The sequence below is a fragment of the Hyperoodon ampullatus genome, assembly GCF_949752795.1.
Source record: "Hyperoodon ampullatus genome assembly, chromosome: 6".
NCBI classification, from domain to species: domain Eukaryota; kingdom Metazoa; phylum Chordata; class Mammalia; order Artiodactyla; family Ziphiidae; genus Hyperoodon; species Hyperoodon ampullatus.
In genome coordinates, this window is record NC_136919.1 from 10,976,556 (window position 1) to 11,046,325 (window position 69,770).

At 55.4% G+C, this 69,770-nt stretch overlaps 2 protein-coding genes across 2 annotated transcripts; one reads left to right on the forward strand and one right to left on the reverse strand.

The window, feature by feature from the left end:
• Positions 1-2,260: 2,260 nt before the first annotated feature.
• Positions 2,261-22,471, forward strand: NR5A1 (nuclear receptor subfamily 5 group A member 1; the record flags this gene model as incomplete). Its single annotated transcript, XM_079706035.1, has 6 exons — positions 2,261-2,371; positions 2,514-2,655; positions 4,699-5,324; positions 12,546-12,665; positions 14,557-14,704; positions 22,224-22,471. The coding sequence occupies exons 1-6, from the start codon at positions 2,270-2,272 to the stop codon at positions 22,469-22,471; spliced, it is 1,386 nt and encodes a 461-aa protein (XP_079562161.1). The 5' UTR covers positions 2,261-2,269.
• Positions 22,472-26,926: 4,455 nt separating this feature from the next.
• On the reverse strand, positions 26,927-54,465 carry ADGRD2 (adhesion G protein-coupled receptor D2; the record flags this gene model as incomplete). Its single annotated transcript, XM_079706665.1, is given in 36 exon segments — positions 26,927-27,000; positions 27,414-27,468; positions 27,575-27,653; positions 28,184-28,320; positions 29,119-29,177; positions 29,767-29,785; positions 29,789-29,882; positions 30,154-30,194; positions 30,196-30,198; positions 34,457-34,577; positions 35,409-35,524; positions 35,609-35,742; positions 36,251-36,404; positions 36,689-36,835; positions 36,998-37,087; positions 37,089-37,091; positions 38,293-38,419; positions 39,474-39,529; positions 47,719-47,824; positions 48,243-48,366; positions 48,847-49,011; positions 49,711-49,734; positions 49,737-49,821; positions 50,994-51,275; positions 51,551-51,636; positions 52,005-52,077; positions 52,081-52,103; positions 52,507-52,600; positions 52,602-52,697; positions 52,701-52,795; positions 52,798-52,869; positions 52,872-53,138; positions 53,448-53,556; positions 53,560-53,660; positions 54,028-54,091; positions 54,430-54,465. Coding segments are annotated over 36 exon segments (3,411 nt in total).
• Between the last annotated feature and the right edge of the window lie 15,305 nt (positions 54,466-69,770).

The following is a 69,770-nucleotide window of genomic DNA, read 5'->3' on the forward strand; positions in this document are numbered from 1 at the left end:
TCAAGGAGGAGAAAGAGCTTGTCCCAGGTCTCCCAACTGGACGCTCTGTGCTTTGCCAAACGCCACTTCGGTTCATCCGCACGACCACCCTTAAGGAAGTCCAGTCATCATTCCCACTTTACAGATGAGGAAACTGAGGACCACAGAGGGGAGGAGATTTGCTTAAAAATCCAATGAGGAAATGTGCCTGGGCCGGGGGAGAACCCAGTTTCTACCCTTGAACCCATACCTTGGCCACGGCCCCCCACGTTCGCCCTACCTACTTTCTACGCTGTCAAACGGCCAGCGCCCCCAGCGTGGCCCTCGCCAAGACTAAGCTGGATTTGCAAATAGGGACTGGCCTCCTTTCACCGCAGGCGGGTGGCCCGAGGCTCCCAGGCGCCTAGCACCTGCTCGGATTCCGGGGTGCCCGGGCTCTGGGAGCCGGGATGGGGATGTGGGGCGACAGGGTGAGGGGAAAGGCATGAACCCGTCTAGGGGGCGGCGGAGGGCGCGGGCCCGGCCGCCGCCCCCGGATACCGAACGCGCTGATATGGAGGGGACGGCCCCTGAACCCGGCGCAGTGGGTTCGCGCAGCAAGCACTGGCGGCGGAGGGGCCCGGGTCCCAGGTGCGCCTCAGAGCGGCCCTGGAGGCGGCGGGGGCGGGGAGGCGGGGTGGGGGAGCGCCGGGGCCCCGCGCCGCCAGCCCCGAGCCCCCGCCTCCTCGCCCCCGGCCCGAGCGGCCGTCATCGCGGGCGGGCGGCGCTGCGCCCGGGTGCGGCTCATCGCCGGCAGCGGCGGCGACGCGGCCAGGCGGTGCGGGGCTCGCGCTGGCGGGACGCGGGGCGCTGCTGCTCCCAGGAGCCGCCAGGTGGGCACCGGGCGGGCCGTAGCCGCCGTCGCGCCCCTTCGCGCTGCCCCGGCCCAGGCTCTGCGCGCTTCCCTTCTGGGGACTTCGACTCTCCGCCCGAGGTCGCTCCCCCCGCCTCGGGCTCGGCCTCTCTCTCGGGGGCCCGCGGGGTCTCCGCCCGAGGTCTCAGCGACTCGCGCCCCGCTAGCGGCTCCACGCCCTGCGCCCGCTGTCCCCGCTGCGCCCTCCTCGCCGGCTCTCCGCCCGATGTCTCGGTCTCGGCGGCACGGACTCGTTGGCACGGCCTCGGTCGGTCTCGGTCTCGGTGGCTGCCGCCCGCGGGCTTTGTCTCTCCCGGCCTGGGGGCCCGGCGGCTCCGCGTTTTCGGGCTCTCTGCACGGGCGCCGTCGTTCTCCGCCTCTCTCAGCTCGAGCCCATGTCCGGGTCCGACTCTGCCGGGCCGCGCCTCTGAGCTCGGGGCCCGGGTCCGACCGATTTCCGTGCGTCTTGCCGTCCCCGACCCCCTGGCCGGGCACCTCCGTCTCTCCAGGTTTTCTCTCAGTGTCTCTGTCACGCTCTCTGCCTGGGTATCTCCCAGATTTCTCTTGTCTCTCCGGTGTCTCGGTCTGTCTCTCCGTCTATCACTGTGTCTCTCCCAGGTTTTCTCTTTGGGCCTCTGTCTGACAGTGTCTCTGATCTCTCTATCTCTCTCTTTCGTTCCCTCTCTCCCCCCGCTCCCCACTCTCTACCATCTCCCTAGCTCTCCGTCGTTCTCATCTCCCCCAGGTTTTCTCTGACTGGGCATCAATGTTTCTCTGTCACTCTCGGATTTTCGTTGTCTCTGTCGCCCCGGGGAACTCTCTCCGTTAAGCAGCGTCGGTCGGTGTCTCTCGCTCTCTTTTCTGCCCATCTCTCGGTCTCTCTCAGACTCTGCCTCTGTCTCCCTCATCCCTGTCCGATACCCAGAACGCTTGGGCCCCACTCCGACCGGGTTCGTTGGCATCACCCCGGCGGGCGAGACAATCTCGTTTTCTCAGAATCGGGGTTTTGTTCTCAAACGAACGAATCCGGATCAAAGCGCATTTAATCCGAGAGTCCCAGATCGGACGCGGCGGGGGGCCGCTCAGGAGGAGCCCCTGGGAGGGTTGGGGAGCGCGCGGGGCGGAAGTGTGGGGACAGGGTCAGCAAGGGCCCGGCAGGGGAGCTGCTCCAGGCACGCGTGCTGCGGGCTGCTCAGGGCGCTCTAATAGGTGGCCTGCAACGGGCGCCCTCGACCACTGGCGCTGTGGTGGGGACCGGGGGCCGGGCCCATAAGGAGGGCACCCTGGGGCGCGCGGCCGCGGTGGTGCAGGACCCGCCGGACCCAGGTCCGCGGCGCTGCCAGTCGCAGTCCCGCCCGCGATGAGCCTCTCCTCCCTCCACAGGCGGACGCCGCGGGCATGGACTATTCATACGACGAGGACCTGGACGAGCTGTGCCCCGTCTGTGGGGACAAGGTGTCCGGCTACCACTACGGGCTGCTCACATGCGAGAGTTGCAAGGTGAGCGGGCAGCTGGCCGGCAAGGGACCGGCGTGGAAGGCTGGCGAGCAGCCGGCGGGAAGCGGCGGAAAGCCCTGCTGGGAAGTGCAGGGAAGGGGAGACGGGGCCTGTCCCCTCCCGTGCTGACTCCCCTCTCCCCCAGGGCTTCTTCAAGCGCACGGTGCAGAACAACAAGCACTACACGTGCACCGAGAGCCAGAGCTGCAAGATCGACAAGACGCAGCGCAAGCGCTGTCCCTTCTGCCGCTTCCAGAAGTGCCTGACAGTGGGGATGCGCCTGGAAGGTGCGCACGCCGCTCCTCCTACCCCTGACCTCTGATGGCGAGGGGGCAGGGGGTGGGGGTGGGAGAAGGCGTGAGGGGAGGGTACCATAGGTCTTCTTAAAGTTTCTGGGGCCAGGCGATTAGCCCCTCATGTGACATTAGGGCCCTGATCTCTATGGGGGAGGGGTGAGAACTGATGTCGGTCTGGGTGAAGGGATGCATGCAGGACCAGCTTGGGATGGCTTGAGAAGCATCTAAAAGTGAACCTCAGAGAGATGACCCTCTCCCCAGCCCTGTAGGCAGGGCAGCACAGGGCAGAGCCCCCCAGAGCTCCTCCCTCTGCCAGGAGTTCTGTCACACCCCCACTGACATCCCATACCAACCAGAGCCAAGGTTTTCAATACCTTTACTGGAGTTCAAGTCCCAGTGCCACCACTTACAGGCTGGGTGACATTGGGCAAGTTCCTTAACCTCTCTGAGCTGCAGACTCCCCATCTGAAAGATGGGCCTAAGAGTAACGCCTTCCTCCTTGAGTTAGTGAGAGAATTGTATGAAAAGCTCCTAGCATGGTGCCTGGAATGTAGAAAATGCTCAACAGGTTAGCTATTACTGTTATTCTTATTTATGTTATTATCTGTCCAGCATCACTGTGCAGCCTGCACTCACTCAGACCACCCATCTGTTCATCTGTCCATCCATCCACAAGATTCACTCAGTTATTCACTCAGCAGGTTTTAGCCAGGCCCTAGAGGGCTGGGTAATGGAGAAAAATCGCCCCCAGAGGACCCAGGCCCATCCTTGTCTCCCCACCCCCACCCCTAGCTCTCTGTCCGGAGGGGAGGAAAACGTTTTAGCAGGAAAAACTCAAACTCTTTGAGGGTGGACAGTCATAGGCTTCCACCCCGCTGGCCCCAGCCGGGCTGTGTGCCGAGCAGGCAGCTGTTGGTTAAAGTTTTTAAACAAAGTAGAAGGCCCCTGGTGGCTCTGAGAACTGCAGGCCACAAGTCCTGTCACCTAGAGGAAGGGCCCCTGATGGAAGGGGGATATCCTGTCCTGTCCAGAGAGCCCATGTGCCCAGCACCAGGTCCTGAGGGGCTCAGAAGAACTGGTTGTTGTGAGCTGCAGAAACCCCTCGCGGGGCCTGAGGGAGTGAAGCAGGGCTGCCCACCCCCATGGCAGGAAGGTTGGCTGCATGGGCCCCGGAGACACGTCCCTTGCTGAGCACCGCCCTCTTCCTCCTCCTCTCTCCCTTCTCCTGGAGCCCAGGGTGGGGTCCTGTCTGAGCAGGGGCTGGGGCCACACTTCGGCTGCAGAGACACACCTGTTGGGTCCGGCTGGTGACACATTCTTGGCCAGGTGGAGGGACATCTGGTCAGCAAGGGAGGTGGTCCCTTCCTGCCAGCATAGAGCCCCAGTCAGCCCTAAACTCAGCTTCAGATTTGAAGGCAGCGGCAAAAACCCGAGTCATTTTGAAACAGGGATTCAACAGAGTCAGGCAGTCAGTCAAGAAGCAGCTGGACACTGGGGACCCACCTGTGAACAAGGCTGACCAGAGCCCACTTCCTGTCACCATCTCAGGCCCTATGCTGGGCACCTGAACCCCTGCTGAGCCCCCAGAAGCTCTCAGCCTGGGTCCATGGTACAGTAGCACTCAGCAGGACGAGAGTGGGCAAGAGACAGGACATCCGGGACAAGAACAGTGGCTGCTACCTGGGTGAATCCAGGAACACTTTGGGTGTTTAGTAGGCATGAGAGAAGGAAAGGGTTTGAGGCAGAAAGAATACCAGAGGCAGGGTGGAGGAAGTGCCAAGCAGAGGAGCAGAGAGAGTAAGGTGGAGTGGAAAGAACACAGGGTCTCATGGTGGGCGGCGGGGGGATGATGGAGAGGTGAACAGGGCCTTGAACGCCGGGTTAGGGAGATTGACTTCCTCTGAATGCCAGGTTAAGGGCACTGGAGGAGCCATGAGAGGTACTGAGCTGGAGAGTGACCCAGTCAGATCGGTTTGGGGTAGTATGGCGGGTGGCCTGGAGCCGGTGAGCCTACCCCTCTGCCTCTGCCCACAGCCGTGCGCGCTGACCGCATGCGGGGCGGCCGGAACAAGTTTGGGCCCATGTACAAGCGGGACCGGGCCCTGAAGCAACAGAAGAAGGCACAGATTCGAGCCAATGGCTTCAAGCTGGAGACAGGCCCCCCAGTGGGGGTGCCCCCGCCGCCCCCTCCCCCGCCGGACTACATGCTGCCCCCTGGCCTGCATGCACCTGAGCCCAAGGGCCTGGCCTCTGGTCCACCTGCTGGGCCACTGGGCGACTTTGGGGCCCCAGCGCTGCCTATGGCTGTGCCCAGCGCCCACGGGCCACTGGCTGGCTACCTCTATCCTGCCTTCCCTGGCCGCGCCATCAAGTCTGAGTACCCGGAGCCCTACGCCAGCCCCCCACAGCCCGGGCCGCACTACGGCTACCCAGAGCCCTTCTCCGGAGGGCCTGGTGTGCCCGAGCTCATCCTGCAGCTGCTGCAGCTGGAGCCAGACGAGGACCAGGTACGGGCGCGCATCGTGGGCTGCCTGCAGGAACCGGCCAAAGGCCGCCCCGACCAGCCTGCACCCTTCAGCCTCCTGTGCAGGATGGCTGACCAGACCTTCATCTCCATCGTGGACTGGGCACGCAGGTGCATGGTCTTCAAAGAGCTGGAGGTGAGTCCCTCCTCCCACCTGGCTGGCCGCTGGTTCTGGGGTGTCGCCTCAGCTGCCCAAGTCTCAGTCTTGGCCACCCCTTGGGTGGGGCTCTCCTGCCCACTGGCTTCAGGCCCTGTCCGGGGACAGGGAGGCCACACTGGGGACATGAGGAGTGTTTCTGGTCCATCACAGCCTTCCTTGTCCCTGTCCCGCCTCCTCACTCACCCCTCCCTCTTTCTCCTTCTCTGTTCCCTGAGTGTCTATCTCTCATGGCCTCTGGTTCTTTCACCTCTGCCTCTGTCTCTTTCTGTTGTCTCTCTTCCTGGTGTGCTATCTCTCTGCTTCCCTGTCTCTCTCTAGGCCCTTCAGTCTTTGTCTCTTTCTCTCCCAGTCTGAGTCTCTGTCGACATTTATCTTTCTTTCTCTGAGACCCTGGGCTCTCGCAAAGGACTAGCTCAGTCCTTGGGAGGCTGTCTCTGGTTGCCCCAGCCCAGTGTCAGGAAGAGGGTCCAAGCCATCCTGTCCTCTCATTTGGAGAGGCCACCACTCCCTGCTAGCCTCAGGTATCACAGAAGGGGTCTTAGTATCTCAGAGTTTGGGATGCTTCTCCTTCCCAGCTAAGGTGAAAGATCTTACTGTCCCTGCATGTCTCATGCACGATCGTTAGTCCCACGTGTAAATGTGTGTGTCTGTGTGTGCAGGGAGTGCTAGGTGGGAGGGTAAGTGGGGGATTGCAGGACCCGCCCCTCATCTTCCAAATGCCTCGGCTGTAAGGCCTTCCATTCCCCTGGGTTGAGGTACCTGCGGCTAAAGTAAGCAGGAAAGCAGCAGGAGAAACTAAGGACAGACAAGGAAGAACTTCCCATTCACCCTGCCTAGTGGTTTGAAGCACCTGAAGACTGGGAGCTGCCCCTCTAGTGCCCTGGCTCCCTATGATCAGGGTTTCTGCCAACTTCAGAGGCCCCCCCTCCCCCAAGCCTGGCCAAGCCCATCCTCCCTGGCCTAGACGGAGACATGATAGGCCTTTAGTTCAGGCCTATTGATGTTTGCCTTTCCCAGGTCAGTCCCCTTGGCTGTTCTGGGACTGGGTGTAAACAGCAGGGCCTGTTGCCCTCCCTGCTTGGGGCCACTGCAGCCTTGAGCTGCACTGTCAGTGCTGACGCCACTCAGGCCTGGGCTTCCTCCAGGGACATGTGGCCGGATGGGCCAGGGGTACTGTCTGCAGGGTCTGGGCTGGGCATGGGGGTCAGGGGGGATAAGATGAAGCCTGGGCACTGTGAACCCTCGAGGCATCATGGAGCTGGGCGCCTGGGTTGCTCTGGGGCCCAGAGCAACCAAGCATTGGCTGTAACGCCTTCTGCTTCTACTGTGGAGGGCCTGTCGTGGCTGAGGTCTGGGGATGTGCCGGGTGTCTGTCATGGGGAGGGACTTCTCACCCCTGCCCCCTCTCTAGGCTGACCTCATGGGTAGAACAAGAGGCAGGGCCTCAACCAATCCCAGGTGCCTTCCACTCGTGGCTGGAGGCCCTGGTATGGGAGGAGGATCCCAAGACCCTTCGGTTGGTTGCCAGCTTTCCCTCCAGGCTTCCCATGAGCCCCCAGTTCAGAGGGGAGGAGGAGCAGAGCATTCCTGGCCTTCCAGAATCCTGGATCCAGGGGCAGGGCACTTCCTCTGGCCGCCTTCCTGGTCTCTCGGGGTTTTTCACGCAGGATGGGAAGGGCTTTTGTCCAAGCTTAGCTGAGTGTTTTTTCCTGCTTCTGGTTTCTCTGTGGTCCAAACCTTCCTGCTTCCCCTTCCCAGAGTCTCTGAATCAAGCCCAGGAATATATGAACCATCGTTACCAGCCTCTGTAAAGGAGCCTTGCAGATAAGTACCAGCCCAGCCCTTAGAGGGCCTCTCACCAGCCATGTGGAGCTTCTTTCCCACTGGTCCAATAAGCGCTGGGCTGATGTCTATTTGCAAAGCCAGAGGTAGGGAAGCAGAAAAGTGTGAGGGGAGCTGAGTGACTGTTCTCTCTCTTTTAAAAAAAATATTTATTTATTTATTTATTTGGTTACAGCAGGTCTTCGTTGCAGCAGGTGGGCTCCTTAGTTGCAGCACATGGGCTCTTTAGTTGTGGCATGCGAACTCTTAGCTGCGGCGTGCATGTGGCATCTAGTTCCCTGACCAGGGATCGAACCCGGGCCCCCTGTGTTGGGAGCATGGAGTCCTATCCACTGTGCCACCAGGGAAGTCCCTGTTCTCTCTTTTGACTGACCATTCATTCCTCACCTCCGGGCAGGACACAGCAGACAGCAGAGGGGGCTCCCTAGCTCTGAGAGTGGGGTAGCCCTTGGCCTGTGCATAGGGACACTGAAATGAATTGGACCCAGGAGGTTGCCAGGCTAGAGGAAGAGACAGACATGCACATAGGTAATGCCAACACAGGGTGCCCGGGGCTCTGACAGCAGTAGAAAGGGGCCAAGGGAGGCCAGCAGGAGAGCAAATGGCTCTGTGTTAGAAAGTCAGGGAAGGTTTCTTTGATCTACACCTCTCCAGAAAGCAGTCTGAGAAGGTTAAGGGCGTTCTGGCAAAGGGGACAGCAGAAGACCCAGAAGTGTGAAAAGGTACCATGTGTCAGGGAGTCCCAGGTGGTCTTATGAGGCAGGGCTGGAGAGGTAGGCAGAGTCGGAAGCAGAGCTTGGACCAAGAGTAGGTCCTTTGGCAGTGGGTGACGGACAGCCTGCCTGGGAAGGGCAGGCTCCCACCACAGAGCCTGAGCTCTCCCCAGAGGCTTGCTCAGCCCTCTGTGATGCTGATGATGTCTTGCTGTCCAGGGGAGAGACTGGGGTCTTTGCTGAGCTGATATTGGGGCTCCAGATGCCCTTTGGGGTTGTCCTCCTCCAGCCTCTTTCCCAGCTTGGATGTCCCTCTGCCTCCAATTTTTTGGGGGGAGGTGGGGCAGGCCGTGCGGCACGCGGGGTCCTAGTTCCCTGACCAGGGGTCAAACCTGTGCCCCCTGCAGTGGAAGCACAGTGTCTTAACCACTGGACTGCCAGGGAAGTCCCTCTGTCTCCATTTTTCCACCTCATGCAATCACGGTGTGTTAGATCTGACATGGTGCAGAGGTTAGTAACATACACCAGAATCAGAGAGGCCCGTGTTCAAGTTCCATATCTGCCACTTATCTGGTGCGAGACTTTGGGCAAGTGACTTTACTTCTCTGGGCCTCAGTTGTCCCTATCTGTAAAAAAGGGGGAGTTGAAATAGTAGCCACCTCTTAGGGTTGTTGGAAGGGCTTAGTGAGCTAGGGAAGGTAAAGAATTTAGCACAGGGTGCAGCGCCCAGGAAGTGTTCAGTGAGTGGGGGCAGTGGCTCCCTCCCTCGCTGGGCCCCTCTGCAGCGGTACCATTGAATCTAACCTTGCAGGTGGTAGACAGGTCTGGCCAGGAAGAGGGAGAAAAGATACATCGTGTCCACGCTCCTCTGAGCACTAGAGCTCTGGGAGAAGACGGGGGCCCACCTTGCCCTGGGCTTCCAAAGCAGCTTCATACCTGCAAGGTAGCAGAAACTCACCTGTACATACTGCTCAGTGGGGGCAGGGTGTAGGCCCAGGCAGGCAGCCTCTGTGCACAGTCCCCGGGAAGGACAGCTGGGAGGATGCAAGACAGGAATCAGGGAGGTGGAGGCGAGGGCCAAGAGTGCCTAATGACCCATCTTGACATCAGTTCACCCTTGACATCCAGCTCCGAGGCCCCCTATTGGCAACAGATTTAACTGCTTAGATATATGGTTTCATGTAAGTGGCAGTAACTCTGTCAGTCCTGGACTGACAAATGACAGCCCGCCAACCACTCGGCCGGGACAGCGCTGTGGCCAGCCCGCGGCTTGTCAGCCACTGGAGAATTACAGAGCCCACTGGCCTTCGACCGCCAGACTGATCAGACCCCAGGGGGCTCCGGAGGGGGGCCTGCTGGGAAGGAGGTCATCTCAGCACGCATAAATACCCCGTCTCCGAGGCAGGCTGCAAAGTGTCAAGGCTCCAGGAAGATTTGTGGCAGACCGGCAGGAGGGGTGGGCGGCTGGTGGGCCCAGCAGACAGGCCAGGCTGATGAGGGACCCCGGGGCCAGGACTGCACATGTCCTTGTTCTCGGGGTGGCAGGGCAGACTGAGGGTAGAGGAAGAACCTTTTGCTTAGGGAAAAGCCCACGGAAGGTGAAAACCAACCCTCTTTGGTTAAGTGAGCCTCTTAGCCACCTGCTTTCCCATGGAGAGGGGCTGGCAGCTAGGGCCCTCTGGTTTTCTTTTAAATAAAAAGGGGAGTGTGTGTGTGTGCCTGTGTGTCTGTGTGTCTTTGTGTCTGTGTGTCTGTGTGTGTGTTCATCTGTGTGGGGAGTGTTTGGAGTTTGGTGTCTTTATGTGTCCATCTAGGGGAAGAGCTAGTAAAGAGTCTGGAAGGCACGATAGCTTGGCTGGTGGGGAGGGGAACCCAGGCCAGGGCAGAGTCCCCAGAATAGCTGACCATGGGTTCCCAGAACCCTTCACGACTGACACTGCTGTGCTCATATATTTTCCCTAACCAAAAGAGAGAGGATTTATTTTTTTTCCATTTCTCAGAATAGGAAATCAGGGCAGGAGAGGGTGTGTGACTAAGTGGGAATCAGAGGGCACAGGGCACCAAAGCCCAGCCACCGTAGTGCATCTCTCTGCCCTGCACCCCTATCAGCCCCGTGGGCAGGGCTGCCCCCACTCCCGGGGTCTGAGGTCTGGGTACAGAGTCTGCTCCCAGGGCTTGGCCAGCCGGGTCACTGTGACCCCTTCTGCTTTCTGCCCAAAGCTCAGTCAGCTTATCTCCTAATTCTCCCCCTTATCTCTTGCGCTTCCACCTCCCCACCCCCTGTTCCTTTAATTCAGGCACAAGGGTGTCTGCTCCCTAGGGCCCCAATGGGTGGGGGGCAGAACCCAGCCCTGCACGTCCTCCCTCCCCCTCTGCCTCCGCCTGGGTTGCCCAAAGTGGGCCAGTGCGACTCCCGGACCAGGCACCTCCTGCTTGGGCTCCAGGAGTGCCAGCCCCCCCGCCCCCCAAGAAGAGCAGCCCAGGCGGGTGGTCTGTGCAGAGCCCAGCTCCCTGCGGTTACCTGAGGGGAGCCTCTGCTTCCTCATCTGTAATGGGCAGGGCTGAGGAGTGTCGGGGCGTGCTGGGAACGGGGGCTGGTCTAGGTGCTCACTGAGCCTTGCCTCCCTCCTTGGAAGCTGTGATGGGGAGGCTCTCTGGGGACCGGCCACTTCCTGAGGCGCGATAAGGCGAGGTGTCTTTGCGATGCATCCTTGCCTGGTTCTCAGTCTCTCCCGGCCCCTCCCATCCAGGGCTACCTGTGGCTGAGCCTCGGGTCCCCCTGGTTGGGCTTCCTGTTCTGACAGTAATGGGGCTCTAGGACGGACCTTCTGCTGGGAGATGGAGGGGGAGGTATGGGTTCTTGACACGGAGGGGAGGGGAGGAGGGGAGGGTGGGAGGCCGGGGACTCAGAGCAGGATAGAGACAGACTCTTCCTCTTGTTCTCAGCCACACAGGCTGGGGAAGGGCTGAGCAGGCGAGGCCTGGAGGAAGCCTGACTGTGTGTCCAGCCGCTCACTTTGCTCTTTGTCCACTTTTCTCTCCCTTTGTCTGTCTGCGGACAGGCCCCAGGGCCACTCCCAGGAGAGGAGCAGAGCAGAGGGGAGGAGGGGGCTTCTAGCCCCCGAGAAGAGAGAGCCGTTGGTCAGGCCTGGGCCAGTTCCTTTTCAGGCCAGGGGCTGCCTGGGCTACTCTTCTCTCCAGGTTGGGGGTTGTTCCTCCCAGACCCCACAGGTGTCAGGGAAGACAGTGGCATGAATGGTGCCATCAGATGCTGCAGGTGCCATGTCCAGAGGATGGGGAGGGCTTCGTAGGTGAGGTAGTGATCCTGCCGTGAACTCTAGGGTGGCAAGGGTGGGTCTTCCTGCACACCTAGTGTCAAGAGCAGAGATGAACTAGACAGAGCCGTGTGACCTTGGGTAAGTTACTTGACCTCTCTGAGCTCAGTGTCCTCTCTCCATGGATTGGGGATAACACTAGTACCAACTACAAAGGCTTGTGGAGCTGCAGCACAGTGACTGTCAGCTAACGTGATTTGCATCCACTGTAGGGCATGGCCCAGGAAGGTGCCTGGGGGGTGCCCGTTGGGTCGATGGCAGCTGGCTGATGAGCCACGGATGCCGAAAGGAACTGGAGTCTGCACTGTGTCCTCCTAGGGTGACACGCTGCACCCAGCGCAGTTCTGAACACCCAGGAGTGTTCAGTATTTGTCACTATGGAGAGTTGTGGATGGAGAATGCCAGCCGTGGCCCTGGCCTGACTCTGCTTCTCTGTGACCTCAGGAGAGTCCCGTGCCCTCACTGGGTGGCAGATTCTTCATGTGGAAATAGGAGTTTAGGCCAGGAGATCCCTAAGGGCCCTTCTGGCTCTGGCAGCCCATGGTCCTGAGTCCCACTTGTCACTGTCACGAGGGTCTACTCTTGCCATGCTAGAATGTGGCGATCCCTCAGACTGGAGGAGAGTCCCTGCCCTCACACTGAGTGCCCCTCAGTGCAGCCTGGGGATTCAGAATCGGCTCCGTGTGCCCTTCTATTCCTGCTTCTGATGTAGACCGTTGCCAGCCACCTGCTCATTCCGTGGGCCGGACCTCCTCTCTTCCCATGAACTTCAAAGCTCTGCACAAGACTGCGAGGAAGCCCTCTGTTTTCTCTACGTGGCTCCTTTTTGAGTGATTCAGGCTGCTGGAGATGTGACCACAGGCCAAATGGGCACAAGGAAAAATTAATACAAATCTTCCCTCGCATTTAAAGGAATCCTTCACAAAGCACTTCCGTGGACATTATTCCGTAACATTTATTGAGGGCTTAATATGTGCCAGACCGCCTTCTAATACTTTGCCCACTTTCCAGATGAGAAAACTGAGGCCCAGAAAGGTTACAGAACTTGCTTAAGGTCATACAACTTGTAAGAGGCAGAGCCGGGGCCTGAGCACCTCCGTTGGACCCTCTTATTATTTTGCTAGACCCCTGCCACACTTGGATGAAGAAGACACATGGGTAAACTGGACACAGAGGTTGGGCAGCTTGCCCAGGTCACATACGCAGTTGAGCTGCTGAACTCAGAGCTGGGAGGAGGAGGGGCGAGGAGACGGTCCCCAGCTGGACCGTGGCTGGACCCTGGACCCCTGTGTGCCTCTTCCTTGCAGGTGGCCGACCAGATGACACTACTGCAGAACTGCTGGAGTGAGCTGCTGGTGTTCGACCACATCTACCGTCAGATCCAACATGGCAAGGAGGGCAGCATCCTGCTGGTCACTGGGCAGGAGGTGACCAGACCCTACTGCGCCCTGTCCTGACCCCCCACCACACATTTCCAGAATTCTGGGCCCAGAAGAGGTCCCAGGCCTCTCCAGGGCTGGCCCTGGGCACCACTGAATATCAGCCCTTTCCCCAGGTTCATGGGATACCCACCAGCCCGACCTCCCTCTGATCAGCCCTAGCTTCGACCTTGAGAGGAACCAGGCCCTGGGAGCCCTGCTCTTGGGGAAGCAGCTCAGGGATGCGGGGAGGGTCAGGGAGGCTCTTGGAGGACGTGATGGTGGCGCTGGGTAGTGAAAGAATAAATAAGGTCTGGTCAGGTAGTGACGGGGTGGAGGGGCAATCCAGACGCGCAGAGGAGGTAGCACGGGCCAGGCTGAGAGAGGCAGGTTAGGACTGCTGAGCTGCCGGGGGCTGCCGGTGTGCTGGGACATGGGTTTGGGAGGCAGGTGCCCTGTGGGGGCTGGGTTGAGGTGAGAGATAAGGCTGGAGGTGTGGCTGGGGGCTGGGATGGGCAAGACCTTGCAGGTTCTAAATCCTGAATGATAGATGGAAGGATGGATGGATGGATGGATGGATGGATGGATGGATGGATGGATGGATGAATGGGTGGGCAAAGGGGTCTGTGCCCCAAAGAGCTCAGAGTCAGAATTTGGGCACTCTTAGAGCAGGGAATTAGGGGCATGAGGATGGGAGGCAGGTGGGGTGGCTCCTGGAATCAAACAGGGAGCATCAGAAGAGTTTTAAGTGGGGAAGGGCACAGCCAAGTTGTATATGAGGAAGCACATGGAGGGGGCAAGATGGGGGGTGAGGAGGAAATGAAGGCAGCCACCCACTGCTCAGAACACTGGGGACCTGGGAGGGCACAATTCAAGGAGGAGGGGAGAGGAGGTGTGGGGGAAATGGAGGGAAGTAGGGAGAAGGAAAGGGAGGTTGATGCCCAGGGTCTAGCCTGGTGGAGGGAGCATCACTCCTGGGGGGGATACAGGAGGAGTGGGTTTCATAGGTGCTTTTGGGGAGAGAGACTGGAGACTGAGGCCCTGCTCCCCACCCCCTGCCTCCAACCCTTTGTCCTCATCCTCTGTTCTCACCTGGGTGTCTCAGGCCATCCAGGGCCAGCGGAATGCTGGTTGCAAGGATGTAACTTTGAGGCCACCTGGGAGAGCACATGAAGGAGTCTGAGGTGTGAGTGTCAGCCCCTGTCAACACGTGGGCGGAAGTCTCCGAGGTTGTGGGACAGTCCTGTGTGTGCGTGTGTGTGTGTGTTTGTGTGTGCTCCTGTATTATTGTGCAAACATCTCCACACACGTAAGTGGGTGGGTGTTGAGATCTGCCCGTCACCATGTCAGTGGGAACATATACACAGGCATGTCTGTCTGTGTTACCCTGTGGTGTGACCCTACAAGGGTGTGCGTGTGTGTGTGTTCACGTCCTGAAGCGGGTGGACAAGGCTGTGAGTGTGTCCCTCCATGTGTGTGAACGTGAGCTGAGGTGTGGCCACATCTGCAGTCCAGGTGTCCATGTGTGGGCCCCGGGTGGTCATGTGGCCGCATCCACGCGGATCCAGGCACGGCTGCCCCGCCCCCCACCCAGCGCGACGTGGTGCGCACTGCAGACACCACACAAAACACAAAAGCTGCTTGTACCACTGGGCCTGGCGGCGGCTCTTTGTGCATGAAGGACCCTTCAGCTCTCCCTCTGCACACACCTGCCTGGTGTCGGCTCTGCTGCGCGGGGGCCCTCAGCTCTGGACAGGGCAGTGGGAGCAGAGCTGGGGGCCTGAGGAGGTGCCGCTGGCTCAGCTCCAAGGCTGGGCACCCCTGACCCCCAACTTCCGACCAGTGCCTCCTATCCACACCCTCCCCTCGTGTCCCTGACCCCTGCCCTCTGCCCATCCAGGTGGAGCTGACCATGGTGGCCGCCCAGGCAGGCTCCCTGCTTCACAGCCTGGTGCTTCGGGCGCAGGAGCTGGTGCTGCAGCTGCACGCGCTGCAGCTGGACCGCCAGGAGTTCGTCTGCCTCAAGTTCCTCATCCTCTTCAGCCTCGGTGAGTGGGCTGAGCGCGGCCTGGCCTGAGGGTAGGGGGACGGGCTGGCAAGGAGACCCTGAGGTGGGGCTCTCCGATGGGGGCCTCTCTTAGTGAATAAAGGGGACCTGGCCCAGGGCCTGCTTCCTCTCTGGGCCTGAGTTTCTTTGTTTGGAAGGACAGAGGGCCAGGATAATGTCTAAGACTCGCCCTTGATGGGACAAGGAACCCTCCTGAGGATGTGGTAGATTCCCAGCTGACAGCCCTAGAAAAGTGCCGACGCCACCCCAGAAAATGCCCGTGTGATTTCAGGAGCTTCTGATCCCTGGCTCCCATCCTGAGGTCCCTGTGTTTCCTAATTCCCCGCTCGAAGGGTGTCTGAATTCTGACTCTGAGGTCTTTGGGGCCCAGACCCCTTTGCCCATTCATTCATTCATTCACTCATTCAAAAAAGACCCCAAATCCCTGTCTTCAAGGAGCTGACCTTCCACTGGGGAGAGAGACAATAAGCATAATATGATGAGTAAAATGTATAAATTAGTGAAATGATTCGTAAAATGTATAGCCTGGAAGATTTCGGTAAGTGCTAGGGAGGAAAACAAAGCAGGGCAGGAGCAGAGGGCCAGCCCAGCCCCCAGCTCGCCTGGCTCCCCAAGTGTCTGGTGTCTCCCTCCCTTTGCCCTCCTGACCCCGGCCCAGCCTGTGCCGCTCAGGTCTCCACCCTCCCTCTGAGCTCTCATCAGGTCAGCCTCCTTTTGTCCTCCTTCACCCAGCAAGCATGTCCCGTGCCCTCCCTGTGCCCAGCAATGCTGCGTTCACAGAGGTTTTCCCTGCTCTCAGGCGGCTCCCAGTCTGGGAGAGGCCTCCAGCCAGTGCCATCAGGGCTGAGACAGAGAGATGGGGAACCCAGAACGGGGAGCAAGGGATCTGCCGGGAAGGCTTCCTGAAAGGACATCTGAGCAGGGTCTTGAAGGATGAGTAGGAGTTTGTTGGGGGGGGATAAATCTTTTAGCAGAGGTGTAGATGGGATGGAAGGTTGGAACAGAGGGTCGTGAATGCCTTGTCACCTGGGGAGGGGGCAGGATCGAGACGCTGTCTTTGTGGCAAATGGCATCACAGCCACAGTCTGGCAAGGGTGTGCCTGCTCAAGAGTGGGGGCAGCTGGGGAAGCAGTGGGTAAAACAGCTGGGAGGGGGTGATTAGTGACGTACTGACTGGGGGAAGCCCTGTGTTCAGGCCGTGGCTGTATAACTTGGTGCCTGGGCTGGGCCTCCTGACTCTGCTGGCACAGCAGGTTGGTAGCTGGAGGGCGTATCGGCAAGGCTGCAGGGGTTGGTAGGGGTCGAGCATGCTGGGGGGTGAGGGCTGAATCTCAGGCAGCCAGTTAGGAGCCTGAAGCCCTTGGTAGGGCCTCAGGGACCCGAGCCAGGCTGGCTGCAGCTGGGGAAGCCCCCTTCCTTCTCTGCCTGCAGTGGTACCCTTCTCCCAATCTCAGTTTCACCAGAGCCACGGATGTGTGTGGTTTGGGGTGTGCAGGCTCCAGGGGTCATGTGCGTGTCTGTGCCTTCGTTTTCGCGCATGTATAGGATGTGAACTTTTATGGGCTAGTGGGATTTTATGTGTCATGTGGTGTGAACAATCTGTATATGGCTGAGTGGTGACTGGGGAGATGTGGAGATGTGAGGTATTTGAGGGGCGTGCTTGGGACACATTGTATTGTAGTGTGGATTCTGTGGTGGTTTGTGAGGTGATAGTTCTTGACCTGACCGTCGTCAAGAGGCCACTAGGAGGTCTTGGGGAGGGTGGGGCTGCCAGACACCAGGTTCCTTGGCCAGGGCTCCATCTTGGTGCCCCCTGCAGAGCAGGGACCTCGTCTTGGCTCTCCAGGCCACCCAGGGCCTGAGGCACATGCCTGCAGCCCTCAGCCCCTCTTCCTACCAAAGCCCCAGCACTGGGGACTGCCAGGCCCGGCACAGCCTTGGCCTCCACCAGGTGATAAATCCAGGATTCCTCCTTCTATGGGGTGTAGGGAGGACATCAAGGCTGAGCCCAGCCCTCTTCTCCTGGGTCCAGGCAAGGGGCTGTGCTCAGAACCATGAGTGCACAGCCTCTCCTGCACGCCAGGCTTCATCCTGGTTTCCAGAGGAGGCAGTTGGGGCCGGGAGACCAGGAGTGTCCACAGTGCTTGGCTGGAACAGGCTGGAGCGGGTGGGACGGAGGAGTGAGAGTGTGCACGTGTGTGTACACATGCGAGGCAGGGTGGAGCAGTGGTTAGGAAAGGGGACTAGCGATGGACCACCTGGATTCTAAATCTAGACTCTCTCTCTGTTTGTGGGCCCTTGAGCAAGTCACTCCCATCTCTGAGCCTCTATTTCCCCATCTGTAAAATGAACATCGTAATCATCTTTAACTTGCTATGAGATTTAATGAGAAAATTCCCCAAAATGTTCAGTGCGTGGCCTGGCCCCTCAGCGTATGCATCAGTATTGTTTCTATCATAGCCATCATTAAGTTCACGAGTAAATGAACAAGTTAGTGAATGAAGTGAAGGAAGGAACGAGTCTCTCTCCATCTTTATTGCACACTGTGTGTCTGGCACAGTGCCTTGTCTTTGGGGACAGTGACCCTCAGGGTGGGGGCCAGAAACTCTAGTGGTATTGGGGCTGTGAGGGGAGAAGACCTGGGACCCAGGCCTGTCCGAGCTCGTAGGTGTGCGGTGAGAGGAGCCCAGGGGAGCCACAGGGGCCTCTGGCTGACAGGTTCCAGGTGTGGAGAGGAGCCTGGGCAGTCCAGTGTGATCAGGGCTGGGCCAAAGAGAAGAAGACAACTATGCCTAGGATATCAGGGAAGTCTGCTTGGAGGAGGGGCCTCTGAGCTGGGCGTTGTAGTATGAGCAGGAGTGTTCTGGGTGAAACAAAGCAAGCAGCAGCAAGGGCATTCCAGACTGAAGGAACAGCTTGTGCACAGGGATGGGTGATCCTGAAAGTCTGGAAGTACCTGTGGGGCAGGGAGAGGGTGAGGAGGAGGCTGGAGAGGTGGGCAGGGGCTGAGCTGTGCAAGGCCTTGAATGCCAGGCCAGTACGTTGAAGCTTCCCTTGGGGAGGATTTTCAGCAGGGAGAAACATGATCAAGTTTGCATTTTGGCAAGGTCCTTCCAACTGCAGCATGGGAAAAGGATGGCAGGTGGCAACCCAGAGCCCTGCAAGAGGCTAGACGTGGGGCTGGGGTGAAGTGGATAAATTTGGGCAAGACGAGGGGGAAGATTTGCCCAGAGTCTGGAAGGTGGGAGGGGGCTACTCCCATGATCCCACCCAGACCACCAGAGCTGGGTCCCCAAGGGAACTGGGGTGCAGAATGGGGTGGCCACTTGCCCCTAGTCCTCCAGCTGGCATGCTGGGCATCACCCCGGGGCAGCGCCTCCCTGGGCTGCTTCAGCCTGAACTTGTGTGACGGCTGCCCCCCAACCCCTCCGCCCTTCAGCCCGCTCAGCGCCTCCTTCTTGCCTGCCTCCACAGAAGGGTGCCATTTGGTGTCTAAATAGCCGGCTCAGGCAGGCACGAAGGCAGGTAAGGAGGTTTAATTAAAATTAGTGCCTCTCTCCTGGCAATCACGGTGTTTATGAAGATGGGCCCGGCTGGCATTGTTCCGCAGAGGACTTAATAGAAGCTTAATGGATTGACCTAACATTCGATTTCCTGACTTGCATTGAGGCGGCGGCAGCAGCATTCCCTTAAGCGTTTGCAATTTACCCACTGCTCGTGCCAACAAAAGGCGGCCTGAATAGCAGCCCCACTCGAGGGGCCATTGTGCGCGGGGGCGCCTGCCTGAGTCACCGCTATTGGGACAACATTCTTTACGCCTTGCTGGAATGAAAGGATTATTCAAATATTCAATTAAACCGTGAAAAGGGGGCTTTTCTGAGAACCTGGGGGCCCCCGGCTCCGCAGAGCTAGCGGGCTGCTCTTGGGGGTGGGGTTGCCGTCTCCCAGCCCCCTCCTACCTCCCACCCCCCGGATTGCTGGGAGCTGAGCAGGCCCGGCTCCAGCCCGCGATGGCTCAAGGCCCAGAGCTGGGCAGATGAGGCCCAGTTCTTCGGTGCCCTGAGAGGAGGAGATTAATTTGCCCCCGTTTTGCAGATGACGGGAAACTGAGGCTCAGACTGGGGAAGGGACTTGCCCCGGGTCACCTAGCTGGTGGTGGAGCTGGGGTTTGAGCCCCTGACGCACGAAGGGGGCGTCTCCAGGTTTGTGTGTCTAAGGAAGGAAGGGTGTGGTGTCCCGAGGGATGCTGGCTCTGTCACATCCAGCATCCCAGAGAATCTTCACGACAGTCCCGTTAGAGGTAGGCTGGGAGAAGGGGCGTGACTTGACCACGTTCCTCTCCAAGAGGGCGTCCAGAGTAACCTTCCTGGGGAAACCAAGGACCCCAGGCTTGGTGGCCCTTGGACAGGACTCCTGAGTTGGATGGAACATAAAGTCATCACGTCATCTAATCCCCCAGGGACCAGGGTCCAGGCTTGACCCCGCATCCAGGCCTGACCCCGCCTCTGCTTACCCATAGTGCTTTGGAGCCAGAGAGATCTAGGTTTGAATACCTGCTCTGGTGTCTGTTGTGTGCTCCAGGCCTGCCCCACTGTCGCTGTGCACGGAAGACGCCCTTTCCTTCCTGCCTGGGTGTCTGTGGGGATTAAGTGATGGCGGGGGTGGGGTGGGGAAGGTGCAGCAGGTGCCGGGGAAACGGCTCTCCTGTCTTGTACTGTAGTGGCCAGGGCTCAATTAGTGACCGTGCTTCCCGCCCCCAGCCCTGTAGCCCACCTTGTGGGGGCGGTGGGGGTCTCCAGCCTCCTGAGAGCTGCAGGACCCGTAGAGCTGCTAGGAGGGAGGTGTCCCTGAAAGCTGTCCTTGTTCCGCACCTCCCCACCCTGCACTCCGCCCTGCTGTCCCTGTCACACTGCTGCTGGGAACAGTAAATCCTGGTAAAGCCGAGGCTCTGGTTGGTCCTCCCCAGCCCCCTCCCACTCCTGCCTCTACTGCAGCATCTTATCCCGTCCTCCCCGCACCCTCACCTGTTTCTTCTGGGCCCTTTTACTGCTGTGTGGCCTTGAGCTGGTCCCTACCCTTCTCTGGACCCCCAGCCTCCTATTGTAAATTATCAGAAGACAAGTAGGAGAACTGCCCTGGGGATGGTGGGGACGGAAGGTAGATTGGGATGGAAAGGGATGGGGCAAGTAAGAACCTCTTGCCCCCAGGAGATGCTAATTAGGTGGGGAGACTTCTCATGACCTTTGAGTTTATTTGGAGAGGGCCAGGCTAGGGAACAGGGCTGCTAGGTACAGTTGGACAGGTTGTTTACTGAACAAGGGCACCTAGTCAGGGGAAAGGTAGAGGCTGAAATCCAGCCTGCATGCCCCTCACCAAGCTGTCTTTCTGTGGACATGGGGGACCTTCTTTCTAATTGGCACCAGGTGCCTTAGGGGCTAATGGTGATCCCGGGGAGGCCAGGAAGAATATGACCCTGGCTCACTTACTGAATGAGGTGAGGGGGATGGGGACGAGGATGGGGGGAGGCCCCGATCCTGCCATACGCCCTGGGTCCAGCTTGGGTTTCCCTAAATCCGACTTTGGACAACACAGGCCTCGGCGGGCATGCTGGGGGCGGCTGGGGATCAGGGTTGCCAGGAGCGTCCAGCCCTCCTGACGCAGTGGGTGTTAAGAGGGATTAGAAGGGCCAAGGGCTGTGCATGCTGGGCTCCGGACTCCCCCGCAGCAGCAGGGCTGGGGGTGATGCGAACGCAAGGGAGGTGGATGGATGAACATCTTCTGAACCGCTGGACGACGCATCCCAGGCCTGGCGGGGCTCGGAGCGGGGGATGGGGACAGGTTCTGTGGATTCCTGCTGACTTTCAGCCCCTAGGCAGGGCACCAGCTGGAGATGCTGCCCAGGAGCTGAAAAAAGCCTGCAAGCAGTGATGAGGACTCCTGTGACAGGACACTGGCCCTCCATGGGCACCCCTGGGGGCCAGGCACCTGTGCAGTGCCCTGGCACCTGAGCTCCCCCCGCTGCAAGGTGGGCACGGCCCCTTTTGTAGCGGAGGAAGGCCTTCAGGTCGGGAGAGGACAGGACACAGGCCACCGATTCTAAATGGTGGGGCTGGGATTTGAACAACCATCCACTTCACGCTAAAGACACAATTTTTATTTCTTCACTGGACCTCCAGGACAGGGGATGCATTAATCACACTCCTCTGTCCCTGGTACAAATGATCATTGGTCCACGCAGAGCCACCCACCCGCCTCTCCCTCCCATCACCAACCGTCCCCTTTACGTTTAACTCGGCTCTTCTTGTTTGTCTCTGTTCTTACACAAGGTGCATGCTTTGTGCGCTAGTGTTTTTAATTTAAGTAGGCGGCTTTACCTTAGAGATCTCATTCTGGATCTCGCTTTTTTGTTTTTTATTCTCATTTTTTGTTTTTTTTCCCCTCAGCCCCATGCTTTTAATGGATGCTTTTCTCCATCCATTTGCTCAGTACTGTGTCTGCTCCATTACTTCTGTCTACTGCACAGGACTCCCGGGGATGCAGCCACCACCTGGCCATCCAGGCCACCTCCCCATCACCGTAAATATTGTTGCAGTGAACGTCCACGACCCCATGAGAAAATCTCCTTGGGTTACCAGAGCCTCTTGATTGGTCAGAGCATGGACCAGAGGAGTGCCTGTCACACCCTAGAACGGGGGGTGGGACCCCTCCACTCACAGTGCACCTCTCTGGTGATGGTGCCGATGGGCGATAGTGATGATGGTGGCGGGGTGGTGATGCTGATGGTGCCTACCCCGAGGATGATGGCAACAGGATGGTTTTGACCATGGGGCTGGGGATGGTGTTGTTCCTGGACGTGGTGAGAGTAGGAGTAATAATAACACTAACACACTGAGTCTTATGAAGCACCGGACACTGTTCTTCTGAGCACTTCCTACATATCAACTCCCTTAATTCTCACAACAATCTTGTGAAGTAGGCACTACTGCCACCCTGTTTTGCAGATGAAGGAATTAAGAGGTTAAATAACGTGTCCAGGGATACACCCGGTGAGGTTGGCGATGGTCTTGGTGATGACGGTGGGGTTGATGACAATGGCAGCAGTGGTGGTGACAGGCGCTTGTGGCTGGTGGTCACTGGTGGCCGTGTGCGTGATAACCGCAGGCCTGTTAGTGTCAGTGACTGCTGCTGATGGTGGTGTTCAGCCAAGGTGGTGATGGTGATGGTGATCATGGTGGTGACGGGAATGACGGTGGTTTGATTGTTGATGGCAGCAGTGACCATGTGTGTGAAAACCAGGGATGCTGGCATCGGTGACTGATGCTGGTGGCAGTGTTCATCAACAACGGTAATGGCGCCATGGTGGTGACGGGGAGATTGTGGTTCGTTGTTGTTGGTGGCAGTGCCCATGTCTTTGGTGATCATAGGGATGTTGGCGTTGCTGATGCCAGTGACGGTGCTGATGATGTGATGGGGCTGGTGAACGGCTCCTCCCTTTGCAGATGTGAAGTTCCTGAATAACCACAGCCTGGTGAAGGACGCTCAGGAGAAGGCCAATGCCGCCCTGCTCGATTACACCCTGTGCCACTACCCGCACTGCGGAGACAAGTTCCAGCAGCTGCTGCTGTGCCTGGTGGAGGTGCGGGCGCTGAGCATGCAGGCCAAGGAATACCTGTACCACAAGCACCTGGGCAACGAGATGCCCCGAAACAACTTGCTCATCGAGATGCTGCAGGCCAAGCAGACTTGAGCTTGGGCCAGTGACGGGGGGAAGGGGGGCCGGGGCCGGGGGAGGGGCCGCAGCACCCCTGTGGTCTCCAGATGGTTTATTTGATTATGCTGACCCAGGACCCCACCACGTAGGCCCCTGCCCCTGAGCTCTCTGAAGCCCTGCGTTTGGGAAGGTGGGTGAAGGTGGGCAGGGCCTGGCTGAGGTGGGGTCGTCTCCACAAGCCACTGGCACTTGCCTGCCACTCAGAGTGCCCCAGGGAGGTGGCTGCTAACCACTCCCTCCCTCCCCCTGCTCCCAGCTGTCTGTCCTGGAGTCTGGCGCACAGGCCCAGGGAGGAGGTTCGGCTTCCCTGGTGGGCCTCCATGTCCCTTGAGTCAGAGGTCATCCCTTCCCCCTCTCCTGGAAACAGAGGCAGAGAGAAGTTGAGCGGACATCAACTCGGTGGGGAGGGGGCTGGAGGAGAGGACCTCCAGGACTCCCTCCCGGAGCCCAGGAGGGAAGCCCTCTGTTTTGTAAACTAGGGATAACAGAGTTTGCAAAATTAGGCAAGGGACTGTTGGGCCCTAGAGGACCCTGGGAGACTGGTTAGGACCCAGAGACCTCCTCCCTAAACCTTCTATCCCGTCTGACGTCTGCAGGGGAGAATTTTGACATGTTATCTGCAAAGAATTTTGCTGCAATCATCTTTCTAACCCTCTCCCGGCAGAGGAGAAGTTTGGCACAATCAAAGTTCTAGCCCCACCCACGGTTGGCCCTCCAGGCTGGTATTTATCTGCAAAGCTGTAGTCAAGAAGTTTTTTGTTTGTTTGTTTTCATTTTATTTGTTTTTTAATTTAGATACTCCTTGAAAGGTGTGTATGTGGAGGGGCAGGGGACAGATTTGAGGTCTGGGACTGGGGATTAGCACCAAGACCAGCCCATGGATTCTTCCCAAACACCCTCAAACCAAGTACCCCATGGGTGGTGCTGGGCCATTATTTCTGAGCCCTCACTCCAATCCAGAGGAGAGCTTGCCCCCCACACCCCCACCCCAGCCCACTAGAGGACCGGCAGCCTGGCCTGTGGTGGGGCTCAGAGTCTCTGTGGGTGGGAATCTGGGTGATCGTGGGGAGGATGTATGGGTCTCCAGATCAGGGACATTGCTGATGAGCCGTCTTTCACTGGCCCCTCCCATTGGGTTCCTTACTGTACACCCTTGAAGCTGGGCCTCAACTCCCTGGCCTCAACTCCTGTCCTGTGTCCTAAAAGACACTCTCCAGGGCCAGACACAGGGCGGGGCCTCAGCTGTCCTCTGTCGCCGGGCTGGGCATCCAACTGTCTGTCCTGCTTTCATGTTGCCGTTGCAGCTTGCGCTGAGCTCGCCCAGCTGGAGATGACTGGGCATCCCCGCCCCCTCCTTCGACCACCCTGTCTCAGTCCTCCCCCCTGAAACGTGTACCCCTGGCCAGGCTGGCGACTCCCAGCCCCCAAATGAGAAGTGCCCTTAAGGCCCCCACAGTGCCCGCAGCCCTGGAATAAATTTTGCAGTTAGTTTCCAGCTACCTTTGCCTATCTACATTCTAGGGCCCAAGGAGAGCCTCCTAAGTGGGTTTGGGCTGTCTAGGGCGGGGCCGAGCGCCGAATGGGACGAAGGCAACACCTAGGTAACTTTTGGTTCCGAACTCCTCGGGGGAGGCAGGATGGGGTGTGAGGGCCAAGGTGGGGGATACCAGGCACTGCTGGGGGGCCTTTGGGCCCCACCTCATCCCTGGGGCCCTGCCAACCCTGGGAGGCCTGGGAGATGCTTGGGCTTTCTGGGGACTCAGCCTCACTGCCACCCTGGCGTGCATCTCAGCTGCCATCTTGGGCAGAAGGGAACAGTCATTTAATGAGCATCTACTGTGTGCCATCCATCACTTCGCTGTCCCTGCAGTAGCCTGTGAGGCAGGGGTTATAATCCAGAAGAGGCACTTGGCAAGGGCCCTTAGTCGGCCATCTGCTGGGGCAGATTCAAACCTGGATCCACCTGACTTCAGGGCACTGGTCCTTTCCTCTCCGTCCTCCGGTGGCACACCCACAGGCCCCAGGCCTGGCTGGCCCCTCTCACTTGCTTGGTGGCAGCAGTGAGCACAGCCAACTCTGAGGACTGCTTCCTCTGCTCCAGGTGCCCTTCCAGGACTTCGCCTGCCTTGTCCACTGGTCTTGTCCCAGCTGCTCTTCGCAGCCGCTTTGGTAGGTGGCAGCCCCAGATTACAGATAAGGAAACTAAGGTGAAGTGTCCTGTCCAAGGTCACACACTGAGAAGGGCCAACCAGGATGCAAACTTTCATCCCCCTGACACACCTTGACCAACCTGACTAGTTTATCTCCAGAGCCACTCCTGCTCCTCTGTTCAAAGTAGAAAAAGGCATCCCTTCTAGGGCGAGGCAGCCCCAGGCACACAGCTTGGCAGTGGCTTAGGCAAAGGGAAAAAGCCTCCCTTTCCCTCTGGCAGCTCCAGAAGCAGACACCCTGGTTCCTGCCCCTGGGGACTGTTCAGTCTTGTAGGAGGAGATTACCTTAATCAGATTGTTATCTGATGCGATGCATCATGTAACTGCACAAGATAAGGAAGTGATTGATTCTGCTCCTGGGGGGACATAGCCCACGTGTCATCCAAACTGGGTTTTGAAGGACGTCCAGGGGTTCACCAGCTAGATAAGAGTCGGGGTCAGTCCAGGCAGAGGAAGCAGTGTGAGCAGAGGGATGGAGGGCTGTCAACCAGCAGTGTTTGGGGACCTAAGAGGAGTTATTTTGGCTGAAGAGTGAAGACAGTGTGTTGAGGGAGAGGAAGAGTATGGAGCAGGGGGTGGGGAGACTGGAAAGGACTCCTTGGTCCCCAACCCTGACCGCCCGCCCCCCGTCCATATGATTAGTCTGGGAGGAGGCAGGGCCCTCTGGTGGTGAGGGGAAGGAGTCAGAGGACACTGCAGGTGCAGAGAGCAGGGGCCACCAAGTGCCCAGCCCAGTTCAGTGCCACCTTCCTGCTGCTCCTCCAGACCCCGGCCCCTCCACTCCTGCCCCACAGTAGCGGGCAGTGGGCTTTGCCTAACCTGCCGGGGCTGAGCACCCTGGTGGGTGAACCTCAGCAGTGGTGCCCAGCCTGCCCCTCCTGCCCGGGGGTACTGCTGCATCTTCCCCGAGCAGGCAGGAACTACGCTCCTCCCCACGGAGGCCTGCTGTCTTTTCTCGCTGCTTGGGGCCTTCAAGGCCTTAAACTCGCCTCCACTGTGCGCACAGTCCCCTGCACACCCTCCTCTGGCAACAGCTGACTTCTCCTGAGTGCCTGGGTCTGCCGGGCACTTGGACTAATACACAGGACAGCCTCATGTCACCTGCGGAGTGGGCCAGATGTCCCCCATTCTGCAGACGATGGACTGGGCTTCCAGAAGTTCAACAGCAGCCCCCATGCCCAGAATGAAATACCCAGACTCCTGTGCTGTGTGGTGGGTTAACTACACCCCACATAGATTTTGTCCCAGACTCAATGCAGGTGGGGCCCAGGGTGAAAGTGACCCTGAGGCCGTAGAGGGATCTGGGAGCAGCTTGTACCTTGATGGGTCTCTGGGCTTCTTCTCATGCAGCCCTGCTCCACCTCCACTCACTTGCATCTGGAGCGGCTACCTCTCCTCCCTCCCCCCAGGGAGGCTGCTCTGACGCTCCTCAGCTGTGCCACGTCCTCTGGCAGCACTGGAGCCAGGCTGAGGTTAGCAGGACGGTGTTAACAGCCTCTGCACCCTAAGTCCCAGGCCCTGGGCCTCTCCCTCGCCTGGCCCGTACCTTGGGGCCCATCCTGGTGCCAAGCCCTAACACATCACTACTGCTGCTCACCTTAGCTCTGCAACCGGCTCTACCCAAGAGGAGACCGGGACTCAGAGAAGAATCTTGCTCGAGGCCACAGAATCAGTGGTGTCAGGACCTGGTCCCGTAGCCAGATTCTGAGTTGGGGTCCTCTCGCAGCATGACACGTCAGACCTGAAGCCGTTCCACCTGCCCTGGTGCCTCCTCCGAGCAGTCTGCCTGGATGGCTCCCACTCACAGCAACTGCCACCCCCTGACCTCTATGTTACCCAGCCGGGGAGACCCAGGTATGAGTCGTGGAGAGCTTCTCTGAGCCTCAATTTTCTTTTCTGTACAAGAGAGGTGATGGTGGTCTCAGGGCTGAGGTAAGGACCTGCAGCTCTAAGGCAGTACAAGGCTTAGCACCAGCCAGGTACACAGTAGGTGCTAGTAAGTGTTGGCCGCACCTGCCCTGATGGTGAAGCTGGGTCTGTCTTGAGTCCCAAAGCCAAAGTGGCAGCTTCACTTGTCCCTCCCTCCTCCCAGGGAGACTGGCATCCTGTCCCCCTCCGCAGGCCAGGGTGACCCCCAGAGAAGGAAAGGTCACTACAGTACCATTTATTACCAGAGACATCACGGGGCTGTCAGAACTTCAGGGCAGGAGGGGAGGGACAGTCACAGGCAGAAAGCTGAGGACAGAGCTGTGGGACCTGGCAGCGTCAGCGGGAGCACCAGGGCCAGGGGCTCCACTGGAAGGAGAGAGAGGCTGAGGCCCCTGGGAGTGGGTAGTGGTCTAGATGCTGCGTCTGTCCCTCAGGGGCCTCCGGTTGGGCCTTTCAGAGGTCCCCAGGTAGAGCTGGGAGGAAAGTTCCCATGTAATGTCTCTAGAAACCTGGGAGGAAAGTACACCCTTTGGGCTGGGCTGGCAGAGAACCAAAATGGGGACCCACCCTCCCAAGATGGGGACGGGGCTGGGAACTGGGGCTAAGGGAAGACCTGGGGTAGGATTCTGGCCTGGGTGACCCTGGCAGTCTCCCTCTCCGAGCCTCAGTTTCTCCATCCGGAGAACACCTGCAATGCCGGGGATGGGGGGAGTGGGGAGTTGGGGGGCGCCATGGACTTTCCGGAGGGAGGGGCGGGGCCAGGCCTGTGAGGGACACACAGCTGGCAGCCTTCACTCCCCGGCTCTTCTTGCTAGGGCCACCTGAGTGGGTCGCCTGGGGGGCGGGGGGCCTAGGGCATCGGAGGGCAGGACGGGTTGGGTGTTCCTCCGAGGCCAAGGTGGAAGCGGCTCCGTTGCTACGAGCGGCCTTAGCAACGCACCCATTCAGCGGAGACAAAGGCGCTGTCGCTTGAGTGCAGAGGCGCCCCTGCGGCTCTCTTGTTCCCACAGACGCTGCGCCTGCAGGGGCGGGGGCGGGGGCGGGGGCGGGGTGGCTGGAAGCCGAGGTGGGGGGGTGGGGGTTGCCGCTCGGCCCCTTCGGAACGCCCACAGCCTGCAGGGAGCCTGCGCCCTCCAGGCAGGCCTGCAGGAGCCGCCTCCAGCCCATTTTGCAGAAGGGGAAGCTGAGACTCAGAAGGACTGGGACACCTGCCAGAGGTGGAGGCCAGCTGGGGGTCTGGGGTCATACAGACCTGGGTTCAAATGTGCCTACGCTAACCCCTCACTTTCCTCATCTGCGCGGGCGGGGGCCCTGACCCCAGCTCTGCCACTGACCCTGGCTGGTCAGGGCTCCCCTCTATGCCTCAGCTTCCTCATCTGCACAGTGGGAGGGCGACAGCACCCCCGTTTCCCCAGGTCACCACATGAAAGGAGTCAGCAGATGGCTGGGTTTAGCACAGAGCTCAGCCCTGGTCAGAGCTCCATAGGCAGGCCTCTTGCTCTGGTGGGAAAGAATCCCTTGTTGGAGGGCTGGGCAGTGCTAAACTCGCCCCTCATAGGCTTGTCTCTGGTTTAAGACTGTGGGAACCCAGGCCCAGAGAGGCTGGCAGCGACCAGGGTCCCTGAGGCTCCCCTCGGGCCAGGCCGAGCTCTCCTTGAGCGGGGCCTCGGTGGTCCCGGCCCTGCCCTGCTACCCACAGGCGCCCCCATCACGCCCCCGTCAGCTGTCCAGCTGGGGAAACTGAGGTCTTGGGAAAGCACTTGCCCCTTACCGGGTTTGGAAGCCTCTCAGACCACCAGGCCCGGAGCCCTGAGGTGGGGAGGCGGGGAGGCTGGGCTTGGGGCGCCGGAGAGGTGGGAATGCAGAGAGGAAGGCAGCTTCTTGCTCCGGGGCCCTCCCGGCAGCGCCGGCCTGGGAAGGGGTCCCAGACTCACTCCCTAAGTAAGCCTCTCCCCAGAGCACTGCATTGTCACTGACAGCCCACGGGGCGCTAATGGGGGACTTTCAGGCACCAGCAAGGAGCGGAGTGAGGGGAAGAGCCCCTCAAATTGTGGGAGGTCGGCTGTGGTTGCTTCTCAAATCACTTCCATTCCGGTACAGTGGGGCTGAGGGGGTGTCGGGACGCCAAAGGGAAAAGGGGAACCCCCTGAGGTGGGAGCTACACCTGAAGCCCTGAATGCGGTCAGCTGCGCGGCCTGAGGACAGAGGAGGTCTGTCGGGGGGGTGGGGCCCGACTCCTGCTCCCCTTGCTCTGGGGGCCCTCGGCTACCCTGGTGATGACTCTTCCACCCCCAGTGGCCTTGGCATTCAAGTTCTGCCAGCGGCTCCCAGCCCCCTTCAGCCTGGTAAATGAGGGACAGGCCCTCTGGATCCCCAGGGGAAGCCCCACCCCAGGCCCGCCCTGGTCCCTGTGGTTTCCCTAACCCTGCCGGTCACACTTGCTAGCCCCTCGGCAGAGTCCTGCCACCCCTGTCCCAGCCTCACCAGTCTCTCGGGTTCTGCAATGGAGGAGAAGGCTGTGGGGATCCTGGGGCCGTGCGTCCCTAGTAGGGGGAAAACACTCGATCAGGTGAACTTGCAGGAGGCTGAGGTAGGAAGCTCTCTCTCTGCTCCCCCCACCCTGGACAGGGACCTCATTATCAAAGACCCTAAGAATCCACTCAAAAGTTTACCTCATAGATTAGCGATGAAGACACTAAGGCCCAGAGAGGGAAAGTAACTTGCCCAAGGGCACACAGCAGGGGAAGTAGGAGCTGGGATTTAAATTCCTGGCCCGACCCTTAAGTCATTCAACCCATGCCCTATCTCAGGGCCCTGAACCTCATCCACCTACCTGCCTTTGGGAACCCTCCACATCCCTTCTGCATGGAAACCCAGGGAAAGTGACCCTGGGCAAGCTCTGCCTCTGGGCTGGGCACCAGGGACCCTTGTTCCCTGGTGGTGGTGATGGGAGGACAGGAGCCTTTTCTAAGCCATCCCCTAGGTCCTGCAGTTGTGGAATTCCCCAGGCCTCAGTCTCCTTGTCTTTAAGATGGGCTAATGGAATCTGCCGTGGCCCTCCTAGCTCAGCCCGAGCACTGGGGAGACCGACGCACCAGGTGGCACTCGGATTGGAGGGTGGTGTGGTCTTACCTCTAAGAACCAGGTGTCTTCAGGGTGGAGCCAAGACTACTGGGTTGTCACGGGCCACCTCCCAGGGACGTGAGGGCCTAGGGTGGAACCCCGGGGCCCGCGGGACAGGAGAGAGCCTGAAAGGAAAGGGCGTCAGCGCTGGGATCCGGCCGTAGGTGGGACCTCCCACCCTCCCACCCCACGGACCCCCCACCTGCCCACTGTGAATGCCTCCGCTGCCTTCTCAGTCATCCTCTGCAGGGCGCTCTGGACCTGGAGGATGGGGCCAGGCTCAGGGCTGGGACCTTCTCCTGACCTCCACAGGCCAGTCGCAGAGCCCCCTGCAAGTGAGCCCTGCCCGCCTCCACCCACATCCCACCCTCCAGCAGCTAGTATCCCCTGACTTACTTCCCCGTGTTGTAGGCTGCATAGACCAGGAAGATGTACGGCACCCTGGGGACAGACCCAGGGTGAGGGTGGGTGTCACTACCTGGGAGTCTCATCCCCTTTCCCCCGGTGTCTGGCCTGGCACCGCAGCAGAGATACCTCCAGAGACATTTAGAGACACAGGAGGATGAACACAAATCCTGCCCTGCCCCCCAGTCCGCGATGGGGAGCAGGCAGTTGTGGCATTCTATGGCAAAGAGAACCAGGAGGGGCCTTGCCCCGCTGGACCCCCTGCCTTCAGTCTCTGGTCAGGAGGCAGCGTCTCTGCCCTCTATCCCTCCAAGCCGCACCCCCCTGACCTGCCCCATCCTCACACCCTCACCATGTTGCAGGGGTGGGGGATGGGAGAGGCGACACCTTCCTGAAGCTCCAAGGCTAAATCAGGTCCAGGGACAGCAGACCCAGGTGGCATTCTGACTGTATCTCTAGCTGAGTGCCTCTCTGAGCCTCTGTCTCTTCATCTGGAAAGTGGGGAGGAGGGCAGGACTTGCTTCTGGCTGTGTGTGAAGGACTCAGCGCAGTGGCTGAGTCATAGCTGGCTCCTTCCCACACATGCGAGGACCACGACGGCCTCGCCGCTCACAAAGCACCAGCATACTTGGGGGGACCCTCACAGCAGCTCCATGGTTGGTGGTGGGGGGGATTCATTCTCCCCATTTGATGGAGAGGGACCCTGGGGCCCAGGGTAGGAGGCAGAGCAAAAGTGTGACTCAGCGGGTAGCATGTGGAGCCTAGGACTTCCTCAGGGTCCACCTGGACAATGTAACAGTTCCTCCCCAAGAGGACACAGGTGAGGGGACATGGGGTTCCTTGAGGCCCTCTAGTTTCCCAGGGCTGAGAGCTGGAGCCCCAGAGCTTGACTACTCCCCCTGGCTCCCAGGCACCAACTGGGTTGCTACCAGCCTCTACTCTGCCCCTAAGACAGACTCTGGGCCTCGCAGCCCCCCACACCCAGCCTGTGCTCTCTCCAAAGCCCCTGCACAGCCTCCCCCATCCTGTCTCCTTTTACTCACTCCTCACACTCCAACCCAACCACACCAGCACCTGCCTAACGTCCTCCAAGGCTCCCTAGTACCCCTGGGGTGAAGCCTGAGCTCCTCACAACAGCTCTAGGGACCCTGCACAGTCTGGCCCCCATGTTCCCTCCTGTCCCCTTTCTCACCAGCTCCCCCAACCCCATGTCTCCCTCCATCTGATCCCACTGTGCTCCCCTGGCTTAAAACATTCTTCCCCCTCTCTCCACACAGCGTTCAGGTATTAGCTGAGAATCACTGCCTCCAGGGAGTGCCCATTCTGCCTCCCCATACGGCCCCGACTGCCCCTTAACCTTTCAGCCTCAATCGTGCCCGCTGTGGTTGTGTGATTTTGGTGTCTGTCTGTCCCTCAGGCTGAGACCCCCAAGGGTGTGTTCCTCGATCTTGAGTTCCACCACTTTCCCCAGGATGCAGCCCAGCACAGGGGAGGCGCCGGGGAAGTACGTGCTGAATGGCCGAATGACACAAATGTGCTCACGTTCACGGCGCTCCTGATGTGTGCCAGGTGTTATGCTTTGCCCTTTGCAAATATCTTCCCAGTGGAACCCCACAACGGTCCCACGAGGTGGAGAATATGATCCCCCCCTTTATATGGATGTGGAAACTGAGGCCTGTCTCAACTTGTGCAGGCCTCCCAACGACACTCTCAGGCAGGGTAGGTGTGAGCTACAGCTAGTTGCAGAAGTGAGGCTCTGCTCTTCCACCACAAAACCTGGCACAGGCGCCAGACGGAAACAAGTCACCAAGAGTGAATGAATGAGTCAGCGCAGATTTCAGTCCCTCCAGCCCCAGGCCTGCTCCCTGGTCACCTTGGGCACGTCCTGCCCAGCTTATGCCCAAGACAGAGTGAGAGAGGGACGGGGCTGGAGGTGGGGCAGGGAGAGAAAGACATGGAGAGACAGCAGGTGTGAGGGAAGAGAGAGGAGAGGGAAAGGCCAGGCCTGGGCAGGGAAGCAGCCGGGAGGGACGCAGAGAACGCGGCTCTGAGCCTAACTTGGGGACCTGCCTCGAGACAGTCACAGGAACATCAGAGTGGGCCCAGGTCTCATGCCTTCTGACCCCCCTCATAAGGCAGCCTCTCCCCTCCTTTACCAGACCTGAAGGTCTGAGGCTGGCTGGGAGGGGGCAAGAGAGGTGACACTCAGAGAGAGGGAGAAGCAGGGTAAGGGACCAAGAGACAGGGGGTCAGAGCCCAACAGAAGGGGTGATGTAGAGAGAGGCTCAGGAGAAGCCAGGTGGGTCCATGCCAGAGGAGGCGGGGACAGGGACAGGAGCCTGTGACAGAGCCTGAAAGACAGAGAAAGAATCCCAGGGAAAACTCAGAGACAGAGACGAAGTAATGAGACACCGGGAGAGGAAAGGACCTGCCCTGAGAGGGAGGCAGACAGCGTGGTGATGGTGGCTCTGGCTCCCTGGCTGCAGCCCTGCCCACCTGAGGGCCACAGGCAGGGAAGGAGCTGGAGTGGTTGCCATAGCAACAGGATGCTGCTGCCCTCGCCACTCTGAGGCAGGGTGGAGAGACCTGGGTAGGGTCCCTCTGCTAAGTGGGCTGAGGTGGAATTCCAGCCCGCGGAGCTCTGGGAGTGCAGGGCTTGGAGGAAGGGCTTCTCTGTGTCCATCTCTGTCCCCAGCTGCTCAGGCCCCGCCAGGTCTCTGGGAGCCGTGCTTCTTTAGGAAGAGCGTTGGAACCCCAGTTTTTCTTTGCTCTCCCGGCCCCTCTCTGGGCACAACCTCCATTCTCCCTGAGCAGTCTGCACACCCCATCTCCCACCGCCCCTGTTCTTTCCCCTCTCCATTCCCATGCCTGCCTGGCAGAGAGTGGCGAGTCCCCAGGGCCCAGGGGAGAAGACAACATGGACCAGGACCCTGGAGACCCTTTGCACCCTCTCTTCTTCCTGCCTCATCCCTCCCTTAACACTTCACTCCCTGGTCTTGGGCATCGTCTGCCTCCCCGACTCATGTCACCTCCACAAGAACAGGGCATTTTGCAGCCTCCTTTGCTGCTGTGTCCCTGGCGCCTAGCACAGTGCCTGGCCTCTAGCGGACATTCAAAAAACCTCGCAGGGATGGATGAATAACTAACTGGATGAGGGTGCCCCTCCTGACCCCAGCTCCCCACCCCCACTCCCAGCCTCAGCAGCTCTTCCAGGAACCAAGCCCCTCTGCGGTCAAAGCTGAATATCCTGATGGCTGAGAACACAGACTCTGAACTTGGGCCCCATGCTGCTCCTTCCTACTGTGAGGCCTCGGGCAGATGACTTCATGGAATCTGTTTCCCCGTTTGTAAGGCCTGTTCAGAGATATGAATATGATCCTGGTCCAGGACTCAGAGCACTTAGGCATCCATCAGCAGGAAGCCCAGCTCTGGGACACAGGGACCCTGGACAGAGTTTGCACTTGATTTCCCAAGCTTGTCTTTGTCCATCCGTGGGCCACCTCACTTCTCAGCCCTGAGAGGGACCTGGGCTCGGCAGAGCTGGGAGTGGGGAGTGCAGACAACAGGAAGAGGTGCTGGGGGGTACAAGGGAGGCTGAGGGGCAGGGCAGGGGCGGATTGGGCCCTCCTTGGACCGACCTCCCTCCCAGCACTCAGCTCCCAGGGCTGTGGCTGTTTGTGTCTGTACCTGGGTCCCCCATAGATCTGCAAACCCCCTGAAGACAAGGGCTTAGTCTGACCCATCTCTGTGGCTCCAGGACACAGGACCTGAAAGGCACACAGGGGGGTTCCTGCGGTCCCACGTTACTGCTTCATTTATGTGGGTCATGTCCTTCCAGCCAAAACCTTTTCTGAACTGCTGTCCTCACTGATGGAGCAGCTCATGCTGCCCCACAGTAGGCCATCCACAGACCCCAAGGGGAGAGGTCCCTGGTGTCCTGTACCCCCATCCCCGGCTTCCTGCCGAGGCCGGAAGTGGCTCTAGCACAGCCTGGGGACTGGAGCTTCTGCTGCGCCCTTGAGCGTCAGGGCACAAGGCATCTTAGCCACCCCCTTTCTGGGCCTCAGATTCTTCAACTGCCAAATGGGCCCCCAAATCCTCCCTGAGATACTGCTCTTTGATTGGAGGTTTGTTCCCACTCTCCCCCTCACCCCCCCTCCCCTTGACAGTGTCCCCGAGGCTGCTGGTGACTCCCATGACAGAGAGGACACTCCCTCCCCAGCCCCCTGACAAACCAGCCACACCCTCTGAGCTCCAGTGCATGGCGGAGCCCTGGTCCCACACGGCCCAGGGCCTGGAAGGAATTGAGGCCCACGGCGGCGTAGGCCCAGGCTGGGCTGAGGTGCACCAACATGCTGACCAGCCAGGTCAGGCCCAGGATGGGCAGCAGGACCAACACTGGCTTCACCTTGGGCCTGCAGGACAGCAGGCTGGACTGAGGGAGGCCAGGGGGCCAGGGGGCTCCCCACAGGGTTCTGGGGAGGGCAGCCCCTGGAAAGTGCCTGGAGAGGGGCCGGAGCAGCAGACTGGGGACTTAGGCTCAGGACTTAGGTGTAGCTGGAACTTTCGGCTGGACCTGGTGGCCCCTTCTCAGACACCCAGAGTGGCATGAAGTAGGGGTAATGGCACTGGGGAGATAGGGTCCCAGTCCCAAGCCTGGCTCAAAGGAAGGGAGTTGCAGCTGTCCAGGGGGAGGGCTGAGGCCTGGACAGTGGGTCCAGGGGGCATGGAGTCTGGAAGGGGACCCCTGGGGCTGCCTGGATTTTCAGGCTCCACTGGCTTGGGCTGCCCTGCCCTTGGCAGAGGGGTGGTGGTGAGGAGGAAGGCTGGGGGGGGTGGGGGTGGTGCCTGCTTCAGCAGGATATGGTCCTGGAGAGTGATGGGGATTCTTGGCAGGGGTAGAGACCTAGATTCTCACCCTGAACCTGAACTTCTAGGGACTGCCTGACTTGGGGGTCTCCTCTACCTTGTCGCCACCAGACCATCAGTGCTTTCTGCAGAAGGTGAGTCCCCAGGACAGTGGCTGGTGTCCACATCCCACGTCACATACACACAGGCTCAATTACCATCCGCACAGGTAACACGCATGGGCACAGACTTCCACACGCCCACATGCATGAGCATGTGTGCACACGCAGCACAGACACATTGCAGACATATGCCCATTTATAGCCTTGCACTCATAAGCACACGTGGCCACACCTGGCTCCCCACTTCTTCTTGACTCCCCCAGTCTGGGGTCTCACCACTTCTGGATCGGGATCTGCTGCTGCACACAGGGCTGCGGGCTCAGCGTGCGGGCACGGTGGCGGGCCCTGGACACGGTGACAATCACCACACGGACCAGGATGCAGGTATTGGCCTGGAGATCTGGTGTCAGTGGGGGCACCCTCCCCCTTCCCCGACACATCCCTCCCCTGCAGGGTCCCCAGGCCTCCCCGCTCACGGTCAGCACGGTCAGCATGGGCCCCACAAAAGCCCAGATGGCGTCTGTGTGCACATTGAGCCAGCAGTGCCCAGTGGCCACGTAGTCATGTGGGGACACTGCCAGGGTGATGGCCACGAGGGCCACAGGCACGCCTAGGGGAAGAAGAGGTGACCTCAGGGCCGTGTCTCTCGGGAGCCAGCCCCCGTCCAGAGCTGCATCCTCCAGCTGTCCCATAGTAGTGGGTGTACTGGCGGCACTGGGAGATCCAGGGAGTGGGGTTGGGTGGGCCTGATATTTTGGGTGGCACTGGAGCCCCGAGTAGCTGGGGAGCGGAAGAGCTGAGATTGAGTCGAGGCCTTAGGGCTGAGAATCAAGAGTTGGAAACTGGCGATTGGCGTGGGGTTAGCTGGCTTCAGATTAGGGAGGCAGTGCGGGGGGCTGGGAGCTGAGGCAGTTGAAGTGGAGGAGGATTAAGAATTGGAGCTGGGTAGAGTTGGAGGTCGACGGAACTGAGTTTGTGTCAGACACGGGCGCTGGCCACTGGGTGGCGCTGGGTGCCGGTGGAGGAGGGTGTTGGGCGGTGGGTGTTGGACACAACAGAGGCCACGCGAGGCAGGGTGGAGGGGAACAGAGCAAGAGTGGGGAGCAGAGGGGCCTCACCCCAGCCTGTGGCGTAGCAGCGTGGCTTCCTGGGGCCCGGGCGCATGCTCACAGCCACCACCTTGCTGCACAGCGGCAGCCCTTCCGCCAACATCCAGGAGAAGGCGACCAAAAAGAGGAGGTGCATCACTGCTGTGACGGCCACACACACCACCTGTGTGGGAGGGTGGGGGGGGTCCCCACGGAGGCCGGTCATGGGTGCGGTCCACCCTGGGTCCCCTGTCTGTGCCTGGCGTTGCCAGCGCAAAGCAGTATGAGCGGGTAGGGTCTCGGGGCAGCGCCCTGGGCCCAGCTCCAACATTCTGGGTCTTTCCTCTCTAGGCCATACTCCTCCCCGGAAATGGAGCCAAGTGAGGATATGGGGGGCAACCCAGAAAAGGCTGAAGGTGCTTTCCCAGGCCCCCCTGAGCTCACAAGCCCACCCCGCTGGCCGCCCACCTTGTTGGCCTTTGCCCACTCGCTGGCCACGAGGAAGCCCTCGGCGGAGGCCAGGGAGAAGGTGAGTTTCTTGTGGACTGTGGCTCGTTCTGACTGGGGGACCCCGGGCAGGCAGAGGAGTTGGTTAGCAAGGACCCCCACCACCACCTGCGTCCTGGTGAACCAGCCAGTGAAGGAGGAAAGGGCGGCTCCACAGGGGCTTCTTGGACCGAGGATGGACACCCACCCGAGGAGGGACGTGGAGGCCCACGAGGGGCGGGGCGGGCCCAGGGTGGCAGGCAAGGTGGTGAGCTTGCCTCACCCGGCCACCAGGAAGAGCAAGAAGGTGGTGATGAGGGCACAGGACACACCGCAGCCCACAGACGAGAGCGTCCTCAGCAGGGACCCCCCCGTCGGGGCATCTCTGTGGGAGGGACAGAGACCCCGAAGGACAGCAGCCCCACCAACGCCCTGGCCCGACGGGACACTCACCCGTCCCGCCCGGCAGCTCCCAGGCTCCTCAACCACCTTCTCTGCCGTGAAGCAGGGATGGCCAGGCCTGCACACAGCAACTTGATCATGATCATTTGCATGTCCTCTCCTGCTGGAGAGGGGCCCAGCTTTCACGGACTCCTCAGATACCGAGAAGCACTAGACTGGAAGTGACCACCAACACGCCCATGGGGAGGAGGGATGGTATGTGACAACCACCCACTGAGGGGGAACAGGGAGCTGGCACGGATTACTCATGATGTGTCCGATGTCCATGCTGTTTTTACAGGGAAAATGCATTCGGTAGCGTGTTTTTCTAGCGTGCTCCCAACAGGCCAAGTGACCACAGCATTCCTGGGCTCAGACACCATCTCACTCAACCTTAGTCCCCTTCTGGCCCAGCGAGCCCACCTTGTTTGGCCTCCTCCTGGAATTCGGCATCCCTCCAAGGCTGTAAATGCTAATGCCTCTCAGGGGCCTGTCTTTAGTCGTGACTCCTTTTACTTCTAACCTCACCTTGGCCATGGCTTTACCTACTGGATCTTGGGGCCAGCTGAGACCCCTCCCGCCCTGAGCACCGGACCACAGACCCACAAACCCGTTGCCCACCTGTGCCTCCTGAGACGAGTCCCTCATCTCCTGGTGGCCCAGGTCACCCCTCCTCCTCAGCCAGTCTCCCTCATCTCCCCACTGCTCCCTGGCCCAGGGCCCCTGCCCTCTCCTAGGCCAGGCCCTCAGCCCCCGAACTGCTTCTCCCCCCTGGCCCCCACCTCAGCCTCACTCCCCGCACCAGCGGCCTCCCTCATGTAAATCTAAAGCCTGCTTCACACTCTTCCACATCTGCCCTCTGCTACAGGACCACAATCCAAGCGCGTGGGCCTGGCCTTCCAGGCCTGTGCGATCTGACCCATGCCTACCTTGTTCACTGCCATCCCCCGACCCCGGGCATCGCACTGGAAGCCCCAGACACATTGCAGTTCTAGGACGTAACTCGTCTGCCATTTCTAGCCTCCTTGCCTTTGCTCAGATGGCCCTCTGCTTGGAATGCCTTTCTGTTCAACTCCTGTGCATCCTTTAAAACTTGGTTCTGACATCACCTTCCCCTGCCCCACTGCCCCCTCCCCAGCACTCACCTGGACGTCGTACACCTGCAACAGGACGGCAAAGTTGGCGCTGTGGTTGCAGAAGCAGGCGGTTGAGTCCTGGTACAGAGCGGCCACGGAGCAGCCAGTGGTGGCCCAGGAGCCCCCTGAGTCTGGGCTTGGGGTGAGTAGTGAACAGAGGGCTCTTGAGATGGGCTGGACATGGGGCTGGGGGACAGGTGGCAAGCAGGGGAAAGCCTCTCCCCAGAGCCTGGGGTCCCTCAGTGCCCTGCCTCTAACCAGCTATATGACCTTGGCCAAGTCACTGCCCCTCCCTGGGTCTCAGTTTTTCATCTATAAAATGTACTTTTCTCAGGAATGGTAGGAGGATGGGGCTGATACCAATGATCACCATTGATTAACTGTGTTAATTACTAAGCAACAGCGATTGATGTTCATTCCCTCATCAACTCTACCACCCATTCCACACATGAGTCTCTTCCTAGGTACCCCACAGAGTAGGCTTGCATACCTACTATGATAGGGAGCTCACTACCTCCTGGGTAACAGGCTCTCCTGCCCCAGCTTGTCCCCAGTTGAGTGGGGCTTGGAACCACCCCTGCAAGGAAGTTGGTGAATGGAGGCCAAAAACATGCTTGAGTCCTGCCTCATCCTCAAGTAGAACGGACGTTTTTTTTTAATTTTTTTAATTTTTTTTGGGGGGGGGGCATACTGCAGGGTATGCGGACCTTAGTTCCCCAACCAGGGATGGAACCTGGCTCCCTGCAGTGGAAGTGCGGCTCTTAACCACTGGACCACCAGGTAAGTCCCTGGATGTCTTTTTTTTTTCAAGTGCCTTATTTAAAGAACTTGGGGGACTTCCTTGGTGGTCCAGTGGTAGAGAATCAGCCTTACAACACAGGGGACGCAGGTTTGATCCCTGGTCAGGGAACTAAGATCCCACATGCTGCGGGGCAACTAAGCCCGTGTGCCACAACTACTGAGCTTGCGTGCCTCGGCTAGAGAGCCCACATGCCACAAACTACAGAGCCCACACCCTCCGGAGCCTGAGCACCACAACTAGAGAAGAGAAAACCCGCACGCCACAACTAGAGAGAAGCCCATGCACCACAACAACGATCCCGCATGCCTCAACTAAGACCCGATGCAGCCAAAAATAAATAAAATTTAAAAATTAAAAAAAATAATAAAGAAAGAACTTGGAAACCCACCTGATGCTGAAGTTCCAGAAGGCACAGACAGGCTCCACCAGCTTCGGAGGGAAGGCCTAAGGGCAGCCAACAGGGACAGGGCAGGTGTGTGAGCACATGTGGGCAAGGAGAGAGACCAGACGATGCAGGGGGATGTGGAGGCCTCCTGCGTTTGAGGGACCAGGGGGTTGCCCAGCATGGGTCGTGGGTGCAGGGACTGGAGAAGAATGCCTGCAGGGCGGCAGAAGGAAGGTGAAGTGAGTAGAGTTTCAGGCTGGCATTAATGGTTAATATTGAAATCCTAGGAACAAGCTAACAAGCTAACAAGCTAACAAACCACTGTGAGTCTTCCCTCCAGGATGCTCTGCCTAGTAAGAACACACAGGTCTCTATCTACTGTTGGGGAAAGAGCTCGCCATATATATATATATATATATATATATATATATATATATATATATATATATATATTTTTAACATCTTTATTGGAGTATAATTGCTTCACAATGGTGTGTTAGCTTCTGCTGTATAACAAAGTGAATCAGCTATACGTATAAATATATCCCCATATCTCCTCCCTCTTGCGTCTCCCTCCCACCCTCCCTATCCCACCCCTCTAGGTGGTCACGAAGCACCGAGCTGATCTCCCTGTGCTATGCGGCTGCTTCCCACTAGCTATCTATTTTACGTTTGGTAGTGTATATATGTCAGTGCTACTCTCTCACTTCGTCCCAGCTTACCCTTCCCCCTCCCCGTGTCCTCAAGTCCATTCTCTACGTCTGTGTGTTTACTCCTGTCCTGCCCCTAGGTTCTTCAGAACCATTTTATTTTTTGGTTAGATTCCATATATATGTGTTAGCATACGGTATATGTTTTTCTCTTTCTGACTTACTTCACTCTGTATGACAGACTCTAGGTCCATCCACCTCACTACAAATAACTCAGTTTCTTTTCTTTTTATGGCTGAGTAGTATTCCATTGTATATATGTGCCACATCTTCTTTATCCATTCATCTGTCGATGGACACTTAGGTTGCTTCCATGTCCTGACTACTGTAAATAGAGCTGCAATGAACATTATGGTACATGACTCTTTTTGAATTATGGTTTTCTCAGGGTATATGTCCAGTAGTGGGATTGCTGGGTCGTATGGTAGCTCTAGTTTTAGTTTTTTTTTTTTTTTTTTTTTTTTTGCGGTACGCGGGCCTCTCACTGCTGTGGCCCCTCCCGTTGCGGAGCACAGGCTCCGGACGCACAGGCTCAGCGGCCATGGCTCACGGGCCCAGCCGCTCCGCGGCATGTGGGATCCTCCCGGACCGGGGCACGAACCCGTGTCCCCCTCGTCGGCAGGCGGACTCTCAAGCACTGCGCCACCAGGGAAGCCCTAGTTTTAGTTTTTTAAGGAACCTCCATACTGTTCTCCATAGTGGCTGTATCAGTTTACATTCCCACCAATAGTGCAAGAGGGTTCCCTTTTCTCCACACCCTCTCCAGCATCGCCATATGTTTTTCAGTATAGGAAAAAGCTGCCTGACACTCTGCATAGTAGGAGCCCATTTATGGTTAAAAAAAAAAAAAAAAGGTTCTATGTAATTGTGAAAACACATGCACAAAAGGTCTGGAATCAAACACACAGCTAACTTAACAATAGTTAGGTCTCAGTTTGAATGTGTTATAATGAACATGTTAGTTCTTTTGTAATGAACAATGACAACACTATGGACTTTATAAGATGTCATCAAGCAGAAAGAAGGTGGCAGGTGGTACCTGTCCCAGACCAAGCAGGGAGGCAGCCTGAGCTCAGGGCTTGGGTTATTTGTCCCGACTGGGGAGGGTAACAGCAACGTCACCTCACTAGAATATGATACTTTGTGTTTTGCAAAGTATTTTCATGTCCTTTATTGTTGTTGATATTCATAGCAACCTAGGGGACGGGTATAAATTTATGTAATTTCAGATGAGGAAGATGAGCCTCAGAGAGGGGAATTAATCTGTTCGAGGTCACACAGCAGTGAGCTTAGACTGGGTTGTGACTTGGTCAACTCCATGCTCTTTCCACACTCTGTGACGATGCCTCCAGAGAACATATTATTCCTTGGGTTGGCTGAATTATTACCACATGTATTCATTCACTCATAATATCTTTCCTGGGTCTCAGGTACTATGTTAGGTGCTGGAACACAAAGAAAACCTACTGTTTGCTTTTAAAATGGATGATTGTTACACCACTGGTAGCATTTTCAAGTGGTACAAACTGAAATATCAGTGCAGCTTATACACTCAGAAGCCACAAAACTGTTGGTGCCCAGTAGCTCCATACCTGGCCATATATCCCCAGGAGACAGTCACCAGAATAAAAACATATTATAAGTGAGGATTTTCACAGGGTTAGGCAGGGTTAATTGTAATAGAAAAAACTCTGCAGATACTCTGGATGCATGGAGGAGAAGGGGTCAAGTTCATTTTGGACCATCCCCTGGGAAGGGGGTGGGCGGTTCTGGACTTGGCCACAGTCAAGGCCTACGCATTGCTAGGATCAAGCAGCAAGTGAGAAAGGACAGGATGGCAAAGGGACATCTGTGACAGAGACAATGCAGAAAACACCTGTGGGGAAAATGAAAAACACAAATGTTTACATGGCTCAACTGAAAGAGCAAGGGCTTTGATTTTTCAAAAGGGAAAAAAAAAAAAATATATATATATATATATATATATATATATATATTATGTACCCAGAAAAAGGCTGAAGGGAAACACATGGAAAAGTTTAGGGCAGCTATCTCTGAGTAATAGGATTTGTCTTCTTTATCCTTTTCTACATTTTCCAAATTTGCAACAATGAGCAATCCCTTACTTTTATTTATTTTTCATTTTAATGTATTTTAATTCATATAATTAATATATAAATACAATCTCAGAAGTTAGTTTTTTGAAAATATAAACAAAATTGGTAAACTTCTAGCTAAACTGATCAAGAATGAAAAGGCAAACATCATTATAAATCCTACATATGTTAAAAGGATAATAAGTGACTATTATGAACAACTTCCTGCTAGAATTGAACAACCTAGATGAAAGGAACAAATTCCTTAAAGGGCACAAATTACTAAAACCATCTCAAGAAGATATGAAACACCCCAAACAATCCTATATCAGTTTAAGAAATAACTCATACTTTAAAAACTTCCCACAAAGAAAACACCAGGCCCGAAAGACTTCACTGGTCTTCACTGGCCTATCAAGCATTTAAGGAAGAAATAATACCAATTCTGCAAAACTCTCTTAGGAAACAGAGGAGGAGAGAACTCCCAACACATTTTATGAGATTAGCATTATCCTGACACCAAAACCAGAGGAAGACAGTATAAGAAAACTACAGAACATATTACATATTCAGGAATATAAACACAAAAATCCTTAACAAATATTAGCAAATTGAATCCAGCAATATATACAAAGGATAATACACCATAACCAAGTGGAGTTTATCCCAGGAATCCAAGGCTGGTTTGACATTTGAAAATCAATCAGTGCAATTTACTATATTAATAGAATAAAAGAGAAAACCATATGATCCTATCAATGTGGAAGAAACATTTGGCAAAATTCAATAGCCATTCATGATAAAAATTCTCAGCAAAGCAGGAAGAAAAGAGAACTTAATCTGACAAGGGGCATCTACAAAAAGCCCACAGCTAGCATCACATTTAATGGTTCAAGACTGAATACTCTCCCCTCTAAAGTTAGGAACAAGACAAAGCTATTTGGTCTCGTCACTCCTATTTAATGCTGAACTAGAGGTCCTAGCCACTGTACCAAGGAAGGAAAATCGGAAAAAAAAAAAAAAAAAAAGACATGGATTGGAAAGGAGAAAACAAAACTGTCTTCATTTGCAGACAACATGATCAGGGATGTAGAAGATCCTAAGAACTCTATAAGAGAGCTACCAGAAGTACTAAGTGAGTCTAACAAGGCTACAGGATACAATCTCATTATATAAAAATCAATTGTATTACTATATACTTGCAATGAACAATTTAAAATTGAATTAAGAAAATAATACCATTTACAAAAAAGGGTATATCTAACAAAATACCTTGAAGACCTGTACCCTGACAACTGTATATCACTGCTGAGAGAAATTCAAGAAAACCTAAATAAACAGAGGGATATACCTTGATTAAGGATTGGAAGATTCATTGTTAATATGCCAGTTCATCATCTTATTTCAATTTGAGAGATTTAATGCAATCCCAATCAAAATCCCAGCAGGTGTTTCCATAGACATTAACAAGCTGATTCTAGAATTTATATGGCAATGTGAACACCCTAGGCTAGCCAAAGCAATTTTGAAAAGGGAGAACAATGTTGGAGGACTTACACAACCTGATTTCAAGGCTTACCATACAGATACATTAATCACGACACTATAGGGTTAGTGTATAGATCTCTGGAACAGAATAGAGAGCCCAGAAACAGACTTACACATATATGGACAATTGATTTTCAACAAAGGTGATAATTCAATGAGAGAAAGAATAATCTTTTCAACAAATGATATTGGAATGGGATGTCTATATGGAAAAATAATGAACTTCAACCCCTACCCAACATAATACACATAAATGAATTGAAATAAATCATAGACATAAATGTAAAGGTTAAAATGATAAACTTCTTTGAGAATATCTTTGTGGCCTTGGGATAAGCAAGATTTCCTAGATAGGATGCAAAAAGCATAAACCATGCAGGATAAAAACTGATAAACCAGACTTTATCACATTCAAAACTTATCTTCCAAAGACACTGTCAAGAAAGTGAAAAGCAATCCAGAGACTAGAAGATATTATTCACAAAACATATAGCTGACAAAGGACTTGTATTCAAAATATATAAAGAATTCTTACAGTTCAATGATAAGACAAATAATTTAAAAATTGGGGAAGAACAAAGCTGGAGGCATCATGCTTACTGATTTCAAACTATATTACAAAGCTATAGAAATTAAAACAGTATGGTATTGGCATTAAAAACAGACACATAGATCAATGGAACAGAATAGAGAGCCCAGAAATAAATCTATGCATATATGATGAATTAATTTATAGCAAAGGAGGCAAGAACATACAACGGGGAAAGAACAGTCTCTTCAATAAATGATGTTGGGAAAACTGGACAGCTGCAGGCAAAAGAATGAAACTTGACTACCATCTTACACCATACACAAAAATTAACTCATTATGGACTAAAGATTTGAACTTAAGGTATGAAACCATAAAAATTTTAGAAGAAAATATAGGTGATAAGCTCCTTGACGTAGTAGAAACAAACAAACAAACAAAACAAAAAACCCAAACCATCCAATTAAAAAATGGGCAGAAGATCTGAATAAGCATTTCTCCAAAGAAGACACACAAATGGCCAACCGGTACATGAAAAGATGCTCAGCATCACTAAACATCAGAGAAATGCAAATCAAAACCACAGTGATGGGGAGGGTGGGAGGGAGGGAGATGCATGAGGGAAGGGATGTGGGAACAGATATATATGTATGACTGATTCACTTTGTTATAAAGCAGAAACTAATAAAAAATTAAAAAAAAAAACCACAGTGAGATATTACCTCACACCTGTTAGGATGGTTATTATCAAAAAGACAAGAAATAACAAGTGTTGGAGAGGATGTGGAGAAATGGGGACCCTCATACACTGTTGGTAGGAATGTAAGTTGGTGCAGCTGCTATGGAAAACAGTATGGAGTTTCCTCCAAAAATTAAAAATAGAAGTACCATACGATCCAGCAATTCCACTTCTAGGTATCTATCCAAAGAAAATGAAAATACTAACTCAGAAAAGTTATATGCACCCCCATGTTCATGGCTATTTACAATAGCAAAGATATGGAAACAACCTAAGTGTCCACTGATGAATGAATGGATAAAGAAATTGTGGTGTATAATAACGGAATGTTACTCAACCATAAAAAGAATGAAATTTTGCCATTTGCAACAACGTGGATGGAGCTCAATGGCATTATGCTAAGTGAAATAAGTCAGAGAAAGAAAAATACTGTATGATCTCACTTATATGGGGACTCTAAAAAAAAAATCAAGCTCATAAATGCAGAGAACAGATTGGTGGTTGCCAGTGGTGGTGGGGTGGGGGCAGGGAGAAAAAGAGTGAGGGGAGTACAAAGATAAAATTTAAAAAGAGAGGATCTATATGGCTTATGTGCAGAAATGTCAGTAATCAGAAAAGCAAACAGCAGACTAATGCAAACATTTTGGGAAAAAAAGAATAAAGAGCATTTCCTATTAAAAAAACAACAACAGCCAGTGGCTCATCTCGAAATTTATTTAATTAAAAAAATGAGAATTGGGGAAAAGATTTGAACTTATATTTAACAAAGGAAGATATATGAATGCGCAATAGTGTAGAAAACGATGCTGAAAATCATTGGTCTTGAAGGAATTGCAACTTAGAACCACAGTGAGACATCAGTACACAACCATTATAATGAACGATATTAAAAAGGCAGTTAAGGATGTTAGCAAAGGTATGGAACACTGCAGTGCTCACACACTGCTAGTGGAAATGTAAGATAGTACACGACTTTGGAAAACAGTTGGACAGTCTCTTAGGAAGTTAATGTATACATATGCTTATCATACAACCCAGAAAGTCCCCTTTTAGGTATTCACCCAGTAGAAAGAAATCATATGTCCACAAAAAGGCTGTATATGAGTGTTCATAGTGGATCTATTCATAGCAGCTCAAACTGGAGACAACTCAAATCTCCATCAACAAGCAAATGGAGGGTCTTCCCTGGTGGCGCAGTGGTTAAGAATCCACCTGCCAATGCAGGGGACACGGGTTGGAGCCCTGGTCAGGGAAGATCCCACATGCCGCAGAGCCACTAAGCCCGTGCCTGAGCTCTAGAGACCGTGAGCCACAACTACTGAGCCCGTGCGCCACAGCTACTGAAGCCTGCGCACCTAGAGCCCGTGCTCCACAACAAGAGAAGCCACCACAATGAGAAGCCCACACAATGCAAGGAAGAGTAGCCCCCGCTCGCCACAACTAGGGAACTCTCGCGAGCAGCAACCAAGACCCAACGCAGCCAATAAATAAATAAAATAAAATAAATTAAATTAATAAAAAAACAAGTAAAAAGAAAAACAAATTATGGTCTATCCATATAACGGAATTCTACATAGCACTAATGAGGAGTGAATTACTGAAACAGGCAAGAACGTAGATGATACTCAAAAATACCACCTGAGCAAAAGAAGCCAGACCATGGCACACACTATATGGTTCCATTTATATGAAGCTTTAGGAAAGACAGACAATCTAGAGTCACAGAAAACAGAGCAGTGATTTCCTGGGTCAGAGTGGGGAAGGCTGATGGGGAAGGGGCACAAAGAAGCCTTTTGGGAAGGTGGAAAAGTTCTATATCTTGATTGGGGCAGTGATACAGGAGTATATACACTGGTCAAAACTCATCAAGCTATACACTTAAAATGGATGTTTTAGTATATGTAGATTTATATACCTTAATGAAATTGATTTTTAAGAAGTCTTGAGATGATATACAAAAGATATAAGCTATGGGGTGTGTGTGTCCAGGATTGGTGGTTTTGAGCAAAGGAGACTTTAGCTTTCTCTGAAATGCTCTAAAGCTTCAAAAACAAGAAGGAATTTGTGTATTACATATAATGAATTAAATGACATATCTTGGTGATCTTGTCTTGTCAATTTACAGCAAAATACCTCATTCTTTACATAACCTCAGCTGATATTCCATTTTATAGCTCTGTAAGGCTAAGTAATCCCCTACTGATGGACATTTAGGTTATTTTTATGCTTATGAAGCATACTGCAGTGCAGGTCTCTCATATCTCCCTGTATTATCTGATGGGAACCACCAGTTTTTCAAGTCATGCAGACCTATAATGAAATCCCAGCTCTGCCACTTATAAGCTGGTGCCAGGCACAGCACCTCTTCCAAGCTCACTTTTGTGGAATGGGCAGTTGGAAGATTAAATGAATGCTGCTTATTTAAGGCACCCGCCATAAAGTAAGTGTGCAGTGCACTACTGCCCTTCCCCCTCTCTCGAGGACAATGGGATGGCTTGTGGATGAGTATTTTTCTTGAACATTTTAGACGTTGGTTGTCCAGTGAACAAATACTGGGATGTAGCGGGGGGCACCAAACCAGGATAACTGTACCAGGTGGCTGTTTCCCAGAAGCATCGCCCAGTACCTGCGCCCAGTGTTGCAGGTGAAAGGTCACAGCCGTGTTGGCCTCCCCGGTTTCATCCCACACCTCAGATGAGATGATTGCTGACCCCACCTGGGTGCTTAGGGACCTGTGGGGAGAAAGGGAGCTTTTAAGGGCACCAGGTATCTGTGGGGGAGAGGTCATACATGGCTGGGGTCATGTCATCCAGGCCCCTGCAGAACAGATGATACCCTCTGTGGAAAAGTCCTGTGCTGGGAATTAGGGCAGCTGGGTTCCATTCTTTCTGGTAATTTGAGTAAGCCCTGTTCCCTCCCTGAGAGTCAGCACTGAAGCCAGGACCCAGGCAGGAGCTGAGCCATGTTCCCACCAGCCCATCTTTGGCAGGCCCAGAAATCTGTGTGTGTCAGGGGGGAGCAGGTTTGGCCCTGGGCTGCCAAGGGCAGATATGCCTAACAGAATGGGGGCTCTGGGAGGGGATGGAGGCCTAGCCTTCCCTGGTGAGGGGATCCAGGCCCTCAGCTGCCTGCTGGGTGGGACCCACTCACCTCTGCATTCTGCTTGCCTCTTCAGAGGTGTCAGGGGCCCGGGGCTCTCTGCCAGGGGACCCCAGGGTGTACTGGAAGACACCTGAGCTGAACCAGCTGTGGATCTTGGTGACTCCAGAGAGGCCTGGATGAATAGAAGGAGGCCTAAGACCTGCCCAGTGACTGAGCAAGCACCACAGGTTGGTCCTGAGGGAAATGCTCTGCCCACCTTACACATAGGGAAACTGAGTCTCATAGAGGTTAAATGACTTCCCGAAGATCACACAGTTAATAAGTGGCAGAGCCAGAATTTTAACCAGCCCTAGTTGATATGCTTAACCTGCCAGCTCCAAAGCCCTTTGCCCCTTATCCTAATCCTCCACCCCTGGGTGGCACCGAGGGAAAATGTGTGGTTGAGGGGAGGAGACTAAGTGAACACCTGCCATGTGGTAGGAGCTTTAAGCTTATAACAACCCGAGGCGAGTAGTAGTAATATGGCTTTACAGATGAGGAGACAGTTCTGAAAGGTGAGGTGACTTATTCAAAATAGCAGAGCTAGCAACTGTGAGGGCTGAGGTTTGACCCAGACCCCAACAGGACCCCACCACCCCTCTCCCTCACCCACCTTTCCTGAGGAACCGCCTCACTTCAGCAGCAGGGATGAGGGTGTGGCCAGGCCCCTCTGGATGCCCACTGGGCATCGTGAACACTTGGCCCTCCGTGCTGGTCTCTCTCAAGTGTAGGCTCCGCAACTCCAGGCCTGGGAGCAAATGGGGCTCAGGGGCTGGACCTCAGGAGGGAGGTCTTTCTGCTGGGCTGGCCCTGCTGGCAGGGTCTGCTTCCCGTCTCCCTGCCACACACCTAGGAGGCCACCATTCCTGCACAGAGAGGTTCAGCAACTTACCCAAGGTAAGTCTGACTTCTCCAAGCCAGGGGGAGGGGGTCACTGAGAAGGGGGAGTCTCTGGGGGATGGGACATGAATATCAATGAGCTGCCAGAAGCCACTGGGCACCTGAAGGACCCAAGTTTTGCCTGAAGTTCCAGCGTAAGTGCTCCCCCACTCAATCTACAAACATTCACTGAGTGTGCCCTTGGGTCTGAACCTGAGATGCAGAAATGACTCAGAAATAGCCCTGGCACTCAGAGGACTTCAGGTGGTATTATGTAATTACCATAGAGGTGATAAAAGATATGTTCAAAACACCGGGGCAGCAGGAGAGAGGAACTGTCGGGAGAGAGCTAGAACTGGGGAGCCTTCCTAGCAGAGCTGGTGCTCAAGCAGGGTTCTGAAGGATGTATGCGAGTTTGCTAGGAGACCGAGAGAGAAAGAGTATTCTGGATGGAGGGCACAGCATGGGCAAAGGCAGGAAAGAGAATGGAGGATCTGTGGGAGTCCGAGAACTCCCAGTGACCAGGGCTGAGGAGGATGTGTGAGCCCAGGCCCCATCCGGAGCCCAGATGTGTGGCACAGGTGGCGGGCAGGCTCACCGGCATGGTGGTGCTGGATGTGCGCTCGGGCAGCTCAGAGGTCAGCATGGTGCTCAGCAGGGGCGCCAGGCGCTGCTCGCTTGCCACCAGGGCCCTGGGTCCACCCACCACCTGGGAGGAGGCCGCAACTCAGCCCTCTCTCAGACACCACACCCCACAGCTGCCTGCCCTGACCACTGTGGTTAACAGGATCTCAATGATCTGTGAGGTGGCCTGCAGGCTCCAGACCCTCAGTGGCTCTGCAGGGCCTCCAGGATCAAGTCCTGGCTCCTCAGCTGACACTTGAGGCCCTGCCTGATGAGCCTTCTCTGGCTTCTCCAATGCTCTCCTAAGCCACGTCATCCTCTAGTCAAGCTGAAGGCCTCACAGTGCTCTCTGCCTGCTGGCAGGTTGTTTGCCAACCAGGGTCCACTCTGAAGGCAGGGCCGTGCCTCCTGCTTCTTTGGTCTGGCTCAGTGTTAGATCCCTAACAGGTGCTCAAGTTTTAGGTTCCAAAAAGGAAACCATGCGGTGTGAGGACAGAGCAGGGAGGGGGAACGTGCACTAATGGGACACCTCCTCTGTGGTGGGCAAGTCACCTGATAGACGCCTACTCCTCTCCATCGCCTAAGCAAGGCAGGTATGATCATCCCCATTTTCCAGGGAAGAAAACTGAGGTTCAGAGTCCAGTTTTCCCCAGTCTGTCACGGTGTCTCAGATCCCCAGTAAAATGTGGGCTTACACATCCCCTAGGATGGGGAGCATCACCTGGACAGGTGAACATTCCACTGAACCAGCCTCCTGTGCTGTGCCATCCCCACCCCACCCCCAAGCCCAGGTTTGAATTCTGTCCTGAAGTCACAGGGGGACCATGTCTGCCTCTTAAGCCCCAGAGCCTTTCAGGCAATGTTCACGACCCCTCGTTTTCTCCCTCTCTGGGCTGATGACTCCCAGGCCTACAGCCACTTCTGCCACGATGAGATTTCCAACACCCTCACCATCTGTCTCTTCTGTTCTCCATGGCTGAACACTCAGCAGAGAGGGCCTCCTACTTAAGGTGGTCGGCGGACTGTTGGATGTGGGAGGCCCTTATTGACTAGTGGCTCTTAATTTTTAACCGCAGAAGTTGTTCAAGAGCAGTTGTATGCAGAAGTTCAACTTATAAAACAGACAGAAGGGCTTCTCCTGATGGATGGAGAGATGGAGCTCAGAGATGGGGGCTGACTCGCCCGTGGCTACACAGTCGGTGGCAAGGTAGGAACCAGGGCCCAGGCCCCTGCCCCACCGAGCCCTGCCAGCCTCACCTCGCTGACTGACAGCCACGCACCAGCCAGCTGCTCCTCCAGGACCAGGCTGGCCACAGACACGATGGCCTGGCCCAGCTGCTCCCAGGGCCCTGTCATGGGCTCTGGCTCCCATGTCCCAAGCGCTGCCACTCTTTTCAGGAAGTGCATGACAGCCAGCAGCGCAGCTGGCCCCAGTGGAGCTGTCTCCTTTGTCAGGACTCTCTTCAGGATTCCCAGGAAGCTGGAGGCCTCGGCCAGGGACAGGTCTCCGTGGGCTTCAGAGAGAGGGTCAGGGAGGAGCTGTGGAGCAGAAGAGCTGCTGACTGCTGGTCTGACTGTCTCAAGGGGACCCCCCGCAAGGGGCTATACTTGGCCTCTGCCAGTCTTCTTGGGGGGTGTGGGTCTAACTAGTCACAAGCCCCCAGCTCTCAGAGGCTCCAGAATAGGGGGCATGAACAACCTTAATTCCTGCACACACATTAGGTGGGTGTCCCCTTTACAGGTGAGGACACTGAGATGCAGGGATGCCACCCATAGTGCCCCCAGACCCTCCAGCCCCCTGGGAGGGGGCTCACCACAATGGCATTGGCCAAGGCATTGACTTGGCTGATAACATCCTGGCCAGACCATGACTGGGCGTCCTGCAGCTGCTGGTAGGTCTCTGCAAAGGAGTGGATGCCAGACTGAGCCCTGGGCAACATCCTCTGCAGAGGTGCCCCATCCCCTATGTGCTGCTCGGGGAAGAAGAGCACACTGATGGCTGTGTGTCTGGAGACTTAGGTGTCCTGGTTGGGGAAACTGAAGCAAAGAATGGCAAAATCACCTGCTCGAGGTGACTCCCACACAGCTGGGATTCACCCCCAGTTCCGTATGGCCCCATTGTCTGTGGTCTAGACTCCGTGGAGGCCCCCAAAACTCTGAGAAGATTCTGAATTCCCAGGCTGTGCCAACTGCTCCCCCTCAGCCTACACTGGTCCATAACCAGCGTCCCCTTCAGCAGAGCCCAAGGCATAGCCGGACAGGGCGCACCTGGCCGGTAGCAGCAGAGGAAGGGCAGAGGCTGCAGGCAAAACAGAAAGCCCTCGGTGCGGGGTCCGGGGTCCTACGTAGGGCACTCCTCTGAGGGCACTGGCTAGGGTGGGTGAGGTGTCAGGGCCGCATCCTGGCATCCCATCGGTCCCTGTGACCCACAGCCCGTTCGGGCCTTGAAGGCGCCTGGACACTTGAGGGGGTGCCAGGACGCGCGGTCCCGGAGTTAGGGGCGACGTGGGAACCTGGGAGAGAAGTGCTGCAGCCAACACTGGGAGGAGCAAGGTCGCCAGGGGGCGAGCCCATTCAGGCTGCTGGGACTGGGCGGACGCCCGAGGTACTGGAGGCCTGGAGAGGGCGTGGCCAGAGGTGGGCGCGGCCCGGTTGGCAAGAGGTGGGCTGGGTCCCCCAGTCGGAAGGGAAGCGGATGGGAGCCAGGAGGTTGGGGGTGGAGCCAAAAGGTGGGCGGGGCCTGACAAACAGGAGGCTGGGCGGGCCGTACCCAGACAGAGAAGCCGCACCCGCACCGGCGGTAGCAGCGAGGGTGTGACGTCCAGGGCGCCCAGATCCCAGCGGAAGAGCAGGCCGCCGGGGGTGCGGCGCGCAGGCCCGTGCCCGGTGCAGCTGCGCGGGGCTCAGCGCCCGGGCCCACAGATGGAAGTCGGTGAGGTTGCCGCTGAAGGCGTCACGCGCCTAGAAGTCGCCGCCCAGAGAGTCCTGGTCTTGGCCCAAAACGAGGATGCCGCCAGGTGGCAGTGGGTGGCCCGCGCCAAGGCCCCGCGCCCCAGCGGGTCGGCGAACAGCGACCAGTGCCAGCAGAGCTGCTCCCACGTGGCGCACACGTGGTGCCAGCGGCCATCCGCGCGAAGGCAGCGGGGAAAGGCGCGTGGTGCCCGCGCACCGCGAGCGCCGCGTGCACGGCGCCGCCCGGCTCGGCGAAGGCGCACAGCTGCAGCGCGTTGGCCAGCGCGGGTACAGCCAGGGAGGAGAGTGCGGCCGCGTCGGATGAGGCGGCGTTCCACTGCACGTGCACGCCCGCTGTCAGCGTCCCGAGCGCCGGCAGAGGCGTCCGAAGCCACGCCGCCCGGCCCGCGGTCCTCTCGCCGAACATTAGTGCGGCCGCGGTGCGCGCGCCTGCGGGGACACACGGGCCTCGACCTCAGTTTCCCCAGCTGCGCACACCGTCCTGCTTCTGACGGCCCTTTGGCGCAGCTTGTAGGGCCCCTTCTGGGCTTCTGGTTCCTCCCTCCCTCTGGAAGGAAGAAATGGGGCTCCAGTGCCCGTGCCCAGGGGTCAACCTTCTACTTTCAGTCCAGGACAAGGGAACCTGAGAGGCGATGTGGACTTCCTCTGGGGTCAGTCCACAAGGACTGTCACGGTGGACTGCCATCTCCCAGCCCCCTCCCCCCAGCCCCCACTTCCCAGGCCCCGGCCCACACTCACGCCTCTGCGGGGGTCTTTGCAGAGGGGCCTCTCTTTTGCCTACCCAGATGGGGTCAGGCAGCCGCGGAGCGAGGACCGCATCTGGGTGCCGCAGTACTACGTGGCCAAACTACTGCTCACAGGACTCTTGGGCCTCCCACCAGCTCAGCCGCTGCCCTGGGAACTTGCATACCTCATCTGCAGTCTCCACTACCTCTCCAGGGGCCACTGGAGCTGCAGGGCGAGAGGAGGGTCAATGTGGGAGAAGTGTGTGGGCATCTGACCCTTGCAGGGTGAGTAGGGTAGGCAGGGCCAAGGACACTGAGCTTGGGAGTCATTTGGGGCTGGATGGGGCTGGACCCTAGCTATGCTCTATGACCTAGCAAGTTTTGTCCCCTTGCTGAGCCTGTTTTGTCATCTGTATAGTGGCAGGAATGAGATGGACATGAGTGATGCTTTCAGCCCAGGGCCTGTTATAGGGATGCTGAACTAAATGGCGCCTCCTCCCTTCCTCTGCATTCGAGGCCAGTGTAGCACATGGGCCCCGGGCTGGCTGAACTGGGGGCAGGCAGAGCCTCTCTGTGGCATCCCTCATACCAACCTGTGACCCAAGGGTTCCTTGATTCACCTGGGGAGTTGGAAGGGGTCCCAGAGAGACTCCTTATCTGAGAGAGAAGAAGAGAGGTGGGGTCTGAGTCAGGTCCCCACGCCCATATGTACAGTTATTGAATGCCTACTGTGTGCTCCAGTGGGGTGCAGTGGAGGCTGCAGGCCCTGCAGTCAGACCTGGGTTCACCCAGAGTGTGATCTTGGGCAGGTCACTTCATTGCCCTGAGCCTGTTTCCTAGCATCCGGTGGATGTTTTTATTTCTATGTCAGGGGCTTAGCTTGTGTAACCTTTGCGGTTACCTCATGATGTGAGGTGGCCACTTGGAACCCTAGCAGCTTTGAGTCCCCTTGGCCTCCTCCCCTGCACCCCCCTGCCTCCCAGAAGTTCAGGTACCAGGAGGGCAAGGAGGCAGTAGCACCAGGGGGCCATTCTGGATCCAGCAGGGGCAGGCGAGGAACAGCAGGAATCACAGGCGTGGCCAGTGTGGACTGGGGAAGGAAAAAAGCACAGGAAAGCAGCTCACTGTCCTGCCTGGCTTGCTATGCTACCCACTCTGTCATCTCGCCCCTTGTTTGGCTCCCAGACCCCACTGGGCTGGAAGCCCAGGATGGGATGGCCCACCCAGCGGGGATGACATTTACTGCACAAAGGGATGGTCTCCAGGAGCCTCTTCCAAGACCGCAGATGGGAAACACTGTAGCCCTGGTGAGCTGACAGGGGCTTGGGGGTGGGGAGGAGGGCAGCAGCTGTCCACGGGCCAGAGAGTGGTGGAAACAAAGTGCAGGGTCTCCTGGGGTGTGAGGGGAGGGAGGGAGAGCGAGCTCTGGGCCCTGTAGGCTTCCTCATGTCCTTTGGGCTTCTCAGTCTGGCATTCAAGGTTCTGCTCTATCAGGCCTCTGCTGAGCTCTCTGGCCTCACCAGTGCCACCATTCCCCCATGCAGCCACCTTTTCCCTTGCTCCCTAAGCTGCTCCCGTTTCCCCAGGCAGTATCCCTTGTCCAGACCTTTGGCCATGCTGTCCCTCCTGCCTAGACTGGCCTCCCACTCCCTCAGAGGCACCACCTACAAGATCAGCTTGTGATCACTTCATCGCAAGTTTCAGTCTGAAACTTCACTTCAGACCTGCCACTGCCAGGCGCCGTAGTAAGCTGAGGAGACCCTAATCACACGTGATTTGGAGGTTGCTCTTGGCAGCCTGGGGGGCTTCAGGCCAGCAAGAGCCCTGGCCAGGCACAAATGGGTCTCAGAAAACACTGGAAGTAAAGTAACGCCCCGCTGTGTCCCACCATTCAGCCACATGCCACCTGGAGGTCTGGAGCCATCACCAATGATAATTCATACCCTTTCTCCTTTCCCAGATAAAGTCTATAAGTGTGAAAATCAAACAGATCCCAGCACGGGAGGACACAGAGGTTCACACATTTTGGACTCTGAAAAGCACCAATTTATTGTCACTTTCTCCCGTTTTAAACAGTACTTGCGTCCACCAGGCCCCACCCCCAACCCCAAGTCAGTGGGGAATTATAAGAGGCTGGTCCAGGGCGCACAGTGTGGGCTCACTGCTGACGACCCCAGCTTTCCGTTCACGTCTGCCCGTGTTTGCCCCCAGAGACTCCTTGGCACCCACCTTCCTTGCTCGCCAAACACTCGTTGGCGTTCAAGAGAGATGCGAAGTTTGGTCGTGCCACTGCACGTCCCTTCTCCACAAGGCACCAGTGGGGAATCCCTCGTAGGCTGATGGGCCACGGGGCAGAGGGCTCCCCTTCACCCGCACTGATCCCTCCCCTGTTCACAGCCCAAGTCCTCACCGGCTTCGCCTGGCCTGGTGGCTGTGATCGGCTCAACCTCTGCGGTGTGTTTCAGGGACCGAATCCGGCAGCTGCATCTGCGTGCTTTCCGCCTGGCAGCTGTCCTTGAGACCGACGGGTGCGGGGCGGTGCTAGGAGACCCCGCCCCTCGGCCCCAGCCCGCCAGCGCGCAAGGGACTGGGCAGGCGCGGGCCAGCAGGTGACACGTGAGTCCGCGGGGGAGGAGGGGGTCTTCAGTCTCTGGACGAGACCTGCGTCACACATCTCCCCACAACGCACAGGTAAAGTCACCCTATTAGAAGGGGCACCTTGTGAGCCTCGGATCCCAGATAAGTTTGTGGAAACCGAAGGATCCTTGAACTCCCTAGTCCTTCCTCAGGCCGGGATGAGGAGGGCACACCCAGCATCTAGCCTGCTACGTGCGTGCCCTGAGCTGGTCCCCTACAGGCCCCATCGGCTTTCCCTTCAACCCGATGTGAGGAGGGGCTGTCATGCCCGTTTTCCAGATGAGGACTGAGGGCTTTCATCCCGAGTTAGACGGCTGGCCAGTGGCAGAGCCCGGCCTTGAACCCGGGCTCTGGGTCTTCATCTAGGTCATTCAGAAGGTAACACGAGGGGAGTTCCCTGTTGGTCCAGTGGTTAGGACTCTGAGCTTTCACTGCCGGGTTCAATCCCTGGTGGGGGAACTAAGATCCCACAAGCCGTGGGGACCAAAATAAAGGTAACACGTGAGGGGGGAGAGGCCCTGTTTGGAGGAAAGGGAGTAGGATTTTGGCTTCTGGGGTGGGGTCGGGGGGTGGCAGTGCAGAGGGAGGAGCCCCCACATCCCGGCATGGGAGGTGTGCAGCTGGGTCCAGAGGTAGCTGTGCTGCCTTGGTGGCAGGGATTCCTGCTGGGGAGGGAGGTCAGACATCCAAGTTCATCTTGACACAGGAGCCACCTTGCATAATTTCTCTGAGCTCCTGTTTCCCCGTCTGTAACATGTGGATGATAAATAGTACACAACTCATGGGGCTGCTGTGCAATTTAAATGACTTTGACTTAATATGTACAAAGCCCATGGCTTGTACCTGGTGCCTGGCACACAGTTCACTTAGCATTCCTGTCAAAACTTAATTTACGCTTAATAGCCAGCCGGCAACACAATGGCTTATTGTTTTCTTTTTTCTTTTTTTCCAATTTTTAAAAATTGTGGTTAAATACACAACATAAAATTTACCATCTTTTGATTTTTTTTTTTTTAAAGAAAGAGAAGGGGAATCAAAGTGGATGATACATGGGCGTTCAGTGTACTCTTCTTTCAGCTTTTCTCCAGGTTTGAGAATTTTCAAAATAAAAACTGGGATATAAGAGGTCCCCACTTGGGGCAAAGCTCTGAGCATTTCCCGGGTTCCTGGGCCAGCAAGATGCACGCAGGACTTGGCTCTCTGGTGTCTGTGACCTGCTTACCCATACCCACCCAGCCCAGTCTGGAGCCAGCGGGAAGGAAAGCGGGGGACTCCGTCCCTTGCTCTGCCTGGCCCTGGGTGGGCCCTTCCACACTTGCACCATCTCCTTCAAGAGAGGGATTCTTGGGGCCGAGGTCTACATGTGTGCAAACTGAGCCCGGAGAGAAGTCAGGACTCACTTAAGGTCACACAGCAAGGGTGTGGATCCCAGGTCTGCCTCCTAAGCCAGGCTCTTTCTCTCTGTCGGTGGGTGGGCTTTGTGTCGACTCCAACTCTCCCAGCCACTTTCTTATGCCTTCTGGCGCTCCTTGCCTACTTGTCCCATCCCAAATCTCTCCCCTGTAACCTAAGTTATGACCTTCCCATCCTTGGCAACACCCCTGCCTCTGGGGCCCCCATCCCACTCCTTCCCTTCCTTGGGGTCACATTTCCCAGGAGTCACTCCTGGAGATGGCCAAGTACTATGAGGGTGTGGGTGTGCTCCATGGATTCTGAGCAGTTGGGACTGTTTGGGGCTGTGACTCTGCCTAATCTCGCTTCCCCAGAGCCTGGGTACTATCTTACTGGCAGCCAGGGGCCATTCATCGGCGTTATGGGCAGGTGGCTCTGACAGGCCCCTTGTCTCCATAGACAAGGCCCGGAGGCCGGGGGTGAATGATAGCCATTGAGGCCCTTGAGCTCATTGTCCATGTAGATGGTGGGGGGATGGCGGGGGGTGGGCAGGGGCGATGAGGACAGCCAGGGTCCTTCCTTCTTCCTGGGGCCTGGCCCTGTGCCAGACCCTCAGCCAAACTGTCCATAGTCCAGGGCTAAGAATATTGGAAGGAGGAAGCCAGCAGCCGGCATGTTTTCACTTTGGGGTTACCACAGACCCCACAGAACTGGGATTTGGCCATCAACCAACTTTAATGTGACCCGGGCGAGTCTCTCTGCTTCATGTCTTCTTGCACCAAATGTGGAGAATCACTCCTTCCTTTCAGGGACATAGAAGGTGGCTGTGAGAAGAGCTGGGTGAGTACTGGGGTTGGGGGAGCCCCAAAACCTGGGCCTATTGTCATTTTTCTCTGGGGAGGATGGGCTTCTGCTCTACAGACCAAGTCCCTTCCCCTTTCCCGACCCCTGCCTACTCTGGGTCCTGAGAAACCCGGTCAGGCCCAGAACCAGCCGTGCCTCCCCTCTTACCTGCCCCAACCCCTGCTCCACTGGGCAGTCGGAGCAGGCTCTCTAAAATTTCCATCCCCTGCTCAAAACCCTTCTGTGGCTCCCTGATGCTCCAGGAGAAGGTCCAACCTTGGGCACATGGCTAACGTGACCCATCTCTGCCCTCCTTCCTCCCTCGCTGTGCCTCTTCCCCTTCACTCAGTGGCCCAGCCTGTGACCAGACTGAACATTTTGCCGTTCTCACCCCCGGGCCTTTGCACGTGCTATTCCCTCTCCCCAAGACTAGGCAGGAGTACCCCACCTCCAAGTCCTTTTTGGCTCATTTTTACATATCCTTCAGGTGTCCACTTAGACCTTCTAGGATTCTTTCCCTGCATCCTAAACTGTTTCAGGAGCCCCCAGATCCCTACAAAAGCCAGGGAACTGTCTGCCTTCCCCCTACGCCCCCAGCACCCGGGAAAAGCTTGACAGAGCGAGCACTTTGTGTTTGTTGAAGGATGAAGGAATGATCCCACAGATCTAGACACACCCAGACAGACACCTTGTGACCCTAAGGTTTGCATGTGAGTGTGTGCCCGGTGGTTGGTGTAGGGGGCAGTGGGAAGAGGACTTGGCTTAATGGCTCCCAAGGCCTGACAATCACACCACCAGTTGTGGCCACACAATTGGTGAAACAACTATTTAGTGCCAACCTGTTTAGGGCCCTCCTCAGCCAGTGCACAAAGAGATGCCCCTCTTTCCCCCTCCCCACCTGGCGCCACCTGGCGCTGGGGCAGCTGGGAGGCGGAGGCAGCTGATGTAGTGGCCTTGAGCTCGAAGTCAGACTCCCTCCCGAATCCCACCCCCCACTCCAGGCCCCTCTCTGCCACCAACCAGCACAGGGACGTGAATGGCCACATGTCTCTGCTCTTGGTCTTGACTTCCCTCTTCTGTAAAGCGGGGCTCCTCACTCCACGTTAGAGAGAGCAATCAGGAACGTCTGTGACACACATGGCCTGGAGCCTGGACACAGTGAGCGCTCTATTTGTATTAGGAGGAAACCCAGAGCCAGGGGAGAAGTGACCTGTGGTCATGGAGCAAGTCCAATGGCACAGCTTGTCTGCTCTGCTTTCTTCGAACTGCCCACCCCACCCATCTCTTTTCTCCAGGCTTAAACATGTTTTTACCTCTACCTGATGTGACAGTGAATAGCTAGTATGTTCAAGGTTTCTCCTGGGGGCGATGAAATGTTCTAAAATTGATTGTGGTGCTGGTTGCACAACTCTGTGAATGTGCTAAAAACAATTAAGCTGGGTGCTTTATTTATTTATAAATATCTATTTAGTTGCATCAGGTCTTAGTTGCGGCACGTGAACTCTTAGTTGCGGCATGCACGTGGGATCTAGTTCCCTGACCAGGGATCAAACCTGGGCCCCCTGCATTGGGAGCGTGGAGTCTTCTCCACTGCACCACCAGGGGAGTCCCTTGAGTTGGGTACTTTAAATGAGTGAATTGTATGCTATGTGAATTATATCTCAATAAAGTTGTTATTTTTTTTTTAAAGAGCAATACTGTACAAGAAAAAGTGCTGGGCTTGGAGATGGAGGCTCTGCCTGTTAGTAGCTGCACAAACTTCTTGAGCCCAGTTCCCTCATTGGTGACTCGGATCCTGTTCCACACCCTGCCTTCCTCCCAGGAACTTGTAAGATCAGATGGGAAAGTTGAGTTGTAATATGACCAGAGGTAATACCAGTACCAGTATGGTTTCTATAAAAATGGGTTTCTTACTCCAGATATTGACTGGATAAAGAAATGAACATATACTTCACCAAAGAGGAAATACAAAGTGAAAATACATGGGGAAAAGTGTTCCTCCTCAGTTGTAATCAAAGGAATAGAAACAGTAGCAGCTTTAAGGTATCATTTTAGGATACCAATTTTGGTAAAAACCTTTAAAAAGTGGTAATATACTCTGTGCAGGTGCAGTTATGGTAAAATCAATACATCCAGGTACTGTGACATAATATAAAATAGCATAATCCTCTTGGAAATCAATAAAGCAATATATAAGAGCAGAAATAAAGAGTAATATATTAACCAAAAATGTTAACATCTTTGATTCAAGTAATTCCACTGTATGGGATTTATGTTTGGGAGGCGCCCACCTAAATGAACATGAAGATGTTCATCACAATATTATACATAATATTGAAAACATTGGAAGCTTACTATGTCCAATAAATACATTATGGCTTATCCACTTAAAGAAATACTATTAAACCATTAAGAATGAGAATTATAAAAACAACATAGTGATAAGGAAACTGCAAATGACCTAACAGTAAAAGAAAAAAGTAGGAAGCAAAAAGTATGTGTGATATAATTGTAACTAAGTACAACTATATGTAGACTGTGGCACATACTGTTGGTGACCAACACAAAATTTGTTCCTTTGTCCTTCTCCTTTGTCCTCAAAATACTTGCTTTCTCAGCTTCACTTGAGCTGTGGTAGCCATGTTACCAGTAAGATATAAACCAAAGTCTCCCGGAGGAATTCAGGGAAATATGTTGCTTTACTGATAAATGGGATTCTCACAGCTTTCACCATCCCCTCCCTCTATCCTCATTCTGCCTTGAATTTAGGCAAGACGCCTGGAGCCGCAGCAGCCTTATTGTGGCAGTGAGGCAGCAAGCATGTTAAAAGGCAACCTATCAAGGATGATGGAGCAGCAAGATTGAAAGACCCTGTGTCCATGACATCATTGTGCTGCCTCCCAACCTGGAAACAACCTGCTGCCAGTCTTTTGGTATCCAATGAAAATAACCCCCCATTTTATTTAAAGTATTGTTGTTAGCTGCTGCTGAGAGCATTACTAACTGTTACATGGACAAAGACTTGAAAATACAGTGGATGGTGTACAAGATTTGAAGTTGGACAGACTGGGGTTCCAATCCTATTTCTCCCACTCTGTTATTGTGTGATTTCAGGCAAGCCATTTCCCCTGTGAGCCTCAGTTTCCTCAGCTGTAAGATGGATCTAATGACACCCACCTGTTGGGCTTTTCTTTTTTTTTGAAAAAAAAATCTTATTTATTTATTTGGCTGTGTGGGTCTTAGTTGCAGGATCTTTTAGCTGCAGCATGTGAACTCTTAGTTGTGACATGTGGGGTCTAGTTCCCTGACCAGGGATTGAACCCAGGCCCCCTGCATTGGGAGCTCAGAGTCTTAGCCACTAGACCACCAGGGTAGTCCCCCACCTGTTGGGCTTTTCAGGGATGGAATGACATGATGGACTTCGAAGTGCTTAGGTAACAGTAAAGTGGCATTCAGGTTTAGTCTCATCAAACTAAAAGTCAGAGGTAAAACAAAAAGGAAGGAGCTAGTGTGTTAGAGGAGGGGAACTGGTTATGAAATTTTTTTTCCCTTTTTTTGTCTCAAATCTTCAAGGCTGCTCTGGCTCTCTCTCCTCCTGTCGGTGACCCCAGCTTGGCATGGAAGGGTCTGGATCCAAGCCAAAGGGCTGTTTCTTGGTCCTGTGTGGAGGCGGCGGTAGGTGGAGCTCGAGGCTCTCCGCTGAGCTGGGCCGGGGAGTGGGACTCTTCACCTGGCCCTGGCTGGCGGATGGGCGCTGGGGAGGCTAGGCATCAGCGTCTGTGACTCGAGGTAAAAATAATCAGGGAAGGACAGCTGCTTCCTTGTCAGCAACCAAGAGGGAAATAAAGCTCATGTCCCCTCCAGCGAAAACCTGCTCTCCGGGTCCCCTGGCTCCTGCCACCAACTGCTCGATGTCTGTGTGCCAATCCAATTTGAATGCCTGCGAGTCACCCCAGAGAGGGCTTATTTTAACTTCATCAAGTGCAGAGAAAAACATCCAGGCTGGAGTGTGGGAGGGGAGGAGTAGCTGCTTGGGGGCTGCAGCAGGGGATGGGATCCGGGGGCTGCTGCCCCTCCAGTGGTTGGACCTGGGGTCCCGGACTCCTAATCTGCTTCAGCCAAGGCTCGGTGAGCACCCCGTGCGTGTTCCCCGAGCACCCCGTGCGTGTTCCCCGAAATCGGGAGGATAACGTCCCAACCCCTTGGCCCCGCTCAGAAAGTCCTTTCCGATGTCCTCAACCTCTCCTATCCCCTCTCTTCTCCAAAACCCTCCTCCAGGCTGTCCCAGGCTCTCCACGAAGGCCCAGACAGCCTGTTCTCTCATGTCTGCATGCCTTTGCACTCACCCTGCCTTCTCTTTGTTTCTTTGCCTGGTGGATGTCTATAAATTCTGGAAAGTTCCTAGTCGTGCTTCAAGACTCAGTGTCACTGGCTGCTTCCCCACCCCTCCGGGCAGAGTGAGTTGTTCTCCCTGGATCCCCACAGGATTTTGTACGTCCCTGTTTTCACAAGTAAGTGGGGGGTCTCCCTCCCTTCCTTCTCTATCCTTCTATCCCTCTCTCCTACCCTGCTGCCAACAAACGCACTGAACCCTACTCTACACCGGGCCCTGTGCTGGGTGTCCAGGACAGATGTGAACCCCAGCCGGTCCCTGCAGCACGAGGATAGGTGAGTCTCTGGCCTCGGGGAGAGCACAGCAACAAAGCTGCCCAGAAACAGCTGCCTCCAAAGGACAAAGTGAGGAATCACGTTTGTTTATGTTTCTGTTTTCCTCCTTTATTTTTTAATCAAGGAATGTGCGCAAGAGACGTTTCTGACTGCGACTCCAGTTACAAGAGACTTAACATTTTTAGCTCATTCATTTATTGTTTTTCTGTGCATGTAGTGCTTTAATAATGAAAATAACAAGAAATGTTTCAATAATAAAAATGAAAATAATGACAATAATTTAAAAATTAATGTTGACCTTTTTGCCGGGCTTAGTCTCTAGGACCTGCCTCCCCAGGAGGTCATTTTAGTTTGCCTGCACCCTTAAGAGAATAGAGCACAGTGTTCAAGGTAGCCAGAGCCGGGGACAGAGAACCAGGGCTTTTGGACACTGCCGCCTCCCTGTCCCCGAGTGGGAACAGGGGTGGTTGTTGAGCCCCTGGCCCACCTGGGATCCCCACCTCTGTCCCTGGGTTGTGGGGTCAGTAGTGCAGGGGCAGGGCTCTGGCCTGGGTGGAGGTTGTTTGTTTTGCATGTTTGGTAATTTGGAAACTCTGAAAGTTGAATTGTTCCTTAGGCCACATTAGAATATGCCGGCATCAAGGAGGCTGTGCCAGCATGTCCCAGGCTGAGTCTCTGGCTGGGTGTGGTAGGAGCTGTGGAGGTGGGCCTCTTGGAGGAGGATGGGTAGACGAGGTGAGAGGAAGAAGAGGGAATTCTAGGTGTGCAGGACTGGGAGGGAGGGAGTGAAGACAGGACTAGAGACAGAAATGGGGGAATCAGCAGGGAGGCTCAAGAGGTAAAGCAAGTTACCCGAGGGCACACAGCTGGAGTAGCTGAGATGGGCTTTGACCTCGGCTCTGTCTGACTTTAACACTTACACTCATCTCCCTCTTGATCCCACACGCTGGCCTCCAGATGGACTTTCTTGAGAGAGGTCAGACTGACCCCAGTGGGCTCCTGCATGGTCCTGCTCCTGAGAGGTCAGACAGGGAAGCCCCTTCTGTTAAGACTGAAATCCTGCAGAGTGGAGTGGAGAGTGCCCAGCTGGGAGTCAGGCAAACTGGGGTTCACCATACACTAGCTGTAGAGGACACCTGTCACTTCCTAGGTGCCTAGCACACCCACTTCTTTTGAGGAATGCTCCTCCCCCACCATTCATGTGATTCTACTCTGGCTGTCCTCAAAAGCAAACTAACAAGCAACATTAAGCACACCAAGAGTGGGCCTGGGACATGGTTTGGCCATTCCTCTAGTCATAACTATGTGACCCTAGCTGTGCCATTCAGAGTTCACTAGATGCCTTGTGAGTGAGAAGAGCAGGGGTCCTGACTCTGGAGTTTCTGAGTTGGATAGATGTGATAGGTGGTCACGTATCATGGGGTTAAGTTTGGCTGCATATAACAAAAACTCCAAATAAAAGTGGGTTAAACATGCAATAGTTTGGGGGGTTTTTATTTGCATGTAAAAGAAGTCCGATGGTGGTCAGTTCAGGGCTCATATGACTGGCACTGGCATCCAGCCTCACCCTATGGCCCCAAATGGCAGCCAGAGCTCCTGCCATTACACACATAGTTCTAGGCAACAGGAAGGCAGAAAGGGGAGAAGGGTAAAAGAGGTGCTCCTTTCAGCTGAGTCAGCTTGCCTCCCTATAGTCAAGCTTCCCAGAATTACTATAGAATATTTCTATTTACATGTCACTGGTTGCAAGGGAGTTCGAGAAAGCTCATTTATCACCTGGGCACTTTGCTGCTTCAAATAAGACCAAGCTTCTGTTTCTGCCACAGGCTACATTTTCTGTCCTACCTATATGCAGTGGGAGGGAATAAAGCCAGCTGAGAGGAGGGCACTCATGAAATAGGAGACAGAGTGAGGGAGAACCAGAGTGCGGTGGGCAGAGGGAGAGAGAGAAAGAGGGAGCGACAGGAAGAAAAAGAGGGAGAGAGAAAAAGAGGGAGAGACAGGAAGAGATGCAGGTACAGAGAGGCAGGGGGAGACGAGGACCTCACTGAGTCCCCGAGCAGAAGGGTGCCTGAAGCCAGCCCCACCCCTCGACCTTCAGGTTGCATGGATCAGCACACGCTTCCTTTTCTCCAGCCAGGTTGAATTAGGCTTCTGTCACTTGTAACTGGAAAAGTGTGCTGACTGACCTTGGACAAGGATTTGCACCACCTTTGAGCCTTGATTTTTCCTTCCAAGAAATGAGGGTCCTATTGCCCACCAGGTGGAGCCGTGACAAGGACTAATTGTGATAATACCTGCCCAGTGCCAGGCAGGGAGCCCTGCCCAGCAGCCTGGCGGCCTGAAGGCTCTGCTCTTCCTCCTGTTACTTCCTCCTGTCCAGCTCCAGGGATTCTACTCCACGATTGCTGGGGGTTTACATGGAACTTACTCCAGGTCTGACCTGGGAGTCTGGCCAGGCTTGGGGGAGTTTTCTGGACACCTGAGTAGTGGGGTGGAAACTGAAGAAGCCCCCAAATAGAGAGAAGAGTGGAGGGAGAGCTGGAGAAATTCCTGGAACAGAGAAAGCTACTGCCACCTTGTCGTAGGGGGCTGTGGCCATGGGCACAAGCAGAGGGGCTAAGGCCCCTCACCTAAGTTGGTCTGAAACTTGGGGTGGGACCCTCACCTTGGTGGTGCCTGGGTGCTGGGCAATGGAGAATCAATTTTCAGCTTGGACACTGTGGTCAACTCTGCCCAGGACCCCCACTTCTGGGACCAGCACCCGATCTGGGGAGCCCACCTTCTATGATCAGTCCCTGTGGTGTTGGGAGGGGCTGGCTCCGCCCCATTCTCCATGGGTGGTGTATTTGTTTTCTATTATAGTCATGGCAAATTACCACAAATTTAGCAGCTTGAAGCAACACAGATCAATCAGCTCACAATTCTGTAGATCAGAAATCAGGTTGGCTCCGTTAGTTCCTCTGCTCTGGGTCTCAGAAGGGAGAAATCAAGGTGTCGGCAGGGTTGCCTACCTTTCTGGAGGTGCCGAGGGTATACTGTTTGTAAGCCCATTCGGGCTGTTGGCCAGATTCTGTTCCTATGGTTGTAGGACTGAGGTCCCCATGTCCTTGCTGGCTGTCATTCAGGGGCTGGTCCTTGTCTTACAGGCTGCCTGCATTTCTCTTCATGCTTTTCATGTAGCCCCCTCCAGCGAGGCAGGTCAAATCCCTCTCCTGCTTCATGTCTCTCCAACTTCCCTTTCTGCCACATTTCTTTGTCCTCCTCTTCTGCCTTCCTCTACTGCTTCTAAGGGCTTGTTTGATTATACTGGGCCACCTAGATAATCAGTGTAACCTTATTTTAATGTCAGCTGATTAGTAACCTTAATTATATCGGCAGATTCCACATATCAAGGTGAGGGGAAGGGGAGATTTTAAAGATTATTTTAAAAAATTTAAAGTGGTTTACATGATTGTAGAGGCTTGGTAAATCCAACATCTGCAGGGCAGGCCAGCAGACTGGAGACCCAGGAAAGAGATGTAGTTCAAGTCCAAAGGTGATCTACTGGCAGAATTCCTTCTTGCTCTGGGGAGGTCAGTCTTTTGTTCTATTAAGGCCTTCACATGATTGGATGAGACCCACCCGCATGACAGAGGGTAATCTGCTTTACTCAAAGCCCACTAATTTAAATGTTAATCTCATCCCAAAACACCTTTACAGAAACATCCAGAATAATGTTTAACCAAACATCTGGGCACTGTGGCCCAGCCAAGTTGACGCATAAAATCAACCATCACATAGTACTTAAGTTAGTGTTTCGTTGAATAACCAAGGATGGAAATCAGGAGAGGAGGCACCTTTAGAATTCTGCCTTCCACATGTGGGTATGTAGCCCAGGCTTACCCAGTCAGGGTATTTCATCTCCTGGCCACGGAGAGTCATTCTAGAGTGGGCACACGAGACAGGTGGTCTTCTACTGGAATTGCTGGGAAAATCATTCTCTTCCAACTGGGGAAGCCAAACCAGAGGAATGGTGGCCATCTCTGCCACAATTTAGAGAAAAGTCAAGTGAAAGCAAAGCCAGCCCAGAAGGGAGCAAATCCAAGAACAGGAAAGAGTTCTTTTTTTTTTTTTTTTTTTTTTTTTTTTTTTTTTTTGCGGTAGGCGGGCCTCTCACTGTTGTGGCCTCTCCCCTTGCGGAGCACAGGCTCCGGAGCACAGGCTCAGTGGCCATGGCTCACGGGCCTAGCCGCTCTGCGGCATGTGGGATCTTCCCAGACCGGGGCACGAACCCGTGTCCCCTGCATCGGCAGGCGGACTCTCAACCACTGCGCCACCAGGGAAGCCCCAGGAAAGAGTTCTTGAGGTCGTCCTCTGTGTACCGGAATCCAGCCAGCTCTGAAGCCAGCACTGACCCATTGTGCTAAAAACCAATTCTCCAAAGGCCAGTTCAATTTAAAATGATTGTCACTTACAAAATGGGCAATTTGCCAAATGAATCAAAAGTATCTATTAAAAATTATTTCTTTTAACTAGGGTTTAGAAGCAAGTCCATGACTTCTGCTGCAGAGAGCTACTCACCCTTAGAAAATCGGTGCCTGGTACTCTTGCTGGACCCTAGTAGAGACTGATGACCACAGGACATCGTGTAGCTATGAGATCTGAGCTGTCCCTCGTGAGCTGGTGTTTTCTGATCCTCCAAATCATAAGGTCAGTGGGCCCAGCAGCACTTCATCCTATGGTGAAAATAGTACATTGGAGTTTGGGCCCAGCCAGGTCCAGAGAACAGAAGTTATGTGACTGTAGCCTCAATGTCACTTTGGTCCATTGCAGATGCCTCTCCCTCAACTCACACCTCAGGCCTCAACTCTGAGCCTGCTGCCTCCCTCTTATAAGGACCCCTGTGATTACACTGGGCCCACCTAGATAATCCAGGATGATCTTCCTATTCAAGAGCCTTAACTTAATTGAATCTGCGAAGTCCCTTTTACCATGTAAGGTAACATCTTCACAGGTTGCAAGGACTGGGCCATCAACATCTTTGGGGGGCCATTATTTAGCCTACGGCATCTACCAATGATGCGGGCATTCACCCATTGGTTCCATTCATCCATTCCAATGGCTCAGTGATCAGCCAGAGCCTTGCTGGAGCTGGTAAGAGCCCCCATCCTCAGATGCCCCGCCCCCACCCCCTAGAGCCTCCAGCTGCAGCTCCACCCCACGTGACCCCATGCCTCGTCCACTGGCTTTCTCAGGACGTGGGCACACACGTGCAGGTCACTTTGGGCTTATTTCTCTCTGAGCTGGAGAATGAAATAAATACAGTCTGCTTCTGATCCAGCAACACTCACAGAGAATAACATCTGTTATGTGCCTGGCACTTCACTGGCTTTTTGCCAACCCATGGGGTGGGCTCCTCTCTCCTTTATGGGCATGGAAGGCTCAGAGAGGCCAAGTGGCTTGCCCAAGGTCACACAGAGTGGAAGTGGCAGGTAGGATCTGAGGTCGAGGGGACTCCATATCCCACCTGTTCCCCCTTCGTGAAGCCATAGACAGGCCTCAAGGATGGCGGCCTCTCCTCGTGTCTGAGTCATTTTTCCCTTGGCCCCCAAATTTCGAGTTCTAGCTCAGTTCTCTCTGAGTTCAGCTGGAGTCGGCTGGTGGCTCTTGGGAACAGAAGACATTAGGCTTTCTGTGGTGGGGGCCCCTGGCCACCCGGCCCCCAAACTGCTGTCACCTTTTAATAGATTTCTTGGGGAACGAGTAATTTGTTGCTGGTGCGGGCTCAGCATTCAGCAGGAAGTCCCTGCAGGCCTGGAAGGTCAGTGTGGAGCGACTCAAAGGCGATGCTGGAGGAGGATGCCGGGTCAGTGCTGGCCTCTGAGCACAGCCGCGCTGCCAATTACTGCCCGGTCTGCTTCCTGCCACGGACGCGCCCAGGGCCAGGGCTTTGAACACTGGCAGGGAGGCCAGCTTCCAGTAAACAACCCAGGGCAGTGGGCAGATTGACAGCAGAAATGTAGGAGGCCGGCTGGCTGGCCAGTGGTGCTGCTCACTGCTTCTGCTGGCAGATGGACAGGACCACAGTCCCCCTGGGGTCCCCACGGTCAGGGGACCGGGGGCAGTCAGCATGTCTGGGCCTCACTGCTGGGTAGAGAGCCTCCTGCCATGTCCAGTGGGGTTTCTAGGCCATCGTTTCTGGGCTGCAGAAGATGATTTTCTTTCTGGGTGGGGGAATGAGCTTGGTCTGGGTCCCCTTCTTGGTCACCAGCCTGGGAGTAGGGATTTGGGGAGAGAACCCACAGAGGGACATCAGTGTCCTGCCTCTTTCCCCCCCGGGAAAGCCTTGGAAATATTCTGGGGGCAATGGTGGCACTGCCAGGCTTTCCACCACCATTTTATTTGGCAGTTAAAGGAGGTGTGCTTGCTGCATGATTTCGTTTGTGTGACATTCTGGAATTTTGAGATATTAGAAAGTGGTTGCCTTTATGAGGGGTTGACTGGAGGACACACGAGGGATCTTTCTGGGGTTGGTGGAAATGTTCTGTAATTCGGTTGGGTGCTGATTACACCTTTATTGAAACCCACCCAACTGTATCCTTCAAATCTGTTCATTTTACTGTATGCAAACTCTACCTCAACCAGAAAAGAAATAAGATAAAGAAGAAAAAAGGGGATACAGAGGCCTGGAGAACCTGGGGACAGACAAACAGACACACACACACACACACACTTGCAGGCACAAGTGCTTTTCCCTCCTAAAATCAGGACATTTATTCCCTGCCTTTTCCTTTCCTCAGTGAAGTTATGAAAG